Raw genomic sequence first — 72,089 nt, forward strand, 5'->3', positions numbered from 1 at the left:
GTGAATTATAGGTTAAAATGTTCGACTGTATCTGATTGTGACGATATATTTTTATATGTATATATATATCTTTATGTAATTGAGAATTACATAGGTGCTAATATAACACATATACATTGAAAGACAATACTAATAGGCCCGTGCATCGCACGGGCATTAAATCTAGTATATATATATAAGAGGCTTTTTTCAGGCAATTCTAGAGTCTCCAACTATTTTAAAACACCTAAATAATTTTAAATTAAATTTATAAATTAATATTATTAAAACTAAATCTTAAAATTATTTTAAAAGATAGAGAATTTGATAAAATTTCATATTTTAGTGAGATAGAATTCTACATTAACTTAAATTGGCTATATGCGTAAAACTAAAGAGTCGTCCATTATATAAACCCATCATTGGTTATGCAAGATAACGCCCTATTAACCCTTCGACCCATATCTTCAACCTTCCCTTCATATCCTCCAAAAAACAGCATCTAATTATGAAAACAATCGGAACCCATACCGGCCTGCCTACTGTCAATCTCGTCAACCTTTCCTTCATATCCTGTAAATACTGGTGCATTACCGACATTACCAAAGTCAAACCCATCAAAATAATCCGAACCCACATCAGCCCGTTTCATGAAATCAATCCTCTCATTAACACTCTCAATCTTACACTCCAAAACCCGGGCTAACTTCGTCAAATCATCAATACCCAAATCATTAACAAACTCATTATTAATTGAGTACTATAGCCCTATTTGATTATGCATCGGTTTTTGTAGATTCTAAAATTGATTATCTACTCTTATGCAGGGGTAGAGATTCAAGTAGAGTTAAATTGAAGATTTGTCAAATCCTCACCCGTATGTTGCGCCAAAATTAAACTATCTTACATGCGTTCATCATTGGACATTCATAGTTGGTGCATAACAAACTTTTCGGTTGGTAATATATACACTTTCAACATTGCTAATTTAATGAACTTGATACATAAATTGGGTCTTAAACCTCTCATCAAACATTTATTATTGTGTGTGGCGGTCTCATATTATAAGACGGTTTAATAATGTAAAAAATATTTTTTTTGTACAAAATATTATGAGACGGTCTTAGTTTATAATTTTTGATCATTTAATACAAGAATAGTAGAATACTGATATTTTACAAGAGATGCATATGAATAATAAAACAAACCAATCTACTTGTGAAGCAGGTCTTAAATTGATAGCTGAAGTTCGCTTTTATAAGTGGAAATATACAGGGTATTGCAACAAAAAAGGTGAAGGGCATGGTAGTCGATGCAACCGCACTTTCCCCATTGGAGCATCTTCCACATTCATGTTTTTCGTTCGTTGAAGCTCGATGAATTACTTAGCTTCATGTTTTAAGATCCATCCTTATATAAAGGGTACTATGTTGCATGTTAGTTATTAGATGTAAACTTTCTATATTTTTACAATTTATTTTTAAGTCAAATAAATGGATAATCAAGACACTTGCTCCTGAACCAACTATAAACTTCTGCAATTAAACCAACTCCAAATTAATGTACCAAAAATATATATATATATATATATATATATATATATATATATATATATATAATTCACCTCAAAACTGTTTACACAGTTTAGTTTTCCGTGATTCATATTTCATACCGAGTAGTTGAGGGCACATAATCAAGCTGATTATGAACTATGAACCCTCGATCAAAACATCCAGGCGACTATAAGTCATAACTCACAACTGACCAGGAGCCTGAAACTACCAAGACTACCATACCCGGTTCAGAAACAACATATTATTGATTTTAGTTAAAATTTAAAAGAGGCGATTACCATAAATCCACTTTAAACTAAAAGCGATTACTATAAATCTATTTTATGCAAATTTATGATATAAAGACGGTCTTATATAAGAATTTGAGGTATTCTTGGGAGGAGGTGAGGGTAAGATGGTAAATTTGTAGAGTGAAGAGTGCTAGGTTTGTCTCGTGCTCTTTTACAGTATGTAGGAGTAATAAGACTGCAGGAATACGTAGTGAGATATTTTTAGGCTATACATTTCTGGCTTTTGGATATTTTGGGTAGATTTGTCACAATTAAAAAAAAAAACTTTAGTAGATGGAGCCTATATATATATATATAAGGTGTATATATAATAAAATAAGGCTTTTTTCAGGCAATTCTAGAGACTCCAAGATTTTTGAAACACTCTAATTATAATAATAAATATTAATCTAAAAAGATAACTTTTGTTTCATGGAAACTTTATCTCTTAAAATAAAAAAATTATTGGAAATATTGATCTAAAAAAATAACAGAATTTATAAATATTAATCTAAAAGGATAACTTTTCTTTCATAGAAACTTTATCTCTTAAAATAAAAAAATTATTGGGATGTATATATAAATAACCAATGAGTATATATATCTCTTCCCTCAAATGTACTCTTCATGTCTTTATACGTTTATTTTGCATTGTTTTTTTCTTTTTTCTTTTTATTGTTTCATATAGATTTATATATATATATATGATCTTGGTAGTTTTCCTACTTTATTACTACGTATATAATGTTTCTCATACAAAAGTATGGTGCAGGTACAAGTTGTATTAGGAGAATGGATTGCGAGAATAACAAGTTCCTATTTTAATTATATACCTTGATACATAAGGGTGTAGAAGTAATGGTTAGTTTTTTTTTTTTTTTGCTATAAGTAATAACCTTTATGCCTTTCTTTTATGTTCCAGGCAATTATTTGACCAAGTCGTACATAGGATTTCCGCATCTATCATGAGGAAAAAGAGAAGATTGTGTTACATGGGTCTTCAATTGAACAAGCGTGTCCATGGATTTCACTTTGCTGTATAATAAGGTTGATTCATCAAAAATTAGTTTATAAGTTAAAATATGGGCCAGTTAAATCATATATAGCAAAAAAACAAAATAGAAATTTGTGCAATTATATAAATGATTTTAAGTCCATTGCAAGACGTATGTTATTTGATATTTAATCATACTAGGGATTTGATTATAGAACAAATATCCGACTACTTGTGTCTGCCATTGCCATATAAATAAACCAATAGAATAGCAATCAATTCATCTGATGCATATGCGAAACCGAAGGCAATAGATCACATACGTGTAAATCTTATGGAATTATAGCCCTAAAAAACGTTCTATGTGACCAGAGTATAAGCCAAACACAATGACTAAAACATAAATTATGTCTGCCACTATTAAGACTTGACAAAGATTAATCTCAATCCAACATGTATACAACATCAATAGTCATCATAGTTATACAGAATTAATTTACAACATCAATAGTTATACAACATCAATAGTCATCAATTGAGAGAATCAAATTTGAAACCCGTGCAGCGCACGGGCACAAAATCTAGTTAACAATATACGAATATTGGGTAAAAACATATATAATTATGGATTTATCAAACATTAACATGATTATTTGCCTGGTCATAACAAAGAAAAGCAACAATCAAGAGTTTGGAAAGAGTGAGTACGACAATCCTTATCTTGTCATATAGGGGAGCCTTTGTGACATACAATAAGGGGTCGTTTGGTTCGCTAAGGGAATCGAAGTTCCAAGGAATTGAGAGATCCCATGATTTTATAAATCACATGAAATGGGAAAAAGTTGTTTGGTTGGAATGTGGGAAGTGAATTCCACAGGAATTTCCACTTACCTAGGGGGACCTAGGTAAGCAACTTCCCACATCATAGAGGAATTGGAGTTCCTATGGAACTTCAATTCATGTGATTTGGGGCAAACAAACAACTCCCCCATTTTGCAAATCCCATGAATTACAATTCATATGTTTTAGAATGGGTAACCAAACAACCCCTAAGGGTTGGCATAAATCCACGGGGTGTATGAACCAAGCCGCGGGATTTATTTGCTTATTCACAACTACACCCTTTGGCTTTTCAATGCATTGAAATTGTTCAAAGAAAGTGTGTCAGTGTATATGGTACTAACACCTTGCACCCATAACCTTTCCATTTATATTTTCATTCAAAATGCTAAAACTAACACTCCTATGTTGCTTACTCCTACTATTTAACACTAAAATTTAATTACTAAATTTTTTAAACTAATTAACTTAATCGTAACTTATTTTTTTAACTCAAATTATAAAATAAGGCGGTCATACATCGTGAGACGAACTTTATCTTAAAAAAAATCATTCATTTATTTCTATTAATAAAAGAGTTATTTATATATAAATTGACCGTCTTATATGGTTAGAGACCGTCAAATGTTGTTAGTCATTGTCTTACTCACACAGACCATGAGACCATCACAATAATAAACTAGTTTTTCCACGAAATTCCAATTACAAATGACTAGGGTAATTCCCTACTGCATGAGCTAATTACCCTAGCTCGAAACAATATGCACTCCATCGTAGTCTTCCAAAAATGAAGCCAGTAAAATAAATGGACCAAAAATAGTGACAAAATGTATCTGAGACGGAGTATAGTCACACTACCTACCAATATTAGGGCTGAGTAAAAAATCCGATTATCCGAACCGATTCAGCATCCGGTCCGAATACGATCTAACGCGCTTCTCAACAACGAACCATGTTTTTCGCATGGAAAACTGCACTGCACTAGTATTGTATAGGACACTTGGGTGGATCTACTCCTACTACAACAAGCCACAAATCATCATTTTACATTACATTAAGCCAACATCTAATCAGAAAAGATAAGACAACTTACTCAAGGCCGGGTAATTCTATAATTTGAGCCCTTCATTATTAAGAAGAGGTAGCTACAATCAAGGGCACTTCATGTGTATATTATTAAGTAAAAGAGCACAAATCTTTATCGACTACGGTTAAGTATATTCTGACATTGAGAATAAGTCCTCCACATTACTATATTACACTGCAATAGGGACGGTCACAAAGGGAAGGAGTGTCGAAAATGGATTTGAAATTCTAAGGCCATCTCTACTGTAAATGTTGGATTAATAGTGGAGCATATTAGCATACTACCCCCAAGACTCCCAAGAGTACTACAATGTACAAATTGGGTCACGACTCACGAGTTGCCCAATAATCAAAGAAACCAAGTTAATTAACTTTGCACCTTTAGTCCATTGTCATATACTCACATGGCCACCACGGTCATTTATCAAGAAAAGAACAATATCCCAATATCAATCGGAATTGATCAGAATCATTGATAGACCACATAATAAATCTACGCACCAGTCCAATTCGATTATGCACAAAAGTATATAGCACGCCCTTTACAGAAACAAATCCAAATACTACATAGTTTATAGATTTTCTTTGTCATGTCTCATAATTGAACAGCATTAACATTAACAAATAATTGAAACAACAATATTCAATTAAAAGACAAAAGAGCATAAAATCAACTTTATCCCAAATTTTACAAAAATAAAAACCCTTGATCGGAAATTGTACCTAGAGGCCCTGAATCGATGAGGGAGAAACTGGCGGCGTATTATGGTGAGTCGAGAGTTGTACGTGCGATATCTGGCGAATAATGAATTGTACAGGCGACGAGAAATTAGTGCATCGAGGGAGAGCATTGAAGTCTCATGGGAGGGTTGTCGAGGGCAACGTGAGAAGGAAATGGAGGGTTGTCGAGGGCGGCGTGAGGAAGGGATGATATCGGTTGCCGGATTGAATTGTGAGGGTATTGAGAGTTTTTGGCAGTGTGGAAATTAAGAAGATGGAACTTTGATCAATACTCCGAATAATGTAAACTGTTGTTGGAGTTTTGTTTTTATTTTTTCTTTTAAAGTCGGTTTTAATTAAAAACCGACACAAAAACATATCATGGCGGTTTTTTAGCCCGAAAAATTATCACTTTGTATTAGCTTTTAGCATCATTCTTAACATCGGTTGTAAATAGAACCGCCACAATTGACCTGTGGTGGTGTTTCCTATTTGGAACCGCCATAAAAAGCTTATGTTATCACGTCGGGTCTTACTTAAACCACCAATATAGACCTCTTATCTACATAAATATTTCATTCCCACCAATTTATTGGGCTTTTCGCGTCATTTCTAATAGAACCGCCACGATAACTGCGTCGTGATAGAGGTTTTTTCTACTAGTGCATGATGCACAAGGAGGTAGAGGTCTATCTAGATGATATGATAGTAAAGTCATTGGATAGAGAAGGTCATACGACCGCATTACAAAAATTCTTTGAAAGGCTCCAAAAATATAATGTTCGACTTAACCCGCAAAAATGTGCTTTCGGGGTTACCTCAGGGAAACTTTTAGGATATGTTGTCAGTAATAGAGGCTTTGGGGTGAATCCATCCAAGATCAAAGCAATAAGTAATATGCCACCACCAAAAACAGAGAAGCAAGTTCGGGCATTTCTGGGGCAGTTACAATACATTAGTCGTTTTATATCCAAGCTTATCATGGTGTGTGAACCAATTTTTAAGAAACTGAAGGAAGGGGCATCCCTTGAATGGGATGAGCAATGTCAGCAAGCATTTGAAAAAGTAAAAAAAAAATACTTAGAAAATCAACAAATCCTGGTCCCTCCAAGACCTGGACTACCACTTCTCTTATACTTGACAGTAACCGAGACATCAGTGGGTGCAATGTTAGCACAAATTCAGGATGGTCAAGAAAAAGCAATTTACTACCTGAGCAAAAAATTCCTAGAATACGAAACCAATTATTCTCCAATCGAGAAATCCTATCTAGCATTAGTGTGGGCCAATAAGAAGTTAAGGCACTACATGTTGACCCACACAATTCATGTCATATCACGAATGAACCCTCTTAAATATCTCTTTGAAAAGCCAATTCTTAGTGGCAGAATAGCAAGATGGACAACAATACTCGCTGAATTTGATCTTACATTCATGGCTCTTAAATCCATCAAGGAAAAGGCAATTTCAGACTACCTAGCTGACTTTCCCGCCTCAGAAGACAAACAGGAAGCACACGACTTCCCTGACGAGGAAATATTTGTTACTGATGACGACTATTGGCAGTTATTTTTCGATGGCGCATCCAATCAAAGGGGATATGGCATAGGTGTACTTTTGATTTCACCAGATGGGGCACATACCCCTCTTTCAGCCAAGTTAGATTTTAGCATCACAAATAATGAAGCAGAATATGAAGCGTGTATATTCGGACTTCGAGCGGCAGCAGCCTTGGGGATTAAAAACTTGAGAGTATACGGAGATTCGTCACTCATTATAAATCAGATTTTGGGAAAATGGAAAGTCAAATGCGAGCGCCTGGCACTTTACCAAACGTACCTCGAAATCATTCTCAAGCATTTTGACGATCTGAAGTTCATTTATCTTTCCTGAGATGAAAACCAATTTGCAGATGCTCTAGCTAAATTGGCGTCGATGATCAATATTCCAAATGAATTAGAAAATATTCCATTATGCATTGAAAGAAGAGAGGAACCAGCATACTGCATGGCCCTTGATGATACATTAGATGGTGATGACGCACCATGGTTCAAAGATGGATTGAACTACCATTTAGAAAAAGGCTTTCCGCTAGATTCTGATGTAAGGACGCAGCGCGCTATTAAAAGTGTTGCAGCACAATTTATTCTTAGTCAAGGAAAGTTATACAAGAAGTCTCAGCAAGGGGTACTCCTTTTATGCGTAGATGAAAAGGAAGCTCAAAGAATTATGGAAGAAGTGCATAATGGTACTTGCGGACCGCACATGAACGGCCAGATGCTGGCTAAAAAAATAATGCGGATAGGATATTTTTGATCGACACAGGAACATGATTGTACACAATACGTTAAAAGGTGTCGTAAATGTCAGATTTATACCAATGCACAACATATACCACCTTCATTGTTGTACAATTTGGCATCACCTTGGCCATTTTCGATATGGGGCATAGATATAATTGGCAAAATCACTCCCAAAGGAACCGGAGGACATGAATTTATATTAGTAACAATCGACTACTTTACTAAGTGGGTTGAGGCAGCGTCTTATGCTACCTTGACTTCTAAACATGTTGCCAAGTTCATCACCGAAAATATAATTTGTAGGTATGGTGTCCCTCATGAGTTGATTAGTGATCATGGTTCCCATTTTAAGAAAGATGTGGCTGCCTTACTAACACATTACAAGATCCAGCAGCGTAAGTCGTCTACCTATAGACCACAAATGAATAGGGCAGTTGAAGCAGAAATAAAAATGTGAAAACTATAATTGAAAAGATGACAGAAAAGTATCATGATTGGCCTGCAAAGTTGCCTTTCGCCTTATGGGGATATCGTACATCAGTTAGAACGCCAACCGGTGCAATACCATATTCTCTAGTCTAAAGGATGGAGACAGTACTTCCTATAGAACTTGAAATTCCCTCTCTTAGAATCGCATTGGAAAGCCAAATACTGGAAGTGGATTGGGTAAAAGCTCGATATGAAGGATTCCTATTAATAGATGAGAAAAGACTAGCAGCTCTTAACCAAGTTCGGTTATACCAAAGAAGGATTTTGTAACACCCCCATACTCCAAGTGCCTTACCAGGACCACTTAAGGCATGGAAGTGCTACCATCTCGGTTACCCGAGGCAATGATAATCAAATTACAATGAAGAAACATAATTTAAATAACAAAATAGCTTAAAGAGATTACATGATCAAAACCAAAACCAAAACTGTTAAACTGAAATACAAGATTATCAGACGGTCTACTGCTAACACTAACAAAGCAATAAAAGATCATCTGACACAGCGGAAGACTTCTAACTGCCACGTGATGACTCATCCCAGCTATCCCATACGCGTCATATCATACCTGCTCAATAACTGCTCACCACCCCCGAATGGATCACCACAGTTTTTAAAACATTAAACGGGGTCAGTACTAATCACACAATTTATATAATCCAACAACACAGTAAACAAGCAGCTCATACGGTCACACACACAATCACACCCACTCCAATCAATCTCCGTCACCGACCGTCCACTAGACCAGCCCTGCCAGTGGGGGTGAAGGGAAATATCCGTATAAAATCCCTTAAAAATAAGGACTATAACGTAATTTATCATGTGATTAATGGTCATAAACGAAAAACAAGAGAAACGATAAAAGAATAAGAATCAACCTCGGGTCCTGTGCAAAGCCGGCCTAAGAACAGAAATCAACGCAGATTTCCTCCTAATCGTTGCACCCAAGATCGTCTGAGACTATACCCCTTGTGCTAAAAATTGCTCTCTGATTGCCTTGCAATATTGAGAGAGCTTTTGTGAGGTTTTTGATGTGAGATCTAGAATTTCAGAGAAAAAGACTCCAAAACCCTAATTTTTCTTCAACTGAGAAGGATTAGGTCAAAAGGAGAGAAGGACTCTCCTTTTGTTCTATTCGATCGACCGACCTAGGTTACTCGAGGAGGAGTGGGCTTTCCACTTTCTCCTTATTTAACTCGTGGTCCGACTCGTTTTGCTAAATGTATATGACGGGTTTTAATTATAAATCGTCATCCGTTATCGGATATTAAAATATCGACTAGTAACATGAATCAGTCGACATATTAATACTTGTCCGACAATGACAATATTGTATAATTAATTAATTCAATATATATTAATTAAATATAACAGTTTATATTCAATTCACGAATTAACCGCTTAATTCACCTAAGCCAGTATTATTTAATCCGTATTAAATAATTATCTCAACATCGCTTTAGACTAATTATTAGTCAATAACTCCGACTAACCGCTTAGTCATATTAGGCATCAACATGACTGTATTTTCATACCGTCACATCTCTCAAACGTATCCTATAGGTGTGACTTTTAGGGACCAGTTGATCACCGCCATCAGTATGACAATAACGTCAAACTTATCTAGCAAGCCAACCGTTATTGATAAACGTGGACCAACTGATAATAAAACAAAAGTATATCCTTTGATCCTTTTAGAGATTTATATGTCATTGCACTAACTGTGGAAGACACCAGCCCCAACAAGCTCCCACTTGTCCGTACAAGTGTACGTGCAATAACGTTATCCGCACTAACTGGAGGACACCGGCTCCAACAAACTCCCACTTGTCCGTACAAGTGTATGTGCGATAACCGATTCTCATATCCACTTAAAATTTCTCCCACTCAATGTAAAACAATTTGCAGATCCGTATCCGCAAAGGTCGTATTTTACAATCGATCTGTATCAAGAGTGGTTTCCCCGACTAGAGAGTAACTTAATTGATAAAACGAATCCGTATTCGAGCATGGCCATGCATTTCGATTCTGACTCCTCGAGTGGCCATGAGAAATATCGAGTACCTGATAAAGGCTGAATATTTCCTTCAACTCGACTCCCGCCGATCTAAGCACGATGAAATGACCTTAAAAAAAACTACTTGGCCCCCTGTTACGGATGACCGTGAGAAAGAAACCAAAGTCACCCAAAATCTGCCTTAATCTCAAGAGACAGTCGATAGTCAAAAGAATCGACTCTTAGGATCACCGTGGAGGTCCTATCCATGACCTGGCACCGAATGTTATAAAACATTTAGGACTCCACGTCGTTGTCACAATTGTGTCCTACGAGATATCCGTATAACTCGCCTCGTGATTGGTCACCAACCGTTTGACTTATGGCTCGTTGAACCCACCATCAACCAACGTCACAAAATAATTGCCAGAGTTATCAGCTCATGTGGGCAATTAAGGACCAAAATATAATGTTTGTTCAGTTCACTTTGTGGTGTTCAAAATTGTCGTACAATCCCACATGAAAAACAAAATACATAAATATCAAAACGATGATGTCGTATAGAGTACATGAGAAAATGAATCTAATCCATAAAAGAGTGTTACAACTCAGGAACACGTTTAATTCCCATGGAAAGAACATGCCCTTCATGCTTATCTTGTCGTAATGGTTTAGTGAGAGGATCTGCTATATTATCATCTGTAGCAATCTTTTCTATCACTACCTCCTTTTGCTCCACGTAATCTCGGATTAGATGAGCTTTCCGTTGTACAAGTCTAGACTTGTTGCTAGACTTAGGCTCCTTAGCCTGGAAGATGGCACCCCTATTGTCGCAATAGATGGTGATCGGGTCATTCGAACTAGGCACTACTGATAGTCCTTGTAAGAATTGACGCATCCATATCGCTTCTTTTGCAGCTTCAGAAGCGGCATAGTACTTGGACTCAGTCGTAGAATCTGCTGTAACACTTTGTTTGGAACTCTTCCACTGATCGCAGCGCCATTAAGAGTAAAAATGAATCCAGATGAGATTTCGAGTCATCTCGATCCGTTTGGAAGCTAGCATCAGCAGAATCGGTTCGCATAGCTTTTGATCGCCTCCATAAGTCAATGCCCAATCTTTAGTCCTCCGTAGGTACTTAAGAATGTTCTTGACAGCCATCCAATGTGATTCACCTGGATGCTGTTGGAATCGACTCGTCATACTCAATGCATATGCCACGTCCGGACGTGTGCATATCATGGCATACATGATTGATCCTATAGCCGAAGCATAAGGAATCCGGGTCATGCGCTCTATCTCTTCCTGTCTTTGGTGCCCGAGACTTGCTCAAATGCACCCCCTCGGAGCCATAGGAAGAAACCCCCTTTTGGAGTTAGTCATGCTGAATCTCTCTAGAATCTTGTCTATATAAGACTCCTGACTGAGAGATAACATCCGACGTGATCTATCTCGATAGATACGGATGCCAAAAATTCTTTGTGCCTCACCCAGATCTTTCATCTGGAAATGGTTCTTCAACCATACTTTTACCGAAGTTAAGAGAGGTATGTCATTCCCAATCAGGAGTATGTCATCAACATACAATATTAGGAAGACAATCTTGCTCCCACTCAACTTGATATATGGACATGGTTCCTCGACCGATCGAGTAAATTCATTCTCTTTTATCACTTGGTCGAAACGATGATTCCAACTCCGAGAGGCTTGCTTAAGTCCATAAATGGAACGCTTAAGCTTGCACACTTTCTTAGGATGTTCAGGATCGATGAAACCTTCGGGTTGTACCATGTACAACTCTTCCTCCAAATAACCGTTTAAGAAGGCGGTTTTCACATCCATCTGCCAAATTTCATAGTCATGAAAAGCGGCAATCGCTAAGATAATCCGAATGGAACGCAGCATGACTACGGGTGCAAAAATTTCATCGTAGTGCAAACCTGGCACTTGGGTGAAACCTTTAGTAACTAGTCGTGCTTTATAGATATCTTGTTGACCTTCCACAGAATGCTTTATCTTGTAAAGCCATTTGCATTGAAGGGGACGAACCTTAGCAGGTAAGTCAACAAGATCCCTTACGTTGTTCTCATACATGGAGTCCATTTCGGATTGCATGGCCTCAAGCCATAGCTTTGAGTCGGAACTAGTCATGGCACCTTTATAGGTTGCGGGTTCTCTACTCGTTAAGAGCAGAATGTCATCTATGTCATGTTCCTCGACCATACCAATGTATCTGTCCGGAGGAATAGAGACTCTACCCGACCTCCTAGGTTCCTCATGAATACTAACCAGGGGATTGAAGGAACTGGTTCCTCCAATGGTTGCTCGGCATTTGGTTCGAATCTCCGACGATTCGAAGGTTCTATTACTCCTCGTGTTCTCGAGAAACTCCTTCTCTAAGAATGTCGCACTAGCCGCAACAAATACACGTTGTTCGGTTGGCGAATAGAAGTAATGACCAAATGTTCCTTTAGGATAACCTATAAAGTACGTCTTGACCGATGGCGGGCCGAGCTTATCCTCATGTCTCCACTTGACATAAGCCTCGCAGCCCCAAACCCGTATAAAGGACAAGTTAGGGACCGTTCCCTTCCATAGTTCATATGGAGTCTTGTCAACACTTTAGACGGACTTGATTAAGTATTAGAGCAAATGACGAAGAGCATAACCCCACAATGAATCATGCAATACGGTGTGACTCATCATGGATCGAACCATATCAAGTAGTGTTCGATTTCTCCGTTCGGACACACCATTCAACCGAGGTGTTCCAGTGGAGTTAATCGTAAGACAATCCCACAGTCCTTAAGGTGTTGATCAAACTCGTGTGAAAGAGACTCGCCACCACGATCTGATCGTAGTGTTTTAATCTTTCTACCCAGTTGGTTCTGTACCCGATTCTGGTATTCTTTGAATTTCTCAAAGGACTCACTTTTATGATTCATTAAGTAGACATAGCCATATCTACTTAAATCGTCCGTGAAAGTGATGAAATACCTATAGCCTTCTCGTGCGGTGATTGACATAGGTCCACACACATCCGTATGTATGAGTCCTAATAGGTCAGCAGCGCGCATTCCAACACCTTTGAAGGAAATTCGAGTCATCTTACCAATGAGACATGATTCACACGTGCCAAATGATTCAAAATCAAATGCCGAGATAGCTCCATTCTGTATGAGCTGTTTAACGCGTTTCTCATTAATGTGTCCCATACGGCAGTGCCATAGATAAGTTTGATCTTTGTCACCAACCTTTAACTTCTTATTCATTACGTGCAATATTTCAGTGGTCTGATCTAAAACATAAATTCCATTCATGGAGACTGCCTTGCCATAAATCATATCTTGTAACGAGAAACTGCAGATATTATTCTCTATTACAAATGAAAAACCAAGTTTGTCAAGTGCAGAAACTGAAATAATGTTTTTAGATAAACTGGGTACATAATAGCAGTTATATAAAAATAACTCAAATCCGCTAGGAAGCTGGATCACATATGTTCCCCTCGAGACGGCAGCCACTTGTGCTCCATTCCTGACACGCAGGTCCACCTCACCCTTTACGAGGGGTTCGATGTTTCGGAGCCCTTGCACATGATCGCATAGATGAGAACCACAACCAGTATCTAGTACCCAAGTTCCGTAACTTGCATGGTTAATCTCAATCATATGAATAAAAGAAGAAGAAGAAGACATACCAACAGAGTGACGCGACCGCTTTTATGTCCTCACGGTATACTGAGACATGTACGCCTCCAATGCCCAGTCTTGTGGCAATGATGGCATTCCATGTTACTGTCCTTGCTCTTTGTCGCGCCTAGTGAGGTGCTTGACTCACCAGGCCCACTCTTACCTGATCCCGACTTCTTAAACTTCGGCTTACCTACTGCTAGGTCTGCCTGAGCTTTGCCCTTACCCTTGCCCTTGTTTGACACAACGAGAACATCCTGTTTCATGCTCCCACTAAACTTTATGTCCTTCTCGGTCTGTACGAGAAGGGAGTGTAGTGCATGAGGACTTTTCTTCAAATCATTCATATAGTAATTGGCTCTAAAGAGCGCAAAACCATCGTGGAGTGAATGAAGCATGCGGTCAATCACGATGTTCTCGCCGATCTTACAATCAAGTGCCTCCAGCTTTCTCGACATTCTCAATCATGCTGAGAATGTGTGGGCTAACCGTTGGCCCTTCCTCCGGAGTTTTGCCTCAAAGAAGCGACAGGTATGCTCATAGGTCACGATTCTCGGTGCTTTCGAGAATTCCTTAGTGAGCGTGGTGAAAATCTTGTTCGCACCTTGGGCTATGAAGCGTTTCTGCAAATTGGATTCCATTGCAAAAATGAGTACGTTCTTTATCGCACCCGCTTCCATGACGAAATCGCTATACGTGGCGATCTCGTTAGCTCGGCCCGTGGGGCCTGGGTTTGGCGGGATGGGCTCTATCGATATTTGAGCTTCCGTCGAATGGCAACATTCCGTAATGCCGCCTCCCGATCCGCGAAGTTTGATCCATCATTCTTCATCGAGTAGACCGATTTATCCGATTCATGAAGATCCGGCCGGACTCACGGTCCAATGTGGCACTTGGCATTGGGTCGTCCGTGACGGCTAGCCATTTTGTTATTAGCACTTTAAATGATCGTGTTCTACACTGAAAAAGAAAGAAAAACAAAACGAAATAAGCAACTCATCGAGGTGATTTAAGTCTATTTAAAATTCATTTTAACTCAGAGACTCATTGCACTTGTATAATCGATATACCTCAAGAATTATACAAATGATCCCAAGACTCAATTTCCGTAAATTGATAAGCCAACTGTTTGGCTAGTTCTACCGTTAGAACTCTTGGTCGATAGATTTTCGTAAATCCTATCTTTAGTCCACCATAATCACAGATCGCATTTGAGTAACCATAGTGTTGAGATAAAATAGGTCAATCAGTTCCAACTTACCCGACGTAGAAGGGGTCATATTATGCCTACCGACGAAGAAGGGATTCATTGGAGTTTGACCTATAAAGACTATTCTCAATTTTTGGTTATACGAGGAAGATCCCATCAACTTAGTTTTAATTCATTTTAAGTGAACGAAAAAACTAGCATTACGTGAATGAATTAACTTAGGTGATGGCTTATTAAGACCGTGTGACATCTGTATGTCATAGAAAACTAACGCGTAACCTCTATATGAGTCAGTTTTCATGCAAATATTAGGTGGTTTGGTTTTAGGCGGAATATGATGCAAACTATCGTACGATGAAAAACATAAAAAAAAACAAAACGTAAATAAAAGTCCTAGTGTGGCCTATCCTAGCAAAATTAACAAAATACAACTTTGGAATCCACCGTTGGACCCGAGAAGCTTGTCTTGATGTTCCATCTTGGTTCTTGCAAATGAGTGAGCATCCGATCTCCATCTTTGGTCTTCTCAAAATTACAATTTAAAATTTACAAAATATAAACCTATTTACATTCTAAATTAAAACAGTAATTACAAGGAAAAACCAAAACGGAGATGCGAGATCTCAAAATACAACCAAGACCGTGTTCCATCATTACGGTAACACGTTCTACTAAGGCCACACTAAGTTACAACCGCTTGTAAAATTAAATACGTAATAAAAACATTCACGGCATTCAAAAGTAACGATAAATAAAAGATGCATCAACTAAAACAAAATTTATTCATGACATAATTCCGTAATTATGTTAAATTTATCCAAACCACCTTTTAACGATTAAAAATTATGTGACAAAACCGCTTTTATCAACTTAATTTTAATTCATTATAATCCGTTACTTTAAACCGCTTTAAAATAACTAAATGGTACGTGTGTGAACCGTTTCACAATCAAGCGAGTGTACAAAATCCGTATAATGTACATTTTATGGCCAAAAGAAAAATTAAAACATAAAAAAAATAAGCGCTGCCAAAACACTTTTCCTCGATCGAGACACGAAAGTCCTCGATCGAAGAACAAAAATGCTCGATCGACTGATACTGCCAGTCGACCGAGTGGTCTGCCAAACAGAATAGCTCTCGATCGAGTAGTATTACGCTCGACCGAGAGCAAAACAATTCTCGTGAAATCGATTTGACAAAACAAAACCAATTGCAATTTTGACGTAATCCGTATTAAATTAAATCTACAATTGACAAAACCTTAACATATTGCTATAAAAACCGTTTATAATAACAATATGCACAAACAAATCGAAAATAAAACCAATCGATCGAGACACTACAGTCCTCGATCGACTGATCAGACGTGAACAACATATCACGGTTTTCAAGGCAAAAATATCGATTCAAATCGTTTTATGAAAATCACGATGAAAAATTTACGTGGCCTCGCCTCGATACCAATTGAAGGGAAATATCCGTATAAAATCCCTTAAAAATAAGGACTATAACGTAATTTATCATGTGATTAATGGTCATAAACGAAAAACAAGAGAAACGATAAAAGAATAAGAATCAACCTCGGGTCCTGTGCAAAGCCGGCCTAAGAACAGAAATCAACGCAGATTTCCTCCTAATCGTTGCACCCAAGATCGTCTGAGACTATGCCCCTTGTGCTAGAAATTGCTCTCTGATTGCCTTGCAATATTGAGAGAGCTTTTGTGAGATTTTTGATGTGAGATCTAGAATTTCAGAGAAAAAGACTCCAAAACCCTAATTTTTCTTCAACTGAGAAGGATTAGGTCAAAAGGAGAGAAGGACTCTCCTTTTGTTCTATTCGGTCGACCGACCGGTTACTTAGGGAGGGAGTGGGCTTTCCACTTTCTCCTTATTTAACTCGTGGTCCGACTCGTTTTGCTAAATGTATATGACAGGTTTTAATTATAAATCGTCATCCGTTATCGGATATTAAAATATCGACTAGTAACATGAATCAGTCGACATATTAATACTTGTCCGACAATGACAATATTGTATAATTAATTAATTCAATATACATTAATTAAATATAACCGTTTATATTCAATTTACGAATTAACCGCTTAATTCACCTTAGCCAGTATTATTTAATCCGTATTAAATAATTATCTCAACATCGCGTTTGACTAATTATTAGTCAATAACTCCGACTAACCGCTTAGTCATATTAGGCATCAACATGACTGTATTTTCATACCGTCACATCTCTCAAACGTATCTTATAGGTGTGACTTTTAGGGACCAGTTGATCACCGCCATCAATATGACAATAACGTCAAACTTATCTAGCAAGCCAACCGTAAACGTGGACCAACTGATAATAAAACAAAAGTATATCCTTTGATCCTTTTAGAGATTTATATGTCATTGCACTAACTGTGGAGGACACCAGCCCCAACAAGCTCCCACTTGTCCGTACAAGTGTACGTGCAATAATGTTATCCGCACTAACTGGAGGACACCGGCTCCAACAGGGGGACCGCAGCCGTACCCACCAAATCCCCGCTAATCATACCGAGCGATAACCCTGTCCCATTAATGTGCACATCCCCTCCCGTGGCGGGTTCCACGGAGGGCGAAACTAGGGCGTGAAGCCACTCCCGCAAGTGACTCCACTCAGCTGAGAACGCATCTCGAGAACCAGAGACAAACAATCACAATCATTAGACAACAATCAAAACCAACCACCGTTACAATACGAATACGATAATATTCAACAACCACAACACACCAACAACACATTATGGGACTAATACTGAGTAGGGAAACCCTACCGGAACAAAGAACACAATCGACGGTCCTCAACAAATGATCAAAATTCCTCTTCTACGAATCCTCCTCCTAACATATAATCACATAATTATTAACAATCACAAAACTAATATAAATCCCCAATTCCCAAAATTAGGGTTTAACAAGACTTAATTAAATATCACAAATTCGGTACGTAGATCTTACCCTCGACGCAAGGATCACAAAGATGTAAAGAACGACGGAATCCGACCTCTCAAGCTCCGGAATTTGTCAATAACACGGATGAATGCGAAGAACGTAACTTGAATCTCCCTTTTAATGTTATTAGGTTTGTAAAAGTGTATTATGAAAGTGACGAAAAGATTTATATATTAATCCGTGTTATTAACAAAACCCGTCGAATTATCACCTGCTAACCGAGCTACTCGATCGAGTAACTGACGTACTCGATTGAGTGCCGCCTACTCGATCGAGTACCAAAGCTACTCGATCGAGTACCCTACAGGTCAGAAACTATTTTAAATTGCAAAACACCCTTACTCGACAGAGTAAGGCCCACTCGATAGAGTACCCAGAGACTCATAAAACCGTAGTATTACAGTCTTCCCTCCTTAAAAAGAACTTCGTCCCCGAAGTTCGACCCATACTCAAAAACAAGCATACTAACTCGGTCAAGACACAACAACATAGCTAAGAACTCAAAACAAAACCCCAACCTACAAAACATGAAACCATGAACTCTTAACACCAACTCCACAAACTATTCCTACCTCCACACATCGCTCACGATATCGTATCAACTACATCATATTCTCTCTCGACACCAACTCCCAACACCATCAACTATTATCCACAAACGCTGCTAGCTCCGTAACATATTATCCATTAGAAAATTCAATATCAAGACATTCACAAACATCAAACGGAATGTTACATTCTACCACCCTTAAAAGGAACTTCGTCCTTGAAGTTTACTCACACTCACAACCTCATACTCCAACTGTCAACACTATAGAACTCATATACATCATCATCCAACTGTCAGCACTATAGAAAATATTCTCACACTCTGAAGCATCACACTACTACAAGCACGACCATGACCTTTAACAAAATCAACCACAACACGAATCAATCTTTTATTATACCTCAAGACTCAAACTTCCAAATATATTACCATATGCACAACCATCAAAATCTCTTTTATCGCATCCTACTCCTCTTAAGATAAATGTTACGTCCTCGTAACTCTCTAATACTAAATCCTTTGCTATACTTTCCAAAATCCTCATCACCATCGCATGTGAAAGATAACCGCCTATAATATAAACAGTCTCCATTCCTATATCCAAGGCTTTCTTACTTAACAGTTCTCATACCTCAATTCACTCTGCACTCCATCTAACTAATACCACAAAACCCTTAGCATAACCAATACTCCAACTCTTCATCATTACCACAACACGACATACCTCTCTATATAAACTATATAAACTCCTATCGTCAAAAGCATAGCTCACGATTCACACTTGTGACGTACACTCATTCCAGATCCTCAAGTTCTTTTCTTTCATCACTGCAAAACTCATACATGACTTAACATGACACTAAATCCAAACACCCTACCCTCACTATCCCAACGAAAGATTATGAACCACTGCAGCTTTCAGATCATTATCACACATGTTCTACGAATCACTTTCCATGAATATGTGCACCGATGTCTCATCTACAACAAGATCAAATGTACTGTAACAACTTCTGACAACTGTGTCCCATCAACAGAATATCCCTATGCCATGACAACCACGGAAACAAAACACTCGCTTTCATATCATACTCTACCCTCATTCTCAAACTGAAACTGGTAAGAGACATCAACAAACAAAACGACAGTCTACATGTTCAACCAAAACTCACAAGGAACAGCAGCAAACAAAACAACAATTTATGTATAACTGGTATATACTTTCGAAAACTCGTATCATAATCATCTCGCCTACTCCACCACAACCGGTGGCGGCATCACAACACCGCCACCAACAGCCACACCGCAGTGCGAAAATACCCACATCACAACACTACGTACCGTGCCCGGATCACCACCTGAGGCACCACAACCACACCGATAAACATCACAACATACACAATCCCATAAACACTGACTCAATATAACATCTCAGACAAGAAAAACTTACTCAAGACTGCTTTACTAGATCACAACACCATATATCATACGAAATAACAGACAAGAATATCATCCATACCATCCATACCTTTTCACGGAATAAACATATATCATGAATGCACATGCAAATTCATGTCAGACCACCCAAACTATCACTTTTGATCATCATTCCATTAAGTTACCGTATTCAACATATATTACAGAACATTCAGATAACAACATTATAACTATCACACCATACCGCTTCTCGTGAGGTCACAACCTCACACAAACATTTTTATACATCTTAGACCCATAATCACATCCAACCAGTCAATCCTGATCACGTAAGTTACCACCTGATAAAAGTTACCTCTCACCCGGGCTTAACTCGTATGCCCCTCATAACACATTCTCCCATTCGTATAACCATCACCTCCTGTCAAGAATAACCATTAAACTAGTACTCAACTACTAGCAACCGCCTCCTAAGACCACACCTCATACTTCCTCACAACCGTACTCATCAGTCGGGTCTCTATAAAATCAATCCCTTTAGAATGGCCATTTTTTTTCTATTTATCATCACTCTTAACCATTAGTGACAACTCCTCAACCCTACCATCGTTCGGACATCAAGCCTCTTACACTCATCTCTAAACATCACAATTTCTTTCCTATCTTTGGTTAACATCCCAAATAACGATCATCAAATCCATCAACAAAATTACCTCAACATTCTTCCCAATACTATCCTTAATTGTATCATCATCTAACTCTCCACCAAAATCTCATATCATGCAGATATTCTACCAACTTCTTACTTTCCTTAATTCCTCAAAACATAACTAATCATGTTGTCCCGAAACTCCTATATAACCATTAACTAACATCCTCATGATTGGTATCACACTTCTCGACGACTCCTTACCTTTATATCACATAACTCCGGTCAACATTTCCCTAGTTTTACTCCCCTCATTCATTTCTTTTTAGACTCGACAAAATCAATTAACCATAAAACTCCTTATTACTTCTTCATAACATAACTCTTTAGTGCTCCGGTTACCTTCTCACCGCTCCAAAACTCAAATCCCATTATTTCTTATCGATATTATCTCACTCTTTCTTACCATGGATCTTCTCTTATTATGCTATCACTCACACTTGCCACTAATCTATCCATAAAATCAACGTTCACTGTTCAAACAATTGCATCTCCTTTGTACCTCTCTAGAAATCAGAATTCATTTCATACCGTTAATTAATTGCCCAAGGAAATCACACAGTAGTTTCATCTCTTAATAAAACAAATCTCCCAAACTCACTCACTGTGTACAAATCTACCTCGCGACATGTCTCCATAAAGTTCACTGTATACCACTCTTCTCAACCCCTTTAAAACGAACTTTCACTACATATATCCTTAACCCACACGACTCCCAACCATCTCCCTCCATAATTCTTTACACATCTCAAGCTGCCACTATCCACATCCTTACTTTCAATCTTTTTATTCTCACGTTCCTTAGACTCACATCATCCCTTGCCCATATTCACTTGCTTTTACGTTACTCAACACACAATCATATCACTCATCTCATCTCAGAAAACATGCCCTATGTCTCCATTAATCCATAACGATCTTCCTTTTCTTTTTCCACTATCTATCACAACCACATATAACTCATGTCCTCCCCCCGAACTCATACTCACCACAGGTGCCACTCCTTACATCATAAGATTAGGTAACTTACGCATCAGGATCAACATACATATAAAACAATGCATAAATAAGCAAAATGAAACCTTTGAATTAAACATAATATGCAACGAAGTCAAAAGATAAGCATATGGCCCAAAACAGGGGTCACTAGATCGAGTACAGGCCACTCGATCGAGTAAATGACTTACTCGATCGAGTAGGTGAAAGTCAGAGACACGTATAAAAATTTTACCAGGGTTACTCGATCGAGTAAGGGGTACTCGATCGAGTACCAAGATGCACTCGATCGAGTAAGGGCCACTCGATCGAGTACCTACGCATTTCTCAACACTGTTCAGTTTTCGTAAAATGGTCATAACTCACTCGTTTCTTTGTCGTTTTGGGCGTGTGACCTATCGTTAGAATCGTAAAAGAACAAGCTATCACCTCCAATTGGAATCAAATTAAAATCATTTATTCATCGCAAGTTATAACAGTTTAAAGATAACCTCTCTACAATCAAAAAACACAACTAGTGATTTTTACTTCCCAAACGACTTAAACAACAACAAGGTAGACAAAAACAACTCAGTACTCATAAAACCAGTATTGCTAATCACATGTTACTATCCTCAAAAGTCAAGCAACAACATCCATCAAGCACATATATTATTTAACTTATTAATCATGTACTAACCGCATGCTTTAATTTTATGACTTTTCGTAACACAAAACATTCTCATACATTACAAATCCTATTTCCATGTTACTAACGCAACACTATTACAAATCCACTTCGTCATCTAAACATATTCATATTCACAAAATCTATATTCTCATGCAATTGACACTCAATCTTTTCCAATCAGTTCATCTATTTCAACCACATTCTTCATCTACAAGTGCATATGATACCACAGTAGACAATTATATGAACTTATTATCTAACTTTACGCAAACAGAATTATGTAAAATCATATCAAATCCCCTAATCACAAGTTACTAGTATATACACATTATAAATCATTTATCCTGCAACATCATTATTCCTCACATATTATCACATATGAACTACTTCCTTTTTCCACCACATCATTCGTCATTCTCATATACTTTTCCAACTATTCCAACCAACATGGTAAACCAACTATCATCCAACATGCTTTCAACCAACAACATACAAAATCACACTGATCCATGCCACACATCACTATATTGGTACACAATTCACAAAATAAACACATAGCGATCCCGACTCATATCCCATGGTGACCGGTTCAAAATTGTAGGGCGAGTTCGCGACTTTAGGACGTCTCCCAAGCCTTTGCATTAGCTCCTACAACTTTTACCCCGGGTTCATTTTAATTTGACTCCCTATATTCATTAGGTTAATTGGTTACAGGTTTCAGGATCGTCGCTCTGATACCATTTTGTAACACCCCCATACTTCAAGTGCCTTACCAGGACCACTTAAGGCATGGAAGTGCTATCATCTCGGTTACCCGAGGCAATGATAATCAAATGACAATGAAGAAACATAATTTAAATAACAAAATAGCTTAAAGAGATTACATGATCAAAACCAAAACTAAAACTATTAAACTGAAATACAAGATTCTCAGACGGTCTACTGCTAACACTAACAAAGCTATAAAACATCGTCTGACACAGCGGAAGACTTCTAACTGCCACGTGATGACTCATCCCAGCTATCTCATACACGTCATATCATACCTGCTCAATAATTGATCACCACCCCCGAATGGATCACCACAGTTTTTAAAACATTAAACGGGGTCAGTACTAATCACACAATTTATATAATCCAACAACACAGTAAACAAGCAGCTCACACGGTCACACACACAATCACACCCACTCCAATCAATCTCCGTCACCGACCGTCCACTGGACCAGCCCTGCCAATGGGGGACTGCAGCCGTACCCACCAAATCCCCGCTCATCATACCGAGCGATAACCCTGTCCCATTAATGTGCACATCCCCTCCCATGGCGGGTTCCACGGAGGGCGAAACTAGGGCGTGAAGCCACTCCCGCAAGTGACTCCACTCAGCCGAGAACGCATCTCGAGAACCAGAGACAAACAATCACAATCATTAGACAACAATCAAAACCAACAACCGTCACAATACGAATACGATAATATTCAACAACCACAACACACCAACAACATATTATGGGACTAATACTGAGTAGGGAAACCCTACCTGGAACAGCAACACAATCAGACGGTCTCAACAGCTGTATCAAAATTCCTCTTCTACGAATCCTCCTCCTAACATATAATCACATAATTACTAACAATCACAAAACTAATACAAATCCCTAATTCCCAAAATTAGGGTTTAACAAGACTTAATTAAATATCAAAAATTCGGTACGTAGATCTTACCCTCGACGCAAGGATCACAAAGATGTAAAGAACGACGGAATCCGACCTCTCAAGCTCCGGAATTTGTCAATAACACGGATGAATGCGAAGAACGTAACTTGAATCTCCCTTTTAATGTTATTAGGTTTGTAAAAGTGTATTATGAAAGTGACGGAAAGATTTATATATTAATCCGTGTTATTAACAAAACCCGTCGAATTATCACCCGCTAACCGAGCTACTCGATCGAGTAACTGACGTACTCGATCGAGGGCCGCCTACTCGATCGAGTACCAAAGCTACTCGATCGAGTACCCTATAGGTCAGAAACTATTTTAAATTGCAAAACACCCTTACTCGACAGAGTAAGGCCCACTCGATAGAGTACCCAGAGACTCATAAAACCGTAGTATTACAAATTTCTCGTTCTCTTAATAAAAAAGTTAGGGCAAGGAACTTAACAGATGGTGATTTAGTTCTTAAAGAAATACGGTCACCGGTCAGAGACCCGAGAGGTAAGTTCAAACCAAACTGGGCCGGCCCTTATATAATTAAAAAGATTTTAAAAGGAGGAGTGGTGCAACTAATAGACATAGAAGGGGTTGAATTCAGTCAATTAACCAATCTTGATCAGTTGAAGAAATATCACGTGTAAGTATACAAAAAAAAAAAAACTAAAGACCCCTCCCAGGTCGTAAAAAAATAATATTAAGTAAAACAGAAAAATAAAAACCCAACAACAGTCAAAAAAAGAAAAAAAGAAAGAACCCCTCTCAGGTCCAAAAGAAGATACGCATCATTCGCAAGTTAAAGACCCTTCCCAGGTTGAAGGAAAAAAAAAGCCCCTCCCAGGCCAACAAAAAACAAACAAGTACGGAAACAGAGGAAGAAGAATGAAAAACAAAGGAAAAACAAAGAGAACGGGGAAAAAAAAAGAAGAAAGAAACCCATAACAGGTTTAATAGTAGCAAATCATATATATATATATATATATATATATATATGAATGGGATCATATGAGTATGACTCATATATTTGAGGACTGAGGATTAATACTAGCTGTCAGATCTAAGAGATCCAACGTCCATGATTTAGTGCGGATAAGTAAGGGTAATATGGTAATTTCGCGGACGCACATATATACTCCTTATTCCATCGAAACAAACTTAATTCATTCATTCTCACCCAAAGCCTTTCTCTCTCTACCTTCTATCTTCTTCGACGCAATCCCGCCCTAATTTTCCTGTTTTCGTGATTTTTTTTGTTTCGAATTCAATCTCAGCTCAATCATTTGTCATTCTACTATTTCTTATCAACGATCATACTCTTTCAATCGAAATCGCGATGTCAGGTACATCTACTTTATCTTTAGTTTTTAATTTCAGTTTTATTTTCATGTGATTGTTGTTTCGCTACATATATTTGCAATTACTAGTCATCTTACTGCGTTTGTTATGATTTTGTAGCTACTCATCGTGATTTCAATGCTTTGTATCTCTTTTTCCTAAATTAGATTTAATTTGTGAGGATTTCATATGATTTCTTGGTCTTCTTTCTCATATATCTAGGTTAATTTAATTCGAACAAGTTACGAATTTGTTATATATTCAGTAATTTTTTCTGATCTATGTTCAACTCGCCTATTGTTATGATTTTTTTGTTCTCGATTTATAATTTTGATGAGATTGATTCATAGTTTGTTATTTGATTGCGATTTTAAATTATTTCACTTTGTTCGAGTTTTGTTGTCATGTAAACCTAATTTACATGTGTAGTATGTTGTTTCAAATCTTTTTAAATTTGTGTCGGATTGATTTACATCTGTTTTACATTGTTACTCTTTACTGTTAGCTAGTAGTAGTATACATTTCGCCGATTTAGGTTCTAAATTGTTTGACATCTTATAAATATCACGTATTTGCTGCTAAAGTATCCAGTGTGATATTCTTTAGCAGACTATGTGATATTGTTTAGCAGATCTGTGTGATATTATTTTATTACATCCTCATTACTTTGATTGTCAGAAATCAATTACTACTTGTTTGTTTACATTGTATTTTTTTGTGCTATTTTTTGTCAGATCGTGAAAGTTGTTTAGCTTTGAGCGGCCTATTGGACAGAGATATGTCCAAATTGGCCTAAGAAGCTTTGGGCTTAAGGCTTAATTTACCTGCCAAATGAGTCTCCAAGTTTGGTGTATGTTTGGTTTTGGTATAGATTTGATGTTGAGTTGTCATCATATGTTTCTTATTTACATTCTGCTTGTTTATTGAGTTGCGGTATTTTGTTTGACCATCACCATTTCATCTTGTTGAGCACCAAGCACAACATAAATTTTAAGATATTGTTTCTGATTCCATTGTTTTCATCAGGTATTGAAAAAAATTAGATCGAATTTGTCTAATTTCAGTTATGGCCTTGCTCATATTTTCTGTGAGTGCTCTTAATTCATTGGTGGATTCCAGTTTTGATTAATCCACTTTCTTCTATTGGTACAATAGGTTGGACTTTGTCCCACTAGATTGTTGGTTGCGTAAACCAGGTTGTTTAAGCGGCTTAAAGGTGAAGAATCATGCGGATCGGAGTAAATGTGTTGGCCACCTTTTCTTTCTTTGAGATGGATCATCGATGAAGTGGAAGTAGACGCCCCAGCACAGTATGGTTCATTGCTCTTGACGAGCTTTACTTTGGATCCTTGTATATCTCTCACATGTTTGCTTGCTGGGAATAGCAGATCCACTTTGAAGGGGATATGAAGTCTCATGATGCGTCCAGAGAATCTAATTGATAAAACCAAGTCATAAATGAAGCTAAGAATCAGTGTTACTTTCCAAGGGGATATGAAGTCTCATGATATTCTTCATTGGTGTCGTTCTAGTGGTTTGATGTAATTGAGTTCCGGAAAGTTGAGTAGATAGTCTGGTGGTTGCATTAAATTAAGTCATGGTCATGAAATGGTTGTACTGGTATTTAAAACAAGATGAGGTTGAACAAACGTCAAGCAAGAAGTTGAAGATTGTGTTGGAAAAAGATGCCAAAATGGATAATAAAAATAAATTGGTAAAGGTAGAGGAAGAGAAAGGAACTAATCTGTGTACTCAGACTGTGTTGACAGAATTTTAATTGAATATGCACTGATTGATGTAATTTTGGAAGGATAGTAATCTGCTGTAGTCGTTATAAAATATTGCGGTTGTAATTTTGTGATATTGTTTGGAATCAGCAATGATATTTTATATTATATGCTGTGATATTGTTTCTCAATAGCAAAAAGATTCCTTGTGAATGTGATATAGTTTTGGCTAAAGTGTGATACTGTTGTGCGTGAAGTTTGATATTGTTCGGTAATGCTTCTAGAACAATATGACGTGATACTTATGAAGATATATATTGTTTCTTATAACTGTTTGGAAACTAGCAAATAAAGATAGATATATGATATTGTTAATAGAATAGTGTGATATTATTAGCACAATAACTTGATATTGTTTACCGTATCATTTGATTTTTTTTAAAGACAATAAGGGTGATATTGTTTTATGATATTGTTTACCACATTTTGTGATATTGTTAAGCCAGCAGTAGTGTGATATTGTTTCCCACATTTTTTGATATTGTTAAGCCAATAGTGTGGCATTGTTTATCACATCCTCTGATATTGTTAAACTAATAGTGTGGTATTGCTAAAACAAACGTGTGATATTGTTTACCAAAAAAATGAAATATTTTAGAAACCATATATTTTCTATTTAATAACATAAAAAAGAGGCAAATCCTGATACAACTATAATATTGTTACCATTATTTTACATTCCAACTCAAAAGTGGAAAAAAAATACAAATTTATAATCGCTTGAAACGATATCTAAGAATAAAGAATTTGTCTTTATAAGAGGAATGAATAAAAAATATATGATTTGTTTAGTTGATCATGCATATAGACTTCGCCAGCATGCACACATACTTTTAAGTAACCTCCTTAAGTGAAGAAATCTGCAAAAAAAGGAAAACAAAGTACAAAACATCATCTTAGTATCATCTTTCAGACAAAAGAAAATACAACAAATATAAAAAGCACACCATATTATAGCACTTACAACAACATTTTACATTATTTTACTACAAATCAGTGACATTTTACAGCGAAAACACCATACTATAGCATTTTAGTGCCTTGATGACATTTTAAAACTTAATTATGTAGTCAACCTGCCAAAATGTATGAAAATAGATTACCAAAAGAATCTTCACATTCAAGATCACATCATACAAACAACAAGATCATCACGTTTTTTTTTTGTTATCATAGCCAACATGTAATTCGACATTACTCATTTTACTGAACACAAACGATTACTTCAATCTATCATATGAAACTGTAATTTTGCACAATTAAACAATGTTAAACCCTAATTTTCGTGATTAAACGATATGAAACCCTAATTTTCACAATTAAACAATATTGAACCCTAATTTTCACAATCGATCAGTATTAAACCCTAATTTTAGCGATTAAAACAAAAAAGACATCTTATAAACAACTTCAACTTCAATTGATGATAATAATTGATTCAATGAGTCAAATTATGAACGAAAAACGTTTAAAATCATTTATAAGTAAGATATTTAGAAAGTTACAGCAAGAACATGAAAGTACACTAAATAACTTGATGATTAGTTCAATTTTTTTGATTTAATCCTATTAAATTCATGTAATTCAACATACATACAATAATTTCGAACAAAATTAACAAGTAAAATCAATTTAACACTACATAAGTTGAAATAAAATCGCAAAAATGAAAGAAAACGAGAAAAAATAATACCTCAACGATTTTTGCGCGAATTCTAGTGAGAGTATTCAATCTAATGAATGAATAAATCTAGGATGTTGAAATACAGTTGAAATCAAGTTTGAATTTTTAGGTTTTCGCAGATTTTCAGTGAGATTTTTTAGAGGATTGTGATATATTTTTGTTTGAAATGTTTTAGACTGATTTTGGATTTTTTAGAGAGAGAAACTATTGACTGATTTTGGGAGTTTTAGGTGGTTTTGTTGGTTAATTTTCCCCGCGATATTGTTTTGTATATGGTGTGGTTCATTCGTTACTCAATCCTCAAATATTTAGGAGTTCTCATCGGATTCGACTATATATATATATATATATATATATATATATATATATATATATATATATATATATATATATATATATATATATATATATATATATATTGTCAAGTTCTTATAAGTCCACCTAAATATTTGAGTCCATAAGTCCTCTCTACATCCCTTAGATCTTCCACTAAGGATGGTTGAGATTGAAAGCAAAAAAGCATACTTAACACTAATGAGTTTCCTGTACACTAATTAATCCACTTTCTCTCACTAGCTTTAATTATACATTCACTAATGGATTAATTATACACAAAAAAAATTTTTTGAGCATAATTTTTTTTTTGGACTGAAATTTTATACAAATGTTACTACACTTTCACTGTTTTAAAAAGTGTAATTTCAACGGGAAAAAGTGTTATTTTAACAAAAAAATTGTGGTTTGACGGATTTTATTTTGAAATTTGAAAATTTGAAGCAAATTTACAATATATTTTGCGTTTTACGAGTGTAACTCAGTTTTTTCGACAAATATTATTTTGAATTTTTTCCAATTTTAACACAACTCTTTGTGAATTGAGTGATTTATAAGTGTAACTTTAGTCTTTTAAAAGTGTAATTTTAGTCCATTAAAGTGTAATTTTAATCCATTAAAGTGTAATTTTAGTCCATTAAAGTGTATTTTTAGTCCATTGAGAGTGTATCTTTAGTCCATATTAAAAGTGTAACTATAGTCCATTAAAGTGTAATTTCAGTCCATTGAGAGTGTAACTTTAGTTCATTGAGACTGTAACTTTAGTCCATATTAAACATGTAACATGAGTCCATTGAGAGTAAAACTGTAGTCCGTGAGAATGTAACTTTAATAGATATAAGTGTAACTTTAGTAGAGAAAAATGTAACTTTAATAGAGATAGTTGTAACTTTAATAGAGAAATCTGTAATTTTAATAGAAAAAAATGTAATTCTAATAGAAATAAGTGTAACTTTAACTTTAATAGGGATAAGTGTAATTTTAATAGAGAAATGTGTAATTTTAATAGAAATAAATGTAATTTTAATAGAAATCGTTGTAACTTTAACTTTAAAAGAGATAAGTGTAATTTTAATAGAGAAATGTGTAATTCTAATAGAGAAAAGTGTAATTTTAATAGAAATAAGTGTAATTTTAACTTTAAAAGAGCTAAGTGTAATTTTAATAGAGAAATGTGTAATTTTAATAGAAATAAGTGTAATTTTAATAGAAATAAGTGTACCTTTAACTTTAATAGAGAAAACTACAATTTTAACAGAAAAAAATGTAATTTTAACAGAAAAAAGTGTAATTTTAACAGAAAAAAATGTAATTTTAATAATACAGAAAAACGTAACTTTAAAAGAAAAAAGTGTAATTTTAATAGAAAAAAGTGTAATTTCAACAAAAACAAAAGTGAAACTTGATCTGAAAAAGAACCTAAAATTGATATGAAAAACAAAATAGACAACAAAAATTACAAATAAAAAAACAAATGAAATCTAGAAAAAACAAACAAACCAAACACAAGAAGAGGGAGACGTGATTTTATATTAGAAAAAAAAAAGTGAAACTTGATCTGAGCACATCAAACAAACAGAACCATTATGGACAAAAAAAAAATCTGAAAAACGAGATCTAAAAAAAAAAAAAAAAAAAAAGGAGGCGTGAAGTTGTGGGTCGTAATTGATGTTTTTAGAAAACAAAAAAAGGAGGCGTGAAGTTTTTCGCCCTTGAATACCACCTTCTTCTTTTAATCCTTCTTTAACTTCCTTTTATGCCTCCTCTGCATCCCACCCGCCTATCCCTCATCAGGTATTATTATTGTCTTTTGTATTAATCAATCATTGTTTTTGACTTTTACTTTGTTTTCTAAAAACATCAATTACGACAAAATGAATGAAATTTAAAAAAAAAATGAATGAAATGAAGGACAAAAGGAGGCAAGCGGAGGGACAAAAATGGCTGATAAAGGACGGTAGGCGGCAGGCGGCAGGAGGGAGTGTCGGTGGTGGTGGTTGGTGGAGGAGGTCATGAAGCAGAGAGGGTCGTGGCTGTGTGGTCGGCGTGGCAGCGGGTGCAAGGAGGACGGAGCAGTGTGGTCGGCGTTGTCGCAGATGGAAGGAGGAGAGGCGCCAAAGGAAGGAGAGGGTGACGGTGGCAGTGGTGGGGGTGTCGTGGGTGGTGGTGGCGTCAGATGGTGGTGCTGTCGGGTGAGGGGGTGGGTGGGTGAAGAAAAGAGGGGGAATTTTTTTTGAATTTTTAGGTTTTGAATTTATTGGCTTTTTGATTTAATTGGGTTTTTGATAGACAAGGTGAATGAATTGTGTGAGATGAGAGATAAATGGATGTGATGATAAATTATATATAGTGGAATTAGTGATAATTAGGATGGATTAGTTAAGGTAGTGAGAGAGAGTGTTTATTTAGCTAATTAATCACCTTTTTGTGCTTTGATCTCCACCACCTATCTTCCTCATCCAATGGCTTGGATGAGGACTTATGGACTCACACTTAATAGGTGGACTTATTTGATCTTTACTCTCTCTCTCTCTCTCTCTCTCTCTCTCTATATATATATATATATATATATATATATATATATATATATATATATATATATATATATATATATATATATATATATATATATATATATATATATATATATATATATATATATATATATATATATATATATATATATATATATATATATATATATATATATATATATATATATATATATATATATCGTTCCCAATTAGGAGTTTTCAAAAAAAAATTAGCATACAAAATGGCAACTAATATGAGGGAACTAACAATCATTTCTCTTATTCTATATCCAGAGTTATCGTGGCAGTAAAAAAAAAAGAATCCCTACACTAACTTTGAGGTTTGTAGAATTCATAATCCCCTTATTTCAATCCTAATAAGCTACAACTACATTTATAAGACTCTAGATTCCACTTGTTGTCACTCATTAGGTTCGTTAGCCTTTGTACTCTTCTTTCTAGTTTCATTCGGATCATCCAGGTCATTCTGATCTTTCTTTCTTCTCCAAACCAGACTTCTACTTCCTCCACTTTTGTGTCCTCTACTTGAGTCTTGAGTCTTAGAGTTTGTCCGAGTCAGGTCAGATCCTTCTCCCAACTCAGTAGCATCATGTTACAGCCTACGTTCCGCTTGACGAGCTGATTCACGCTCCTCTACAGAGTGTGATGTCATCCAAACCTTATAATGATCGCTTATTTAGGTTGAGTCAGGAACATTTTGTATAGTCCAGAACCAACGTGCATTCCAGTATTGGTACCAGTTACGCAGATAAGAATGGGTCATCGGATAAATTCCAAGAGAAATAGTATCTACAGAAGGAACTCGTTGTTTTCGCCTGGATTGTCGTAACAAGCGAGAAGGAAATATGAAAGAGGAGTGAGTAAGGCCAGGTAGTCTATAGTATTCTATAGAGGATCGCGGGGCCGTCATAGCAGGGATGTGCCACCATGATATAGTCCAACGAATTGGAAACCCATTGTTCATCCATTCCCTCTAGTAGCTAAGTGGCTGCTCCCCTTTCACAACTCTTTGTCTGCCAACGAAGCTATGAGGTTGATAAGATTTGGGATCGAGAGGTCGTTCAATTAGTCACATACGCTCTTGTAGCCATACCTAGGACAAAGATTTATCGACATAAAATGACCCACACCAGGTAAGGAAAAAAATAAAGAAATAAAATGACGCACACTAGGTCAGAAAAAATAGAGAAATAAAATGACTCACACCAGGTCGGAAAAAAAAGGAAAAAATAAAAGGAATCAAAAAAAGAGGAGAGGAATCGAAAAAAAAGGAAAAGGAATCAGAAGTAGGAAAATATGCGAGTTGTGTGAATGAAACAAGAAATTACCTGAAGTAACAGGGGCTACCGCAGAATGCAGCTTCTGGATTATGTCGTAAGGTATCTAAGCAGTGAAGAGTTTCAGCTAAGACCAGAGGCATAGGTGAGCAGTCGTTGCGCATGTGCTTTACTACTCTTAGGAGGCAGCGGTGTCCGTAAATATTGGAAGGGCTTACAAATAGATAACGCTTGAGCAGGCATAACACCAAAGCCCGCTTTTTATAGCGGAAATCAATAACAGTCCTAGGATAGCTAGGGGAAGTGAAGTGCGCGATCAGACGGCAGAGATTTACCCTACGTCCATTCAAAAATTCATCTAGACGAGTGGTAATGCCCAGATAATCTTTGAAGTCTTTTCTTAAATCATCATCAAGACTAGGAAGCGCGGGAGAAGATTGAACAGATGATCCTAGGATGGCACTAAATTCCTCCGTCATAGGATAAATCTTGTGATTGGCAAAGCAGAATACGTGAACGTCGCAGTCCCAAAATAGAGCAACATCACGTAGAAAATCCCATGAGATCTTAACTTGCTTCAATGACAGCAGCAAAGGTCCTAGCTAGACCCCAATAACATAATCCTTTTCAGCCTTCGTGAGATTGTCAAGCCATGCTTTTAGATCGTTTTCAAAGTTTTGATACATTATGAGATTAAGGAAAATTTTCGGGATGAGAAAAGTTTAAGCGATGAGTGCTATTTATATAGAGGAAAGCCAGGAGCTAATAGAAATTATTATCCGTATTAAATACGGAGTTACCAGATACTTCTTCTTTTCATATGCGGAATAGCTAGCGGTTGAGATTTAAGAATTCTAGTAGAAGTTGATATGCTGAACTTTCCAAGGGGAAAATGCCATAGGCCCCTCTAGGCTGGATTTCAAAAAAAAAAAAAAAAAAAAAAAAAAAAAAAAAAAACTCAAATACTCTGTCCCTGTCCTGGATCATGCTCAACATCACCGTCTTTTATTTTTATTTTTATTTAACATAACTAGTAATGGAGATATAACACAAATTTATCTAGTCTTTTTTTCGAAAACAAATGCGTCATTAATTGTTTAGTGTTGTCTTCATTATCGAAGTGCATCAGCATGTATCCTTTGCATCATTAGCATACATTACTTGTGTCATTCATCATAAGTAATTTGCATTAATGTCATAATTGCGCAATCAGTTCAGTCGTATTATCAAGCACACTACTTGATTCGAGAAATCGCTAAAACCATAAAACCAAAAATATAAAAAAACAAAAAAGAGAGCATAGATTCAACATCAATCGACTAAGAAAGGGGAAGCACATATAATTTGGCCAGAAGCTTTTTATCAAGCATACGACTTGAACAGTGAAAATACGAAACGAAAAAAAAAAGAGCATGAATTTGAAGTCAGTCAATAAAGAGACAGAATACTTACGATCTGATTTGGAGCTTGAAAGCAAGAATGGAAATCCGGTCAAAAAAATCACAAGATCTGACAGGGCTCCTTCATCAGTCACCCGGTCACCAATCGGGGGCTCAAATTGTGGCACATCTCCGCTGATATCATTCCATCTCAGGAGCTAGCAGGATCGACAACCGCTAGTGCTCCTTTATCAGTCAACTCGTTGCCAATCTAGTGCTCAGACGATGGCTACGAGGGCACAGCTGCTGCTGATCGTGTCCCATATCATGATAGTACAATTGAACAATCATTTAAAGAGTACACATTCGAAATCAATCGACAAAAATAGAAAGGAAGCACTTACTTCGACGGCGCTCCGTCACCAGTTCTGCGGTTGCTGATTGGGACTCAGGAGATCAAATGGGTGGCGCCACTCCGCTGATTTCATCTCAGGATAGTCTAATTGATCGGATTGATTCAAAGTGATAGTTGATTGGAGGGGTTTGAAGAAAATCAATTAGTTAAGAGAGCAAGGTAAAGTTTGGTCGGCGGATGAATACAGGAAGTAAGATGGGATCTTGTTTTTCCTAAACTTTCTTAGACTAGATTGTGGGCACGTCATTTTGTTTTGTTTTACTCATTAAAAAATGATCCACTTTAATACCGGAAAATAGATTTGTCCACGTATTTCTCAGTCGTCTTTTAATTAGGCGTGTTTAAGTGTGTGTTGATAATAACTATGTTATCACCCTACATTTTTTACCAAAAACCCTTCACTTTATCTTCATTTTGTTGCACTCTTAAGCTAATTTAGCCTTAGTCCATAATCAATTTTGCATTTATCCACTTTGTACATTGCCTTGCATGATTATAATAGCATTTCACGCTTTTCTAGGTGAAGTAAGAGGTCGCATGGAGGACGGAACCTTTTTGCAAGGAGTGAAGCGGAAATTTGAAATCGTCTTGAAGTTCTCCCAAGCCTTGTGGGCGTATCGACTTTCGGCCGGTGTAAACAAGCCTTGTCCGGTGCGCCCAATTACTCCTGTGGGCGTTCAGGAATTTGCTCCGGTGTAACGTCGTCTATCCGGCGTTCCTGAGAGGCGGTCGGCGTTCCGAACGCTGGATAGAGGGCTGTTGGGCTTTTCTTTCAAATTCGACCTTTGTAATTTCGTTAATGGACCTTTTTGTATAAATAGGTAGACCTAATTTGAAAAAACACAATTGCATATACTAGATTTTATATCAAAAAGTGAGCTGGTGGAGAAAATATTTGGGGAGAAAGTTGAAACCTTTGTTCTTCATTTTTTTCCCAAGTATTCAATCCAATCATCTTTCTTGCCTTCTTCTTTGTTGGTATATTTCCTTTGCTACTCTTTATTTCCCTTGTTTTGTTTGTTAATTCCATTTTCCTTAGTTTATGCTTCTCTTATTTTTGAATATTTACCTTACTTGTAGTTAAAGTTACCATCTTTTTTGCCTAATTTCATTTTAATTAAGGTTTAATTAGTTTGTTACCATCTTAATTGTTGCCAATTGCATGTTTAATAGTAGAAATCAATTTATCATCATGTTTATTGTCAAACTTGCCAACTTTATTAATTGTCTGGCTAAAGCAACCATGATTAGTGAGTAGTCTCCTTGCTAGGGTGTGGTGGGGTCCAACATGAGTAATTAACATGCTTAATTCTATCTAATTTGTTGTCAAATGGGAATTTAGTGGGGTTTATGAAAGGAGTTGACTTTTTATTGTTGTAATTTGGGATTTTGGTTGGTTTGGTGCCCTTGTCCACCAATGGGAATTGGTTAGGTGCCTAGTTGACTACCCTTTTACATTCCTTGCCAATCAAGGTTGAACCCGGGAGGGAGTACCATGAGAGGGTGTCTTCGGGGAACCGGGTTGACTTTCACCTTTGGGAAAAGGGTTAGAAAACTCGGGAATTTATCGCGTACTTAGTGCCTTCTATCCTTTGGGTCGGGAACCTTGAGAATGGCGCGCATTTTTGGGGTCTAGAACCTTGCTTAGGAGAGGTCCGAGTCACGATCCCGGGAGGGAGGTGAGTCGGGATTCCTAGTGTCTTAGTATGAGTCCGGGAGGAAGTTACTAAAGCGAATTAGAGGCGTTTTTCCCCGCCTAACTACCCCTAGACGATAAATTTACGAAATCAATGTGCTACTTACGAATTGTTAATGACCTAACCACGCCCTAGACCTCTCTTTATTAACTAAAACTCGTGTTTAATCGCTTGTTTCTTGATTTTAGCATTACTTAGTTTAGTTACTACTTGTTACTTAGTTTAGTTGATAGATATTACCCAACTTTGCTATATTTTGACTTAGCTAAACTATTGGACCGAACGATTAGTAGTCTCATTTTGCTCCTCGTGTTCGACCCTTACTAGTGCACTGATACGTGCACTTTCGAGGTTAAGACTCATACCATCATGTGTCTTACTCGGTTTTAAACTCGCTATTGTAAAATAAAATTTTACACCTCTCTATTTTAACGAAATAAAATTTTGCCAGTTCGCAAATCCATTTTGCGAAATAAAATTTTGCAATTTTTCAAATCAATTGGTCGGCAGGCTCTGACATGAGTTCTTAAAATAAAATTTTTTGAACTTGCCTTTTTGTGAAATAAAATTTTGCAAATCCTAGTTTGTAAAATCAAATTTTACATTCTAATCCCTTTTCATAATAAAATTTTGAATTCCTTGGTCGCGGGCCCTAATACGCATCCGAGCTTGTGAAATCAGTTTTTTGCAGGTTCACTCTTAAGTGAAACAAAGTTTTGCTTAACCAGATTCCAGACTAGCTGAACAAAGTTTGGCTATACCAGATTCCAGACCAGCAGCAAAACAAAGTTTTGCTTTACCAGATTCCAGAACAGCTAAACAAAGTTTGGCTATATCAAATTCCAGACTAGCGGAACAAAGTTTCGTTATACCAGTTTCGAGACCGGTGAAACAAAGTTTCACCACGACAATTCAATCCGGCGAAACAAAGTTTTGCCATGCCAGCTTCCAGTCAAGTCATAAAACAAAGTTTTATGATCTCTATATTCAACCAGCCATTCCAGATGGACCAACGAAACAAAGTTTTGTTATCCCACTTCACTTTCACATTGGTAAAACAAAGTTTTACTAGTTCCAGTGTGACACCCTTATATAACGCGATAATTAACACCTAAAATCTAGGGAAAAACTGGTAGGATATGTTTGTAATTGGTCCAACTATATAAAAACCTGTAATTTCAAAAAAATTTCTAAACCAATCACAACATTTCCAACATTCCCAAGAGGCGGGTGCCAAAACCTGCAATGCTAACAGACTAATTTACATGCCATAGCTAACGATAAGAAAATGTAATGATACAAACCCAAAATAGAAAAGGGAGACATATGTCCCTTAAAATTATATACAAAACCAAAAGTTAAAAGGTTTACTATAAGAATAGCCAAAACTAGGTCCAAAGTTCCTTATGCTCACTAGCTCGTCTGTGACCCCAACAAAGCATCAACAACCTGTCAATCGCATTTTATACAAACACGAAAGCCACAATTCAGTGGGGAGTAACTTCGAGTCCTCCCAGCCACGAATCGTCATAATTAATGTAACATGTAATGAAACATGTAAACTATATGAAAATTTAATCTAATTTCCAAGTATCCTAACATATGAATGCTAAATTGACTGATTTAAACTATCATGTGAAAAATATAACAAGTAGTAATCCAAACACTATCAACCATAGCCGGCTTGCATCTCACCTTCTATGATTCATAGAATCATCAAACAAGAAAGGGCAATATATCAAAGACAGGCATAAGTTCTTAGTACCGTCAATAGTCACTCTGTAACTCGAGTCTATACCACGAGGTAGGGAAGGTAATCGAACCGGTATCTTGGCTCAGCGGTTAATATTAATAAAACATGGCCAAGACACAACACAACCCTAGCCTAAAATCTGCGCAGACCTAGACATGCGGATACACACCACCGCACCCAAGACCCACAATTTTTCTAAAACAAAGTGAGTACCCTAAGGAGTCCACCAAAGGGTTGGCTAGTACTTAAGCTGACCACTTACTATCAAAATAAGTAATGAGGTCATGCCCCAACTTGGATATAAATCCACTAGTCAGGAACACAAAGGCTATCAAGCAGTGAACATATACTCGTCAAAGACTATAAAGACCTATCTATGATGAAGGCCGAAATACTCACCTAGGACCTAGTCCCAGCTAGTCCCAGCTTGAATACTTTAGCCCACACCACACATGACAAGTAAGACACCCACTTAACCATAAGAGGACAAAAAGTCCAACTTACCAACCTAAATGCTAACATTCTATCATGTGAAAGGCTATATAAATGTCTATTCAAATAGATAATCCAACAAAGATATCCTCAATAAGTATTCAATACCAATTTCCAATTCTAACAATATTAACCATATTAAAGGCTTCAGGGAATCTAGGGCCATTTCTACAATATAAGATACTATTAAATACAATCAACTATACATGTGAACAAAAACTTGATAAATGGCCTAAAACAAGAAAAAGGCCGATTATCTAATTCATATAAAATTTCATCCAACCGAATTTTTACCCGCAACCCCACCCCGCGACAGTGCGGGTTAAATTGCGGTGACCAATCACTCAATCAATCGACATCGAATCGACAAAGGGACTAAGGCTCGATTTTGGCACAATCATCAAAACATGGCAATTATTGCTATAAAATTTACCTTGAGCCTAATCATTACAATTTCATCTTATAAACTATCCTAACATGTGATAACTATCAATATAAGCTAAATTTTACCAACCTCATTATCTTTACTACTAACATTATTCATTTTAAGCCTTTTTATTACCATTTCATTTTATAACCTATACTAACATATGCTAACTACCAATATAAGAATAATCTCTACTACTAGTATGATTCAATTTAAAAGTGTACTCATATGTGACTTATACAACTCTAACATTAATTAACCCGAAATGACCAATATTGTACGAAAAACCGCGAAACAAGCAACGGACCAACCCGGGCCAACCCCAAGGCCTGCCGTGGGCCTGCCGTGGGCTCTTGGGCCGCTGTCATTGGCCGTCACCCCCTACACCACCATTTTTCCATTTTTGTTCGGATAAGACCGTCTCAAACATAATTAATCGTTCCCAATACTAATATGTTAACTAAAACTAACAAAAATACATGGATTAAACATGCATGCAATTATTTTAACATGTGAATTTAACTACTTAATTAAAAATCACAAAAACATACAAAAATCAAAGCATGTGACGATTTTTCGTCGAGTAACTCGAAATATGTTACCTTAAGCTAGAAAATGAGCAATTAGCACCTTAAAAACCAAACCCTAACAAGCACTAGCCGCTATCCTCGACAATATACGAGTCCCCAAACCCGTCCTCCAATTCTTCACCTAATTAAACAATAAAAACACAATATATAAGTATAAATACCGAAATTTATCAAAATTCGTCTTAAAAAAACTTCAAGAAAACTGAAATTAAAACATACTAGGTTGTAGATCTCGACGAGAGGATTCCGGAAATGTAAATTTCGTGAAAATCCGATAAGAAATGAGGAAGCTGTGACGATTTTTAGCTTGAAATGTATAAAAATGGTGTTTTGGTTTATTTAGAACAATGAAGAAGATGAAGGAAGGAAAGAAAATCAGAAAAAAAAGAAAGGAAGGGGGACTGGTCCGCGGGAAAGGGAGAAAGGAAAGGAGGGAGTCGGGTTTTAGTCGGGATTTTACGAGTCGGTTTTGGCTCGTTTCTATAATAATTAGAACCGTTGGTCAAATGCAAATTCCGACAAGACTAAAGTTCTTAAACACGAGATTACAAGAAAATTGAGTATTCATACGACCCATTTCCAAATTCGTTTACCCAATGTTCAAAAGAATTGTCATTTTCCCCCCGATATGCCCTTATTTCGAAATAAAAGATTTTACACGGTTTAAACTATTTTTAAACATTTCGAAACTATCAAAATAAATACTTTTCTTCAAAATATAATAAAATTATATTTCTTTGAATTATTTTTACTTTAAATACTTAAATATCAAATTTTATTTGATTAATAAATTATTTTCGAAATATATTAACAGTCCGAAATTACGGGGCGTTACAATCACCCCTCCTTTTAAAAAGTTTCGTCCTCGAAACTCAGAAGGATAAATTATAGTATACAATATCTTAATAATATAATTATAAGAAAATATAGGTATCTTTTCAATGAAACGGTGATACTCTCGTTGATCAGACAAGAACATCCACATTCATATCAAGATATAAAAATATTTCTACACCAATAAATGAGAAAACCCATTATTGGGACGTCTCCAACAACGAGATTTAACATTCACTAATGTTAAAACCATTGAAAATCATAAAAGCATTTTCAAACTTTTAGTTTAAAATTCCATAATAAGAATAATATCTTTACTAATTATGATTAAATACGGCTTAGTAACGCGGAAAAAGAGTAAGAAAAGGAATACCTTACGAGAATAATTCAGGATATTTAGCTAACATAGAAGCTTCAGTTTCCCAAGTCTCTTCTTCGACATTTCCACAACGCCAAAGAACTCGGACTAGAGGTACAACTTTGCTCCTAAGTTGCTTGTTGGTTTTTTCAAGAATCCGAATTGGCCTTTCTTCAACCACCAAGTTAGGCTCCAATTCAAGAATCTCTTCATGGATGATATGGCTAGGGTCACTAATGTACTTCCTCAACTGAGAAACATGGAAGACATTGTGAACCTTGCTCAGATTTGGGGGCAATTCTAAACGGTAAGCAGCAGGACCAATCTTTTCAATCACCCGAAAAGGTCCAATATATTTATGGCTCAACTTCCCTTTAACGCCAAACCGTTTCACCCCTTTCACAGGTGACACTTTAAGGAATACTTGATCATCAACCTCAAAGGAAAGTGGTCGACGACGGACATCAGCATATGATTTTTGACGGTCCTGAGCGGCTTTCATCCGCTCCCGAATGATCTTAACTTGTTCAATGGACTCGGTCACCAAATCAGGTCCTAACATCGGAACATTTTGGGTTTGATCCTAACAGACTGGAGTACGGCATTTTCTACCATACAGAGCTTCATATGGTGCCATTTTAATGGAAGCTTGATAGCTGTTATTGTAAGAAAACTCAACCAGAGGTAAACATTTCTCCCAAGAAGTTTGGAAATCTAAAGCACAGGCACGAAGAAGATCCTCTAAAGTTTGAATTGTTCTCTCAGTTTGACCATCAGTGGCGGCGTGAAAAGCAGTGCTCATCAATAGTTTACTACCCAAGGCCTCTTGTAATGCAGTCCAGAAACGAGAACAAAATCGAGGGTCTCGATCTGAAACTATATCTTTAGGAACCCCATGATAGCGTACTACTTCATTCACATAGGCACCAGCTAGAACTTCTAAACTCCAGGTCTCTTTGATGGGAATAAACCGAGCACACTTAGTCAATCGGCCCACAACCACCCAAACAGCATTCTTCCCAGTGGAAGTCCTGGGTAAAGCCATCACAAAATCCATGGATATAGACTCCCATTTCCAAAGAGGAACATCCAAGGGTTGAAGCAAACCCCCGGGCTTTTGATGCTCAATCTTTACTTTCTGGCAAGTGAGGCATTTACTGACATACTCCATAACTTCAACTTTCATTCTAGGCCACCAGAATTGCAATCTCAAATCTTTGTACATTTTGGTACCTCCCGGATGAATGGAGTAAGGAGAGAGGTGTGCTTCATCAAGAATTCTCCTTCTCAAATCGGCTGCATTCGGAACATAGATTCTACCATGATAACGAAGATACCCACCATCATCAATCTTACAATCCTTAGCTTGTCCAAGTTGAATTTTAGCTCGAATAGATATGAAAGTAGGATCATTAGGAAGGCAAGTACGGATCTCACGGTGGAAGTCAGGTTCAGCTGACATGGCATCAAGATGATGAGAGCCCCTTTTTACAAGGCTTACTCCCAATTTTTGAAGTTCTAAAGCAAGTTTAGGAGGTAAGTCCCGAAAAGAATTTAAAGAATGACAGGATTTTCTGCTAAGAGCATCAGCCACCACATTAGCTTTTCCTTCGTGATAAATTAGATTGGCGTCATAGTCATTCACCAATTCTAACCATCTTCTTTGTCTCATGTTCAGCTCTTTTTGGGTAAAGAGATATTTCAGGCTCTTGTGGTCGGTGTAGATATTGCAATGGACTCCAATGAGGTAGTGTCTCCAAATCTTCAAGGCATGCACCACCGCAGCTAATTCAAGATCATGAGTCGGGTAGTTAACTTCATGAACTCTAAGCTGTCGAGAGGCATAAGCAATTACTTTCCTCTTTTGCATCAAGACACAACCTATACCATGCTTAGAAGCATCACAGTAAACATCAAAGTCCACTCCTTCTTCAGGTAAGGTCAACACCGGAGCGGTAGTCAACCTCTTTTTCAATTCCTGGAAGGCATTTTCACACTCTTCAGACCACACAAATTTAGACTCTTTCTTCAAAGAATCGAGTCATCGGCCTAGCAATCTTTGAGAAATCCTTCACAAATCGCCGATAGTAACCCGCCAAGCCAAGGAAACTACGGATTTCCGAAACATTGGTTGGACTTTTCCAACCAACAACGGCTTCAATTTTGGCAGGATCTACCATAACGCCCTCTTTTGAAATGACGTGCCCAAGGAAGGTCACTTTAGGTAACCAGAATTCACATTTAGAGAATTTAGCATACCATTTTTCATGGCGCAAAATCTCCAAAATAGCACGAAGGTGCTGGACATGTTCTTCTTCAGATTTAGAATAGATCAAAATGTCATCAATGAACACTACAACGCATTTGTCAAGGTGTTCTCTGAAAGTACGGTTCATCTGATCCATGAATACAAATTGGAGCATTGGTCAAACCGAATGGCATCACCGTAAACTCGAAATGACCATATCTCGTCATCAAGGCGGTTTTAAGAACATCAGCTTCTCGGACTGGAATTTGATGATAGCCCGAACGAAGATCAATTTTAGAAAAAGTAGAAGCACCACGGAGTTGGTCGAAAAGATCATCAATTCTAGGAAGAGGATATTTATTCTTGATAGTAACTCGGTTAAGTTCACGATAATCTATGCATAATCGCATAGATCCATCCTTCTTTCTTACAAAGAGAACAGGAGCACCCCAAGGTGAAGAGCTAGGTCGGATAAAACCTTTGACAATCAAATCATCCAAATGAGTCTTGACTCTTTCATTTCGAGATGCCAGCCTATAAGGAGCTTTAGCAATAGGGCCGGTACCAGGAATAAGATCAATAGCAAATTCAACTTCCCTTTCAGGAGGAATTCCCGGTAGCTCATCAGGAAAAACATCGGGAAATTCACATACTACAGGAATGTTCTCTTTAGGAGGTAGAGAAGAAGAATCAGAAGTAGTCACCATACACAAAAAGGCTTGATGACTCTTTTTCATCGCATTGACAAACTTCATAGCAGAAATTAGTTTAGTACCGGTTTGTCTTTTTACCATTTGATAAGACACACGGTGACCTGAAGGGCTTGTAAGAATTATTTTCTGGTCTCGACATTCAAATCGAGCATGATAAGTATGTAACCAATCCATGCCCAAAATGACATCAAATTCTTCAAGTGGAAATTGGAAAAGATTTGCTGGAAATATAGATCCCATAATAGAAATAGGGACTTCCGGATAGATTTTAGAACAGGAAAAGACATCACCAGAGGGTAAGGATATAGATGTGCTTTCTTCTTGTGATGATTCAAGTGATAATTTATTGGAGAGTTTTATTGAAATAAAAGATAAAGAAGCACCCGTATCAAATAGTACCAAACAAGGAACATCAAAAATAGAAAATGTACCAGTAATGATATCAGGATGTGCCTCAGCTTCTGCTCGGCTCATAACAAAGATACGGCCCTTCGGCCTCACTGGCCTCACTGGGACGACAGGAGTAGTAGGAGCCGTCACCTTCCTCTCCGGGCAAACATTGGCCTTATGGCCCGGTTTGTTACAAGAAAAGCATATAATAGGATCAACAAAGCACTTACCAGGGTGTGCTGGTTTCTTGCAGTTATAGCACACTCGGTCTTTAGTACCTTTATTGTCATTAAATGCTGAAGATTGACCACCCCGGTTAGCTTGCACATTAGAAACAAATCTCCTTTTGTTTGAGTCAGAGGGAGAAGAGATGAACCTAGGTGAAGGAGTAAAGGGCCTAGAAGATGGATATAAAGGCCTCTTGCCAAGATTAGAACTAGTTGCACGAGCTTCAATTTCAATCTCTTTCAATGAATTTTCAGCCCATAAAGCATCATTATAAATTGAAACAAAGCTAGTGGAATCCCGACGGACCATGCTTTTGATCTTAGGAGAGAGTTTTTCAAGATAAAAGAAAGCTTTTTCATTGTCATCCTTCACCAATCTAGTGGCATAATGAGCCAACTCATTGAATTTATCGGTGAAGGTCTGAACAGGAAGGCTTCCTTGCTTCAACTCCATGAATCCCTTCAACTTCTGCTGTTTCAGTTCTTCCGGATAGAATCGGGCCTCCACTAACTCCTTGAAACGTTCCCAATCAAATCCTGGTTCAGCTGAAACGGTAGGCCCAGTCATGGACCACCACCGATCTGCTTCTCGAACTAGGAAGTGAGAGGCTAGCTTCACTTTATGTTCCTCCTTGACATCATACAATGTAAAGCTTTTCTCCAACTCCAAAAACCACCGTAAGAGCAAATGGATCAATCTCTCCACCATAAGTGGGAGTGTTGATTCGGGTTAATTGGTTAGCCACCCAAGTATAGGTGCCTGGAGTACCCTCAGCAAGCGGAGGAGGAGGAGGAGCTTGTTGATTCTGTTGATTTTGTTGATTTTGGAGAATTTGAGTAAGAACTAATAAGATAGCATCATCAATGTCCCTTCTTGGCGGAGCCATCTTACAAAAGAGAAAATTAATTAGTACCTAACAATTAGCAATCACAAATAGACTACCACATAAAATCCTAAATCTACCCATCCTACCCATCTCTCAAGTTTATTATTTAAAGGTCAAGTGTTTTTAAGTGGGGTGCACAAACGTGCGTCGGGAGCAATAGGCTCTGATACCAACTGTGACACCCTTATATAACGCGATAATTAACACCTAAAATCTAGGGAAAAACTGGTAGGATATGTTTGTAATTGGTCCAACTATATAAAAACCTGTAATTTCAAAAAATTTTCTAAACCAATCACAACATTTCCAACATTCCCAAGAGGCGGGTGCCAAAACCTGCAATGCTAACGGACTAATTTACATGCCATAGCTAACGATAAGAAAATGTAATGATACAAACCCAAAATAGAAAAGGGAGACATATGTCCCTTAAAATTATATACAAAACCAAAAGTTAAAAGGTTTACTATAAGAATAGCCAAAACTAGGTCCAAGGTTCCTTATGCTCACTAGCTGCATGACCCCAACAAAGCATCAACAACCTCTCAATCGCATTTTATACAAACACGAAAGCCACAATTCAGGTGGAGAGTAACTTCGAGTCCTCCCAGCCACGAATCGTCATAATTAATGTAACATGTAATGAAACATGTAAACTATATGAAAATTTAATCTAATTTCCAAGTATCCTAACATATGAATGCTAAATTTACTGATTTAAACTATCATGTGAAAAATATAACAAGTAGTAATCCAAACTCTATCAACCATAGCTGGCTTGCATCTCACCTTCTATGATTCATAGAATCATCAAACAAGAAAGGGCAATATATCAAAGACATGCATAAGTTCTTAGTACCGTCAATAGTCACTCTGTAACTCGAGTCTATACCACGAGGTAGGGAAGGTAATCGAACCGGTATCTTGGCTCAGCGGTTAATATTAATAAAACATGGCCAGAACACAACACAACCCTAGCCTAAAATCACTTGAGACCTAGACATGCGGATACACACCACCGCACCCAAGACCCACAATTTTTCTAAAACAAAGTGAGTACCCTAAGGAGTCCACCAAAGGGTTGGCTAGTACTTAAGCTGACCACTTACTATCAAAATAAGTAATGAGGTCATGCCCCAACTTGGATATAAATCCACTAGTCAGGAACACAAAGGCTATCAAGCAGTGAACATATACTCGTCAAAGACTATAAAGACCTATCTATGATGAAGGCTGAAATACTCACCTAGGACCTAGTCCCAGCTAGTCCCGGCTTGAATACTTTAGCCCACACCACACATGACAAGTAAGACACCCACTTAACCATAAGAGGACAAAAAGTCCAACTTACCAACCTAAATGCTAACATTCTATCATGTGAAAGGCTATATAAATGTCTATTCAGCAGATAATCCAACAGTATCCTCAATAAGTATTCAATACCAAATTCCAATTCTAACAATATTAACCATATTAAAGGCTTCAGGGAATCTAGGGCCATTTCTACAATATAAGATACTATTAAATACAATCAACTATACATGTGAACAAAAACTTGATAAATGGCCTAAAACAAGAAAAAGGCCGATTATCTAATTCATATAAAATTTCATCCAACCGAATTTTTACCCGCAACCCCACCTGCGACGACAGTGCGGGTTAAATTGCGGCTGACCAATCACTCAATCAACTGACATCGAATCAGTCAAAGGGACTAAGGCTCAGTTTTCGGCACAATCATCAAAACATGGCAATTATTGCTATAAAATTTACCTTGAGCCTAATCATTACAATTTCATCTTATAAACTATCCTAACATGTGATAACTATCAATATAAGCTAAATTTTACCAACCTCATTATCTTTACTACTAACATTATTCATTTTAAGCCTTTTTATTACCATTTCATTTTATAACCTATACTAACATATGCTAACTACCAATATAAGAATAATCTCTACTACTAGTATGATTCAATTTAAAAGTGTACTCATATGTGACTTATACAACTCTAACATTAATTAACCCGAAATGACCAATATTGTACGAAAAACCGCGAAACAAGCAACGGACCAACCGGGCCAACCCCAAGGCTGTACGGTCACGTCACGTCACCCCTACACCACCATTTTTCCATTTTTGTTCAAGATAAGACCGTCTAAAACATAATTAATCGTTCCCAATACTAATATGTTAACTAAAACTAACAAAAATACATGGATTAAACATGCATGCAATTATTTTAACATGTGAATTTAACTACTTAATTAAAAATCACAAAAACATACAAAAATCAAAGCATGTGACGATTTTTCGTCGAGTAACTCGAAATATGTTACCTTAAGCTAGAAAATGAGCAATTAGCACCTTAAAAACCAAACCCTAACAAGCACTAGCCGCTATCCTCGACAATATACGAGTCCCCAAACCCGTCCTCCAATTCTTCACCTAATTAAACAATAAAAACACAATATATAAGTATAAATACCGAAATTTATCAAAATTCGTCTTAAAACAACTTCAAGAAAACTGAAATTAAAACATACTAGGTTGTAGATCTCGACGAGAGGATTCCGGAAATGTAAATTTCGTGAAAATCCGATAAGAAATGAGGAAGTTGTGACGATTTTTAGCTTGAAATGTATAAAAATGGTGTTTTGGTTTATTTAGAACAATGAAGAAGATGAAGGAAGGAAAGAAAATCAGAAAAAAAAAAAAAAAGAAAGGAAGGGGGACTGGTCCGCGGGAAAGGGAGAAAGGAAAGGAGGGAGTCGGGTTTTAGTCGGGATTTTACGAGTCGGTTTTGGCTCGTTTCTATAATAATTAGAACCGTTGGTCAAATGCAAATTCCGACAAGACTAAAGTTCTTAAACACGAGATTACAAGAAAATTGAGTATTCATACGACCCATTTCCAAATTCGTTTACCCAATGTTCAAAAGAATTGTCATTTTCCCCCCGATATGCCCTTATTTCGAAATAAAAGATTTTACACGGTTTAAACTATTTTTAAACATTTCGAAACTATCAAAATAAATACTTTTCTTCAAAATATAATAAAATTATTTTTCTTTGAATTATTTTTACTTTAAATACTTAAATATCAAATTTTATTTGATTAATAAATTATTTTCGAAATATATTAACAGTTCCAAATTACGGGGCGTTACATCCAGATCCCAGGTTCTAAATCAGCAAGACAAAGTTTTATTGGACCACTTCTACTTTCCAGATTCCAGCTACTCAAGACAGGTAATGTAAGAGGTCCAAGTACGTTTCTTAACCTTTATCTGTCCCGACCGGACTACTTTGACCTTCGTCTTACTCAGATTCGGTCAAAGTGGGGGCTTTTGTAGACACCTCAAAATGTCTACCGGCCTTTGAACACCCGATGATGAGGCCCTTATTTAATTCGGAATGAAACTTACTTGAATTTGATATAAGGTTATTTATGCTCAAAATCGTCCCCAAAACAACCATTTTATAGCCCAGTCCACTTCGACAATTTACTACATTCTTAACCCACTTAATTCATTATGAGGGTAATATTTTATATTAACGGCATAAAACCGTAAAAGAATAAGTGAGTGGTCACACATTTTTTTAGTGATCATATTAAAGTGGACATTTAATTGGGCACATCGAATAAAGATTTAAAGGCAATCCACCTTTTGTATAATGAGCTATGCTAAATAGGTTAAGGATAAACAAGCAAATAAGCCCATGTAAGCCAACGCATTACACTAGTTATTGTCGAGTAACTGGGTCCAATTTGGATGAAAGCCCATTGCCGATGGAATTCAAAAAACAATAAGAATTTGGCACGTGATGTGGGATAAGGAATTTGATTTCCATATTAATGCAACAGGGAGGTACTTGCCAGCTTGATTAGTTTTTTTTTTTTTTTTTTTTTTTTTTTTTTTTTTTTTTTTGATAAGGTAAGAAAACTAGGTTAATCCTCGAGAGTACGACTAACCTATCTCATCCTTTCGAATGAGTGAGGTAACTTGAAGCCACCGGCTTTCAAACCACCTCGAAAGAGTTGGACATTCATGTCCAATAGAAGCCATGAAGTCAACAACCTTGTTGGCTTTACGAAAGCAATGTTTAATTATCACTTCATCGAACAAATAAAGGTCTAATTTCACATCCTTGATAATACTAGAGATTTCCCAAGGAATTTGTTAAATACTACGGAGTGAGTTAATAACACATAAATTATCACCTTCCACAATTAACTTGGAGATTCCTAAGTGTTTAGCGGTTAAGACACCTTCTTTTAAAGCGAGAGCTTCCGCAACAAGAATACTATTAGATCCGCACTTTTTTGCTCCTAACACAACGACTTTCCCATTATAATCTCTTATAAAATATCCTAAAGAAGCTTTATTGCCTTCTATTCTCGAACCGTCAAAATTTAGCTTTAGGAAATCGTTTCTAGGTTTCTCCCACCAGATTTCTTCCTTACTAGAATCGATTCTAGTTGACTTGTCTTTTTTAGGGTTGTTGAGATCCTTATGTCTAGTCTCATTCCACATCTTAATGCTATTATTATATAAAATAATAATTTTGCTGATATTGAAATGAACATTGTTAAATATAATGTCATTTTTATAAAACCATACATTCCACCAAATAAAGATAATTTTAATGAAGTCAACTTTTGGAATTAAGTCTTTTAGATAATTGAGTTTCATAACAAAACTTTGACTTGTAGTATTATCATAATTCCACAAGAAAATGTTAAAGCTACTAATATTCATGTCTTGGATAACAGAACCAATCTTTGTTTTCAATATGATGGTTGCACAAAATACAATTAGGTGGAACATTAATATGACGTTTAAGAAGTCTGCCTTTCGTTGGGAGGCCATCAACACAGGCTTTCCAAAGGAAAAATTTTAACTTTGGAGGAATATTCAATTTCCAAATCCAGTGAAATTCACATTTTTCAAGACTTCGATCGAACAAACCTTGTGCTAACCATGTTGCCGTTTTGGTAGAAAAATTTCCATCTACGGATAACCCCCAAAGGAGCGTATCCGGAATATCATTATGTGGCAATGGAATGTTAATAATGTGATTGACAACATCGTTGTTTACTAAATTGAATAATTTACAAACATCCCATTGTTTGTCAGAGGTTATGAAATCTTTAACCAAAAGATTAAGATCACGGGTACTCTCATCAACAATATTGCTGGTAATTGGGTGTGAAAAAACCCAATTATCAGTCCAAAATTTAATATTGCAACCATTCCCTACCTGCCATTTCAACCCTTTTCTAAATAGAGCCCGAAGACCCATAAGTTTACGCCATTGCCACGAAGAGACTGAATTAGGCTTATGATCAAAGAGTGAATAATTTCTCAGGTATTTTTTAGTAATTACTTTTACCCATATGCTTTCCTTATCCATAAGAATTTTCCATAAAAGTTTCATTTGAAGAGCTTTATTAGCTGCTTCCGAAGATTTTATCCCCAGTCCACCAACCGATTTCGGTAAACAAACTTTATGCCAACCAATCAAACTGGGGGAGCGCTGAGAAGGATTCTTATTCCAAAGAAAGTCTCGATTAATCTTATCTAATCTATTATGGATTGATGAAGGAAGGAGGAAGCTTTGCATTTAAAAAGTTCCCTTTGCGGCTAAAATAGCATTTACCAGAACTAGTCTACCTGCCTGCGATAATGAATTCGCTTTCCATTTCGATAATTGAGTGCAAGAAGATTGAATAATATTTTCAAAAGTATTCTTAGTCACTCTGCTGTCAATTATTGGACATCCTAAATACTTACCTAAATGAGCTTCCTCGTTCATACGAAGAATACCCCTAAAAAATTCACGAAGAGAGCGATCAATATTTCTAGTGCATTGAAAAGTAGATTTGTCAAAGTTAATAAACTGTCCAGATATCGTGCAGAATTTGTCTAATACAGACTTAATAGTTCTACAACTCTGATTAGAGGCTTTAGCGAAAATGATAGTGTCATCCACAAAAGTAAGAAATGGAATTTTCTCCACCCCAGCTCCAATTCTAATACCAATATCACTAGAACTGAGTTCACTAGTTTTTTGTAGTGATCTTGCTAAAACTTCGGCGCACATAATAAATATGTACGGCGAAACCGGGTCTCCCTGTCGAATATCTCGAGTGGGTCTAAAGACATATCCTGGTGTTCTATTTACTAACACTGAGAAAGAAGCCGTTTTTATACATTCCATAATCCAAGAAATCCACTTGGAATTAAAACCCATTTGCTTAAAAATTTCTTCAATAAAGTTCCATTCTAGTCGGTCTCGTATGCTTTTTCCATATCAAGTTTAATCACAATCCAACTGTAACACCCCCACACTCCAAGTGCCTTACCAGGACCACACAGGTATAAAGATGCTACCATCTCGGTTACCCGAGGCATGATGATCATAAGACAATAACGAAACAACATTAAATAATATAACTTTAGTGAAAGGTTACAAGGGAAACCAAATACCAAAATACGATACATGTTCTCAAAACCAACTGTCTACTGAGTTAACTGAAAAGTCTATAAAACTAGTAAAGCTACATCGGAAGACTTCTATTGTCAAACGGTGGCACATCCCAGCTATCCCAGTAACTCAACTCAAACTGCTCAATTCTGCTCACCATCCCCGAATGGATCACCGCAGGTTTTACAAAACAACAACCGGGGTCAGTACTAATCACTCAACTTATATATATCAACAATACGACAAACAGACAGCTTACACCGTCACACACACTCAATCACACCAGTCCCATCAATCTCAATCACCGACTATCCACTGGACCAGCCCTGCCAGTGGGGGACCGCAACCGTACCCCCAAATCCCCGCTCCTCAAATTGAGCGATAACCCTGTCCATTAATGTGCACATCCCCTTCCGTGGCGGGTTCCACGAAGGGCGAAACTAGGGCGTGAAGCCACTCCCGCAAGTGACTCCACTCAGCCGAGAATGCATCTCGAGAACCAGAGACAAACAATCACAATCAACAACCGTCACAATACAATTACTATATTATTCAATCAACCACAAGACATCAACATCACATTATGGGATTAATACTGAGTAGGAAATCCTACCTAAAAAGCACAACTATCAGACGGTATCAACAGCTGTATCAAAAAGCCTCTTCTACAAAACCTCCTCCTATCATACAACACATAAACACTACCAAATCACAATCTACGCAAAACCCCCAAATCCCCATATTAGGGTTTAACCAACTTAAAGGAAATAATGTAAAAACGGTACATAGATCTTACCCTCGACGCAAGGATCTCAACGGTATAACGAAAGGTGAAATCCGACCTTCCAAACTCCGGGATTTGCTAACAATGCGATTAAAGCGAAGAACGTACTTTGTTTTCTCTCTTGACAGTGATTAGGTATTGAAAAAGTGTTTAAGAACAATGACGGAAGTATTATATACCTTAATCGCATAATTAACAAAACCCGAGAAATAACTCCCCGTAAACCGGCTACTCGATCGAGTAGCTAAGGTACTCGATCGAGTATCTTAGTGTAACACCCCCATTTATTCAGGAGCCTTTAGCTAGACATTCCCAAATAAATAGGACTGTTACCATCTCGGTTTCCCGAGGTAGTGACTAACAAAGTACAACAATACCAAAGTACTTTAAATTAAAACTTTAATGATTACAGTCTATTACAAATTATCCAACTAAAACTTAGTATAAATATTTACAACTCGCAATGAAATAAATAAAGTGATATAACTATATATGTGATCTAGACTTCTTCTAAGGTTCCAAGTTTGGCTCTCATCCCAATGCTCCCAAGTCAGCTAATCTTTGGTACCTGTCAAATCTGCTCCCCATAAAACGGTTCACCGCAGGTGTTCACGAATACACAGTCAACCGCGAGGTTGAGTAGGAATAAAACTAAACAACAAGAACATACAATTATCAATCCAATTCAATTCACTTTCATTGCACAACCCCCTGACAACGTGCTCCTTTCCTTTACTTAGCACAACTCCCTTAACAACGTGCTCACATTACTTTGGTACCCCTCCCTTAACAACGTCGGAAAATGTAATAGTACCCCTCCTCACAACGTACATATTACCATCACCCCGAGTGTACAAACTCCCTCAACAACGTAAACCGATCGTCCTTTGACTTTTATAACAACCACATTCCAATCAACGATAACAGTTCACTTCACCTCATCAATATAATCAACACAAATCAACATAAGTCACCCTTCCAACCATTACGATATTATCAACCAACATATACAATATGAATCTCCCTTCCAACAATTACGATTATATCAACCAACAAAATTCACATACGATCAATTCACTTTAACGTAAGTAATCCACCATATCAAACATAGATAATTAAAAGTCGAGTTGAGTAGGATTATCCCTACCTGGCAAGCAATTCCAATTACGCAATCCAAATAAATAAAGCAAATCCAATTCGATTATAATTCTTCACAATTTCCGTCACCTATATAATAATAATAATTACAACAATTATAATTACTAACTTTATTTATTTATTTATTTATTCCTTTTATTTAATTATTCAAATTAATTATTTACTATAATTATTAAAGGTTTATGATAACTTAAAACCCGATTTAACTACGAACCCGACTCACCCGAGCTAATTAAATAATTAAAACCCGTCACACTACAAACACATACTACCCTAACACGGTTTATAAATCATGGCCAACACCTCTCTTAAAACCCACCAAACCCGACACCACAAGCCACCACAGCCACCCCCAACCTCGACAACCCCTAGCCTGCAACCCCACGCATCCAACTCGCCCTTAACCACCAGCTAAACCACCACCAACAACCCACAAACCCACGCCCTATGACACGACACCAACCGCAGCACTCACCTGACACCCCCAAAAAACACGCCCGTAACCACCACCTAACGCCACTTTCACCACCACCTACAACCACCAATCAACTCCCCTATCCTCCCTCGACAATAACCACCCAAAAACCCCTTAACCCAGACCACCAACAACCCCTTAAATCCCCCCGAAAACCGCCTGCCAATTACACGACCTCCTCCCCTGTTTTCGCCACCACCGCCATAAACCGCCACCTGCCACCATTCCGCCACCACCAAAAGGACCGACCACCTTCCCCTATCACAACCCCTCTATACCCAGGTCAAGTCGAGGTCAATTAGGGGTTCAATTACTCATTCTAATCACCCACAACCAACCCGTATAACCCCCCCTGACCAGCCACCTTTAGCCGCCCTAAACGCCACCCTACCACGGTCAATGACGGTCAACAATGGTCAGGTTATAAACTTGGCAGTCCAATGTCGCTATAGGTTCAATTCCCGAGTCCTATGGTGGTCTATATAAGTCATACTATCGATCTAAAGTTGCTTGCATGAAAAGAATATAAACCGCTTTAAGCTGAGTTAATTACCTCAAGTCGACCAATTGATTTTGTTAATTCTTCTTTCTTTCCGCCTCCTAAAGCTTCTTCTTTTTATTCGTAATTTATTTATCAGATTTAAGGTGGTATTTATAGTGTAAGATTTAGAGAATACGAGGTCAATTAGGAAACTATTATGACTTACCTTATTCTAATTAGTATAGAAATTGCTATTATAATTAAATCATTATTATTTATCATATAATATTAATCCTATCACAACTATAATTTCCTCATATAATATTTACTATTTTATTATTATTATTATAATTATAATTACCTTTATATAATATTATTCCCATATTATTTATTATTAATTCCCGATTACACTCGTACCAACTTAATAGATTTCGGTCCAAACAACAATGGCACACGGCCCAATGCTAAATATTAGCTAAACCCAATTCCCGACTTGCATTATTAATTTATGTAATTAACATCTTATTATAATTACTATTAGAAATGTCTTTTAATTAATTATTAAATTACATAAATTATCTTCACAATTTATTATTAAAATACGGAGTATTACAGTCTTCCCCCCTTAAAATGAACTTCGTCCCGAAGTTCGCCCACAACTACTATCGCAATACTCCGCATCATTCAACATAATCAATTATAAAATAAACTAATTATTAAACTCACTTAATTATTATAAAATCATATCATACTTATTAGAATGTATCACAAAACTAATTTCCAAAACATAAGAATGTATTGTAAGAATAAACTTAAAATATGAGGTATTACATTCTACCCCCCTAAAAATAAACTTCGTCCCGAAGTTTCGGAACTACTTTATTAAACTACTAATAACTAAAATATTTATATAAATGGTGAGAGTCTAATCCTCTCACTAACTAGTTACCCTTCTCCCCATTTCCTTGCACGGTACTGGCTGTGCCAAAAGTCTTTCCACCGTTGCTCTGATTACCCCCATTGCCCTGTCTATTGTTGTAGCTCCTATGGGTACTCCATTGTCCCGGATACCTATTGCTCCCAACACTTGGTCCTGGAGTTCGATAGCCTCCTTGATTACCCCTTCTATTATCACTCCTAGGTGCACTCCTACACTCAAAAGCTCGGTGACCTAACTTGTTGCAATTGTAACATCTCCACCCAAAGGCTGCACCAGAATGCTGACTCCAACTATTACCACCCAAGCTCACTCCACTCCCATAACTAGGTCCTCCCACAGAAAATTGTTTAGGTTGAGTATAGTTTTGCTTCTTACTACCCCCAGCTCCCTCACTTGGTGTCTCACTCTTCCTCTTTTCCCCCTTCACCTTCTTCTCTTCCTGTAACATATCCGCAATCCTTTCTGCGTGCCCAGCTCTCTGATAAACATCCTCCATATTACTTGGCTGACCAGCTGCAAGCCTCTTCTTAATGGTTGTTGTCAACCCCTTCTCAAACCTTAATGCTAACATCTCCTCACTGAAGTTCAAATCAGACACATATTCCGCTAACTCCATAAACCTATTGTGATAACTCTCTACTCATCATCTCTTCAAATTTTGAAAGAATCAAACTCAGCTCTCATCTTACTCCTAATATGTTCTGGTACAAACACAGCCCTCATAGTCTCCTTAAAACCTTTCCAAGTGATAAAAGGTTCATCACTCTCCCTCCAAGCTTCCCTTAAAACTTCCTTACTACGATTCCACCACAAACCCGCTTTTCCTCTCAAATAGTAAGCAGCTTGATCTACTTGCAACTCCGCAGGACACCCTAGCAACTCAAAAAGGTTATCAAATTCCCTATGCCAATCCCCAAGTAAAGATGGTTCTCCTAAGCCGTCATATTTTGTCGGGTTGTGCCTTGCAATGCTAGCACTCATCTTTGCCGGATCCTGAACTGACCCCTTAGCCTTTAATGCCACAGTTAGAGCCTCATTCATAGCTATCAAACGGTCAATCTCCTCTTGGGACATGGTAGAGGGTGTAGGTGTGGATCTCTTTGGCGGCATGGTTCTATAAAAGGTAGAACAAGGCAACGTAAGTTTCTATCCGAGGTAAGATGGCTCAACATTTTAAACATTCTATACTTGCAAAGATAAGGTGTGGTCAATTCTACCCATTAGGTCCCCCGTATCCACTCATACCTCTCAACTAACATAGGTTAAGATTTGATAAAACATTTACACTAAATTTTTTTTTGTAAAACTTGTGTTTTCGGAAATTAAGGTCAAGCTGTAACTTTCAAAATTCACCATTAATTAACCGTTATATTCCACGTTTAGTTTTCATATTCTCCAGAGAATATAAAGAGTTTTTAAAGAATGAGAAAAAGAATCAAGTCCAAATCTCGAATAATCAATTTATAAAGATTTTTACAATTCAGTGGGTCGAAACAAAAACTGATCAGCAAAAAGTCAAAATTTAGGTCAACTTGTAAAAATCACTATTAATTGTCAAAAATTCACCTTGCAACGTGGCTTATCAATTTGAAAACATATTTGAGTGCTTTAAACAGTGGAGTTGGAATTAGGTAAAAATCTTAAGTACAAAGTAAATGAGAGATTATACAAAATCGTTTGTCGAAAACTTAACTGTACAGGAATATTCCGACCACTGTCCACTAAAATATTTATTTCTCCCAACCCATAAAACTTTTAAACATGAGACCAACGGAATTGGTAAGCTAACTCACTGGGTTATCACTCATAAAAATATCAACCTTGTATGATAAACGGAGGTGAAATGGGAACTAAATCAAATAGGGGTAAAATTAGACGAAATAAAGTTCAGCTCTAGGTTCCTTTTTACTAGGTCACAAGTCCTTATTAACACCCTCCTACTTCTATATCAACACAATTTGGTCAATAAAATTTCATACACAATTATTATCTATTCTAAAGCATTAATATCACAAATTAAATCATTCAATAATATTCTAAATAACATGGTTTTGGGCTTCACATAACCTCATATCGCTAGACATGATACTACTATAATCATTCAATCAAATAATCAATACAAATTTGACAATTACTTTCATGCTCATGATCATGATCATAACAATTCAATATCAAATCCTTATTTCATCCATCCCGTCCTCCTTAAAATCAAGGTTACGTCCCGTAACATTGGTTATCATCAATACATATCCAATCAATAAAACAATACACCTTCAAGTCAACAATGAATCCCAAGAAATATTCAATATTTATTTTAATTTTCCCCACTCTTAGTTATCTCTCGAGGTAACCGGTTCAAAACTGGAAGGGCCGGGGTTCGGAGTGAGGGTACCTTCTCACCCTAAGCCTAAAGGGGCACCTAACAGTTTCTACCCGGGTTCATTTTATAAGACACATCCTAGGTTCATTATTAGGTTCATTGGTTAGGCCTGAGGATCGTTTTGCTCTGATACCACTTTGTAACACCCCCACTTATTCAGGAGCCTTTAGCTAGACATTCCCAAATAAATAGGACTGTTACCATCTCGGTTTCCCGAGGTAGTGACTAACAAAGTACAACAATACCAAAGTACTTTAAATTAAAACTTTAATGATTACAGTCTATTACAAATTATCCAACTAAAACTTAGTATAAATATTTACAACTCGCAGCGGAAATAAATAAAGTGATATAACTATATATGTGATCTAGACTTCTTCTAAGGTTCCAAGTTTGGCTCTCATCCCAATGCTCCCAAGTCAGCTAATCTTTGGTACCTGTCAAATCTGCTCCCCATAAAACGGTTCACCGCAGGTGTTCACGAATACACAGTCAACCGCGAGGTTGAGTAGGAATAAAACTAAACAACAAGAACATACAATTATCAATCCAATTCAATTCACTTTCATTGCACAACCCCCTGACAACGTGCTCCTTTCCTTTACTTAGCACAACTCCCTTAACAACGTGCTCACATTACTTTGGTACCCCTCCCTTAACAACGTACCGCAAAATGTAATAGTACCCCTCCCTCACAACGTACATATTACCATCACCCCAGTGTACAAACTCCCTCAACAACGTACAACTGACTGTCGCACAGCTTTTATAACAACCACATTCCAATCAACGATAACAGTTCACTTCACCTCATCAATATAATCAACACAAATCAACATAAGTCACCCTTCCAACCATTACGATATTATCAACCAACATATACAATATGAATCTTCCTTCCAACAATTACGATTATATCAACCAACAAAATTCACATACGATCAATTCACTTTAACGTAAGTAATCCACCATATCAAACATAGATAATTAAAAGTCGAGTTGAGTAGGATTATCCCTACCTGGCAAGCAATTCCAATTACGCAATCCAAATAAATAAAGCAAATCCAATCCGATTATAATTCTTCACAATTTCCGTCACCTATATAATAATAATAATTACAACAATTATAATTACTAACTTTATTTATTTATTTATTTATTTATTCCTTTTATTTAATTATTCAAATTAATTATTTACTATAATTATTAAAGGTTTATGATAACTTAAAACCCGATTTAACTACGAACCCGACTCACCCGAGCTAATTAAATAATTAAAACCCGTCACACTACAAACACATACTACCCTAACACGGTTTATAAATCATGGCCAACACCTCTCTTAAAACCCACCAAACCCGACACCACAAGCCACCACAGCCACCCCCAACCTCGACAACCCCTATCCTGCAACCCCACGCATCCAACTCGCCCTTAACCACCAGCTAAACCACCACCAACAACCCACAAACCCACGCCCTATGACACGACACCAACCGCAGCACTCACCTGACACCCCCACAAAACACGCCCGTAACCACCACCTAACGCCACCTTCACCACCACCTACAACCACCAATCAACTCCCCTATCCTCCCTCGACAATAACCACCCAAAAACCCCTTAACCCAGACCACCAACAACCCCTTAAATCCCCCCGAAAACCGCCTGCCAATTACACGACCTCCTCCCCTGTTTTCGCCACCACCGCCATAAACCGCCACCTGCCACCATTCCGCCACCACCAAAAGGACCGACCACCTTCCCCTATCACAACCCCTCTATACCCAGGTCAAGTCGAGGTCAATTAGGGGTTCAATTACTCATTCTAATCACCCACAACCAACCCGTATAACCCCCCCTGACCAGCCACCTTTAGCCGCCCTAAACGCCACCCTACCACGGTCAATGACGGTCAACAATGGTCAGGTTATAAACTTGGCAGTCCAATGTCGCTATAGGTTCAATTCCCGAGTCCTATGGTGGTCTATATAAGTCATACTATCGATCTAAAGTTGCTTGCATGAAAAGAATATAAACCGCTTTAAGCTGAGTTAATTACCTCAAGTCGACCAATTGATTTTGTTAATTCTTCTTTCTTTCCGCCTCCTAAAGCTTCTTCTTTTTATTCGTAATTTATTTATCAGATTTAAGGTGGTATTTATAGTGTAAGATTTAGAGAATACGAGGTCAATTAGGAAACTATTATGACTTACCTTATTCTAATTAGTATAGAAATTGCTATTATAATTAAATCATTATTATTTATCATATAATATTAATCCTATCACAACTATAATTTCCTCATATAATATTTACTATTTTATTATTATTATTATAATTATAATTACCTTTATATAATATTATTCCCATATTATTTATTATTAATTCCCGATTACACTCGTACCAACTTAATAGATTTCGGTCCAAACAACAATGGCACACGGCCCAATGCTAAATATTAGCTAAACCCAATTCCCGACTTGCATTATTAATTTATGTAATTAACATCTTATTATAATTACTATTAGAAATGTCTTTTAATTAATTATTAAATTACATAAATTATCTTCACAATTTATTATTAAAATACGGAGTATTACACTTAGTTCCTCGATCGAGTATCTTAGTTACTCGATCGAGTACCCAACAGGTCAGAAACTATTTTAAAACACAACTCACCCTTACTCGACAGAGTAAGGCCTACTCGATAGAGTACCCAGAGACTCATAAATACGGAGTATTACACCAACCTCCTTTGCCTTTTTTGCGTTTAAACGAGTTGAAAATCTTGTGTGCTAAAAGAATATTATCTTGAATGAAGCGATTAGGCGTAAAATCACCTTGACAAGGGTGTATAATCTTATGCAAAACACTCCGGAGACGATTAGCTAGTATTTTTGAAATAATTTTATAAATTGTTGAACACAAACTAATCGAGCGAAAGTGGTTTGCTGTTTGAGGATTGTCAACTTTGGGAATCAATGTTATGAAAGTATGATTTATTTCTTTTAGTAATTTATCAGAGTGGAAAAACGCTAAAACTGCTTTAGAGACAGAATTTCCTACAATATCCCAATATTTTTGAAAGAACTCGGTAGGAAATCCACCGGGACCTGGAAGTTTATCAGCAGCTAAACTAAACACAGTATTTTTAACCTCTTCAATACTAATACTACTAGTAAGAAAGTTGTTATCTTCATCTGTAATTAAGCCAGTAATAGACTTAAAATCCTCATTTTTGTCGAAGTTACAAAGTTGGTTTTTTGTAAACCTAATTTTAAACTCATCCGATATTTCTTGTTTAATAAGGTCTTTATCAGTAATACAAGCACCATCCTTATTAATAAACTGCTTAATGCCATTTCTACTACGTCTAATCGTGGCATAACTTTGAAAAAACTTGATATTGTTATCTCCAAAATTCGCTTTGTATATACGAGATTTTTGTTGCCAATAGACACGCTTATAGTCAAGAAGTGCATCACGCTTTTTCAGCCATCTCAATTGCGCATTTTCTAAATCGGCAATATGAGAAGAGCCTAGTTGTTGTTGAATATTTTCTAACTTTTTTTCAGCAATTGAGAGTTGCCTAAAAATATTTCCAAAAGTAGACTGATTCCATTTCTTAGCCTTTTGTTTTAAAAATTTGCATTTTTTAGAAAGACAAAACATATACGATCCATGAAACTGATATTGCCAACAACTTTTGACCATTTTACTGAAATCGTTCCGAAGAGTCCACATAAGTTCAAAACGGAAAGGAGGGGCTTTTTTGTGACTTTGGTTTTGGTTATGTTGGTTATGAAACTTCACTGAGATCGGACAATGGTCTGAGCTAGTGAAAGCATGGTGGACAAACTGCATGTTTGGATATACACTCATCCAATTAGGAGAAGCTAAGGCTCTATCAAGGATTTCAAAAACATTATCAGAACCAGTTTTCTTTTTTCTCCAAGTAAAAAAATTACCGGAGAAGGGGAGATCTACACAATTAGTATTACTTAAGAAATTATTTAATCTTAAACAACGCGCATTGGTAACCTTTGCGCCTCCTTATTTTTCACTAGGACTCTTAATCTCGTTAAGATCCCCTAATAATAAGAAAGGCAAATCAAGATTAAGAACAAAGTTTTGAAATTCATTCCAAAAATCTGTTTTTTCGGCCGGTTGAGCAGGAGCATAAACAAAAATAAGGCAAAATACCACATTATTCGTTAAGTCACACACCTCACAAGCAATGAATCTGTTCGACTTAAAAGTGACATTTATCGAAACGGTCATGGAGATAGACTCTTTCCAAAATAATCAAATACCACCTGATAAGCCAGTACTAGGGATAAAATCACTATTATTAAACTCATAATTAGCTATCAGATGAGGTTCAGGCTTAGAAGTTGATTTAGTGTCGCAAATAGCTAAAATTTTAATTCCCTTTGACGAGCAAAAGAAATTAAGCTCTTGGGCAAAATTCTTTCATTTAGTACCCCTAACATTCCAAAAGGCAATATTCATAAGACATAGACTGAGGCGAAAAAATGCATAAGTGACTTTATGATGTCACAAAGTGCTAAAAGCAACCATAACTTACAAAGTTTATGTGCTATGTTGCGAATACTAAGGATTGTAAGAACAATTGGACAAGATCCAAAACTATGATTGGTTCTAATTAAGACGACAAATTCCCGTTCAAGCTTAAGAGAAACAACGAACTGAGAATCTGCCTTGCTCAAATTATGAAAGCAAATTGCAGCCCAACAAGTAAAAATAACTTCGTGGTCACACTCAGCAAGCATGATAAACCTCGCTAAAAAAGGCCAACAATAGTGCATAAGATTATCAAAGTGAAAAATACCATCCTCAATAAAGAACAATATCTTTTCCTTGATACCTTTAGAATAGCTACAGAATGAAAATATGCCAAAAACTTGAGGCAATATGAATTCCATAGTAGCATAAAAAAGCGACAACCTTCCGTCGAGGCTAAAATAAACACTCTTAACTGACAACAATCTTGCCAACAATAATACACAGGACTATGAAAGATGTAAAAATCATCCCCAACAATACAATACATCTTCTCCATGGATCCTTTAAGATGGCTACAGATTAAAACTATGCCAAAAAAGAGAGACAAAAAAAATCCATATCAATAAAAAATGACATCTTGATGTCAAGACTAAAGTAAAAACTCTTATCCGGAAGCATACTGATGAGAGAACTTTTGACTTGGGGAGAGCCTAAAACTAAAGTTTCTTTGATGTAGACTATAAACTGATAAAAGCTCTTCGGGGCTAGATTGGAGAGCAAATCAAAGTCCACGTATAATAAAGAAACTAAAGCAGTAGGCAAAAAGAAGGAAATCCAAGAGAGGAAACCCTAAAAAAAGGCCAAATTGATCGGAGAAAGATGACTTACTGCAGAAAGAGGTGTCCTATCAGAAGATCTAGACGCCAACCAGTCCTCATACCAAATCGAGATGCACAAAGAGAAGATCTTGTTCTCCGAACGGTACAGATAACAAACTTGTTTGATAAGAAAGAGCAGAAGAAACCACCCCAAATCAGCACAGATAAAACCTTTCTAGTTCCGTACAGCACTAGCGGTAGCGATAGCCGAACGGATGAGCTCTCGCTACACCAAAGGCCCAACGGGATCAAAAAGAGAGCCGATAAAGGAATATCAGCACCGACATCATTGATGGCAAAGGCAACAACAGCATACGCAAGGAAAGGTTCAGTTTTTAGCTGAGTAAAAAAAAACCCCAAATCCATGGCAATCTACCAAAAGACAGGTTCGAACAGACGCAACTCAAGTTCTCAACAAAAATCTCCTCAAAAGAGAGAAACTTGTACGATCTGAGACGATTAATAGAGCTATTAATCATAGGAAAGTTTTTAGCAATAGAGGAATTTCTAGCATAATAAGCAGGTATAAAATTTTCATGTGAAAAGGAGAAAGGGGCTAGAGACGTTTGAGATGGGGCAATCTGAATATTGATTGTTGTGTTCTAAGAATTGGTTTTTTTCTTTTTAGATTTTTAATAACTAGTTTTAAACGCGTGCAAAATTGCACGGGTATATATTTGGGCCAGAATGAATGTTTTTTTTATGTATATTTGTTTTTTGCATTTCTATTGTACCTATCTAATTGGTGTAAATCAACGATGTACATAATTAATGTTTAAATTTGTTACAAACATGTGTTCACATGCACTGGTTTATAAGGAAATAACGTAATCTACTCTTGTAAAAATTAAAAATAACTTTAAATGCTTGTTGAAGACTATATTAACTCGGTTTCTTATCATTGTCACCTACCAATTTCGGTGTCTTGCGATTTGATAGTTAAGATGCCGAGTTTTATATTCCAAGTATATATGCCGTCATTATTGTTTTTTGAAAAAAAAAATTGTACCCTGTAGTTTTAAAAAATTATGTTGTGAATTTGTGGTACAATAACATTAACAAAAATACATGTAATTCATTTCTGTTGTATGTTCGATCCCGTATCTAACTGTAATCCTTCTGTAATTTTATTGTGTAATTTTGTTTTTAAAATTATGTAATGTTGTTTTAAAAATTATGTAATTTAATCACATTTACTCGCATTTCTAATTAATTCTGCGTAAATGTTATGCATTTTCTTTAAACGGAATGTATAAAATTTTATCAAAATATTAATTCGAAGAAGTATTCCATAAGATTATTTTATATAATTTATTGCTACACGGAATTTAGCGCATGTTCGAAAAGACGGATATCTGAATAATTAAATACGTTGCACACTCATGGGTCCCACCATAACATGGATTTTCCAAAAAAAAAAGAAAAAGAAAATGTATTTATGACGTGGCACGCTGTACAATGAGTATTGTCTTCTGAATTTATATAGATAAAATTTGAGAGAAAATCATCTCTCTACTTTCTCTCTCATGGTTCTATCCAATGCGTCATTAATGCCGGTCATTTCTTTGTCCTATTTTTTATGCTTGATTAGAATTGTTGAACAAGGAGACTTTGTGTGAAGCACAATGAGAAGAGGTCCACTAAAATAATAATAACAAATACGTACGTACATTCTTAAGACAATTCTATCTTATAGAAAGTCTAGATCTTGTCAAACTAGTTTTATACCCGTGTACAAAATGTACAGTGATATTACACTTGATATATGCTACTAATGCAAAGGATGGAAAATATGTAAATACTGCTTTAAAAAAGAAAGAATTGTTAAAATTAAAATTGTTTGCAATACGACCCAACAAACACAAATATATGAATAGTTAAAAAAGGCTAACATTACAAATATTGGAATTTCATGGTAAACTACATTAGTAGTGGTATTAGAAGTCATTTATTACAATCACAAAATTAAATTTTCAAACCTCGTTTTACTGTGACCTTAGAAATCGGTACATAAAGCTGACCATGACTTTAAACCGATCATATTAGAAGATTGTTGCTCACTTAAGTAATGACACTTTGATGTTATTGGAACGTATTTTAGTTGAACACGTTTTACTTTTTCGCTCTTGGCGCTTTCACATGTAATTGATTAGGCCCAATTTTCATCAATTACCAAAAAGTACAAATAAAACACAATAAAATTATGAGTCAGTGTATAATACATAATTAACACAAACTCTCATTTGTGGCAGGCATATCCGTCACAAAAATTACAAACAAAAGACCATAAAATAATAGGTCAATGTATAATATAACTAACACAAATTCTCATTTATCGGTCGCAAGAATTACAAATGAAACACCATAAAATAATAGGTCAACGTATAATATAATTAAAGCTATTAATTAACACAGATTCTCATTTATGACGGACATATTCACATAAGCTTGCGACAGATCAATTACTATCATGTGGATAGATAAAACAAAAATAGAGTAACTAAGGAATAGCATACTGTTTTGTCTTTAACCACATAAGTAATAATTGACTTATCACAAACTTGTGACAGATATACCGTCACAAGGGAGAGTTGTTGATTATAGACCAAACACAAATTGTTGTATAGGGCGGTCTTATAGCATAAGACGAGCCCAACAACAAAAAGCCCAACCAGATCATATTTTCAATAAAAAAATAAAATCTTTAAATACAAGCCATATAAACTGATATATACGATATACGATATACGATGTATTCTCCCTTCAAAAAAAAAAAAAAAAAAATAATGACGTCTTCCCCAAAAATTAAACCTCCACTAACCCCACTAATTCAATAATTCAATAACTGCTCATCCCCAAAAGAGTAATTCGTCCTCTTCACTTCCAGTAAAACAAAACACAGCTTTTATAGAGATTTTTGGTGGGTTCATGTCTGCAACTTCATTGTCACTTTAACTATTACAACAATGTCGACAAAGGAGAAAATAATCAATCAAGGTTTGTTTTATATACATCCTTTCTTCTATTTTCAACTTTTATGAGGTTCATATAGTTCAATTTGATTATTATGCTTGAAGTTTAATCCTATGTAAACTTCAGTTTTTGATATCAATCAATTTTTTCAGTTGATTGATTCCCGTGTTTCGAATAACTCCAAAATTGAGCATACCATTAGTACAAATATTTGATTACTGAATTTGTGATTTTTGTCAATGTTTGCTACTAGTCGTCAAATATTTGATCAATGTTGAGTACAATTTCATGATTGAATGTGAGTAATTATTACACAAAGTCTCATTGAAGACGGCGATATCCGTCACAAGCTTGTGACGGATACCATTTCCTCTCACAAAATACCTATGAGAGGTGAGTGGGGGAAGCACATGGGGGGTGCCCCACCTTGTCCCGTCTCCCTTTTTGTGAAAGGTCATGCTCGTGACTTTGACTTAGCTTAGCGTCGTCAAGCAAGACGCTTTGTTATTATTATCTGTAAGATTTGAGATTCGGTCCTTAATAGTTCAGCTTTTCGACTAATCTACTACTATATAGGAATGTCTTAAACATGTATGGTACAAAAACGACCCTAGCTGAACAAAAACGGCTATTACTAGTGCTAATATTACTGTCACTAATACTAATATGTCTATAGGTTTCCTGTTTTTTGTTCCTAAATTATGTTTGTACCTATTCAATTTTTTTTAGCTTGGTTATTCTCAGAATTTGTAGGGATGGGTAGTTTTCTGATTTCAAGAAAAGGGATTACGTCTGAATATCTATAAGAAATATCGTTTCATTATTGTTGTGTTTTGATTCATCAATAAGTTCTATTTGTAAAGTAAATGTTCTGATTTCTTATGCGTAGACATTATTGCAATGTCAAGTTCGGTTAATAACACCCACACTGACGAAGAACCTGAAGAATGTGCCGACAAAGATAACAATGAAATGATTAGCTGTAAAGGTTCTCCCCGTGTTGTTCGGAATAGGATAAAGCAACAATATTGTCTTATACCGTCATCATCAACAACATCAGCTGATATATGGTAAGTTCATTCATTCACTATACCCGCTTATTTAGGTGTTTTTTTTCCCTGTGTATGACCATTTACGTAAGTGTGGCTGTGTGTTTTGAATTACTAAAAGTGTAGTTTGTCGAGTGATTAAGAAGGTATACATTAAAGCTTAAAACTAGTAGTTGTTTGCGTATTTCTTATTATTCAATAGCACATCTAGTTTCCGAGCAAAGTCGGTCTTTACTATATTTTATTATTTGGTATTTTGACTTAGTAGCAAAGATTAATTAGGTAAAGATTTAAGGAAACGTTTCAGACTTGCAAAGTTAGGTTTATACAGTTAACCCATTGGTATTTTTATTAAATGTGTAGGTAGTCTACCAATAGTTTCTATATTCAATATATTGACTTATTATAAGATCATTTGTTTTTTGTTTTTTTCAGTGTACGGAAAAACTATGCTACCAAGTGTAATCCAAATTATTTCCAAATGGGAGTGAAGGATCTTACTAGTCGTCAAATTGAGGATGTCAAAGATTTGGGTTTCGGTGGGTTGTTGATGATAAAAATGAAGACCCTTCCTTTAGGCATCGTTCCTTGGTTAGTCCAGAACTTTAACCCACATAACAGACTGCAAAGCTTGGGAAATGGTAACATGTACTATATTACGCCTGATGATGTTCATGATATTTTTGGAATTCCAATATATCCTGACCAAAAAATAGAAGCGGTTACACATCATGGAAAAGGGAAAACTAAAGATCCTTCTTTAGTTAAAAAATGGATGGATGTACTTAAGGCGTCAAAGGAAGAAGACCTTACTTTGGATAAGGTTGTTAACGCCTTTACTGAGCACGAGAATGGTGGTGATGTCTTTAAGTGTTTGTTTATTTTATTTTCGGTTTCTAGCTTCTTATCGCCGAATTCTGAACGAAAAGTTGACAAGTCACTTTTTAAAGTCTTAGAAGATGTGTCTCAGTTGCCTCGATTGGATTGGTGCTCCTTTGTTTTGGATAGACTATGTACATCAAGATGGAGGTATTTTGAGAATCCTTCTCAAACTGCATCAATGGTTGTGTGTTGGTATTGTTACTAGCTTATCTTCACCGAATGCCCTACCAGGGCATACTAGCACCGATGAACACTCCACTTGTTCAGAATTGGGTTGATGACAAGTCAAGAAAAGAATTAAAACCGAGTTCCAAGTGGGGTATGGTAAGGGCATCATAGACACAACAACATTTCCCATTTGTAAAGTGTATAAGCGTGGGCAAGTACGCCTCAAACTTTGGATGTTGTCGACAATTGTTGGTCCGGAAATGGAAGGTCTACCACAAAATGCATCTCTACAAGAGAATGTCAACAAGCCATGTATTGAAGTTGGCGATACGTCAACAAGGTTTATCTACTATAGTATACCTGACAATCTGCCATCTAATCTTGAAATCAAGGCGCAATCTAAACATGTGAGTACATCATGTTCCATGTCATTAGTTCAGATAACGTTTAAGATTTTGTTTAGTTTGGATATTGAATTTTTTAGATGATAACTGATGATTATAAGTTATTAATCCGACAATAATTTTTTTCTATTATTAGTCTCCTGAAATTTTTTGATGGAAATGCAGCATTCAGATGAGTCATGCCAGATTCTTAAGAGGGACATGGAGGTGGTGTTCACAGAGCATGTCAAGAGGTTGGCCACGAAAGAGTCGGTAAAAAGCGAAGATTCCGTTGTGAAGCCTCTGTGTCTTTCCCCAGAGGATATCATATCACAAACCCAGCGTATAATGGAAAATCCTGATTGGCAAGCCTTGATGGATGATGTCATAAATCAAATGTTGAACAAATCCAATACTTGGTCATCCTTGTTTGAAAATGAGGACAATGCTTTGAACAACGAGGTTCAAGAAATGGGTACAACAGAACCGCAACCGAATGTACTAGTCTCAAATGATCAAGAACTAGGAGATGATGTTGCAGAATGTTTATGCTCCATAGTTCTCGGGCACCCAAACGTAGATGTCATTCTCGTTTCAAGATTTATGAAGGGAAATAGATTGGCATTTATGGGGTTGAAACAGTTGGAGAAGGAAGTGAATGATTACTGTTTTTTGCATGAACCAACCGCAACTAATGAGTAAGTTATCTTACTTCCTTTAAATATTTCTTTGTGTTAACTTTGTACTTAAGGTACAGTATGTCATCGTTGTACTTATTTGACGTAATAACTGTTATTTCAGTGAGGTTTTGGTTTCATTTTCCGAGAAACATTCGCTTCTAAGAAAGGATATTGTAACGTTGGAGTCGTTCCAAATGATTGACATCAAAGTAGTTGAGTGTTGGGCGTTGTATGTGAATGAGTTCGTAAGGAAGTCCAACCAACAACCTATTGCATTTTGTTTTGGGTTGTCGCATTCGGTAAGCACTTTCGTGGTGTTCTTTTGTTATCTCGCAAATGAAACTTTCTATTGACAGTCGACAACACACTAGCGCACTGATTACTTTTACATCAAAACAGTTGCGCTTGAAAGAACTACTTGAACTGCATCAATCACAAGAAGGTACACAGATTGTTCACTGCTTACATACGGCATGGCAAGATTGGCTTGATTACAACAACATCTTGTGGGATTATTCGAAAGTTGAAATGGTATGTTGCATATTGTAATTACTGAGATTATGTTATGTTTTATGATGTGACGGATGTTTAATATAGTATACTTAATTTTGTAACTACATAATTTGTTTCCGTTTATCACAGTTCTTTGTGCCATACTACCATGACGAGCATTTCAGCCTTGTTGTGATAAATATAATTGCTAGGACTGTTCAGTGCTTGGACAATATTCATTACACAGACCCCGATAGCTGCTACGATATTACCGAAATAGTGGTATGCTTTACTATTTGATTAACTATTATACATCTTTAGCCTTTGAGTTTTTTTATAAATATGAAGTGTTGACTTACTGTATATTTTAAAGCGTGGTGAATTTAGCACTTTTCTCGAGGCAATCAACCATCCGAAAGCAGGTGAAGTTGTTGAATATGCTTTCGAGATAGTTGATTTTGAGTGGACAGTTAATGAGAACAATGACTGTGGAGTTTACCTTATGTATTTTATGGAGCGCTTTGATGGAAGCCGAACCCTTACTCCGCTCAAAGAGGTATCTATTATATTTTCTTTTCCTATAACGCAAGACATTAATGACATTTGTTACACTTTTTCTAATACCTGTATAAATTTTTGGGTTTTTGTAGTCCCTTAAAAGACGTCTATTTCGGGTGTCGGTGTGTGCACGACTTGCTACATGTGACATGAACAACGTTAGAGGACAAGTCCTACAGAAAGTCGCTCAATTGACTCAGGGGAAGCAGGATATGAGGACCGACGTTGAAAAACAGAAGAAAAGTAAGCGACAGGATTTGGTAGCTGCACCAAAAAAGTCACGAAGGGTTGCAAGGATGTGATATGGATCAATTGTGTCTGCTAATTAATTTTGCACATGTCTAAGTCGTTTAGTAGGTTTTATGTTATTAATGTTGTTGTTTTCAAGAACACTAAGTTTTCATTTGAACACTATTGTATTTGTTTCTTCAATTTATAGCTCTTTTTAAGTTAAAAGTTGTGTTTTTACGGAGAATAATATCGCATTGTCCACGGTTGCCATCACATTTTGAAACTTGTGTTTTTAAAGTGAAAACAATGTCTAACTGCTAGAGCAAAATATTAAATGTACGAGTTTTAAGGCTTAAATGCTCGTGCAAAATAAGGCAATTAAGATAGAGAATCACTTTAGCAATAAACTTGTAAACTAAAAGAATCAGTTTTCAACTTAAAATGTATGGTCTTTTGCATAAACTAATAAGATGAAGTCACACAGCAAACTACTTTACGTGTAAATGCCCACTGTTCAATTTTTTGTTTTTTTTTTTAAAAAAAAAACGTCAATATTAATCTGTACAAATGCTAAACTAAACAAAATTCTGTAATCGTAATTGGCTGACACTAGGAGTTTAAGCAATTAACGTGTAAACTAAAAGAATCAGTTTTCAACTTAAAATGTATGGTCTTTACCATAAACTAAGAAGAAGTAACATTGCATACTACTTTACATGTGTAAATGCCCACTGCTCAAATTAAAAAAAAAAAAAAAAAAAAACTGTCAATTGTAAACAAATACACATCATACGAAATCGTACTACATCCTAAATGAAGTCCAATTTTGAAAATAAATTTTAAATTATTCAAATGAGATGTCGATTTGGAGTAAAATTGCTGAACTCCAGCTGTGACGATGTTGAACTAGAACTTCGTTTTCTCCGATTAAAGTGACCTTTTATCCTCT

General features: G+C 36.4%; 1 protein-coding gene, 2 long non-coding RNA genes and 1 pseudogene across 3 annotated transcripts; 1 reads left to right on the plus strand and 3 right to left on the minus strand.

The window, feature by feature from the left end:
- Positions 1-28,002: 28,002 nt before the first annotated feature.
- LOC141626427 (uncharacterized) lies at positions 28,003-35,256 on the minus strand. The gene is made up of 3 exons (XR_012536011.1): positions 34,980-35,256; positions 34,649-34,881; positions 28,003-28,207 (listed from the first exon to the last, which is right to left on the minus strand). It is a non-coding gene; the product is annotated as an uncharacterized LOC141626427 (long non-coding RNA).
- A 2,685-nt stretch (positions 35,257-37,941) lies between these two features.
- LOC141627518 (uncharacterized) lies at positions 37,942-48,568 on the minus strand. The gene is made up of 3 exons (XR_012537047.1): positions 47,947-48,568; positions 39,962-40,070; positions 37,942-38,136 (listed from the first exon to the last, which is right to left on the minus strand). It is a non-coding gene; the product is annotated as an uncharacterized LOC141627518 (long non-coding RNA).
- An 18,041-nt stretch (positions 48,569-66,609) lies between these two features.
- Positions 66,610-71,411, plus strand: LOC141627371 (uncharacterized). Its single transcript, XM_074440677.1, has 9 exons — positions 66,610-66,721; positions 67,587-67,767; positions 68,182-69,203; positions 69,366-69,877; positions 69,981-70,158; positions 70,259-70,390; positions 70,502-70,633; positions 70,725-70,907; positions 71,002-71,411. Exons 3-9 carry the CDS (start codon positions 69,030-69,032, stop codon positions 71,209-71,211), a joined length of 1,521 nt encoding a protein of 506 aa, XP_074296778.1. The 5' UTR covers positions 66,610-66,721; positions 67,587-67,767; positions 68,182-69,029; the 3' UTR covers positions 71,212-71,411.
- A 439-nt stretch (positions 71,412-71,850) lies between these two features.
- LOC141629380 (protein FAR1-RELATED SEQUENCE 5-like) overlaps positions 71,851-72,089 on the minus strand; it is a 3,475-nt pseudogene continuing 3,236 nt past the window's right edge.

The sequence above is a fragment of the Silene latifolia genome, chromosome Y (genome assembly GCF_048544455.1).
Source record: "Silene latifolia isolate original U9 population chromosome Y, ASM4854445v1, whole genome shotgun sequence".
NCBI classification, from domain to species: domain Eukaryota; kingdom Viridiplantae; phylum Streptophyta; class Magnoliopsida; order Caryophyllales; family Caryophyllaceae; genus Silene; species Silene latifolia.

Bases quoted from the DNA above. Each gene is read 5' to 3' on its own strand.
- LOC141627371 (XM_074440677.1), top strand. From the start codon at position 69,030: ATGTTGTCGACAATTGTTGGTCCGGAAATGGAAGGTCTACCACAAAAT. The intron at 69,204-69,365 runs GTGAGTACATCA...ATGGAAATGCAG, and splicing joins TCAAGGCGCAATCTAAACAT to CATTCAGATGAGTCATGCCA. The intron at 70,159-70,258 runs GTAAGCACTTTC...ACATCAAAACAG, and splicing joins GTTTTGGGTTGTCGCATTCG to TTGCGCTTGAAAGAACTACT.